This window comes from Musca vetustissima, unplaced genomic scaffold (genome assembly GCF_032173495.1).
Source record: "Musca vetustissima isolate MV318-11 ecotype Yass unplaced genomic scaffold, APGP_CSIRO_Mvet_v1 utg1079, whole genome shotgun sequence".
Taxonomy (NCBI): domain Eukaryota; kingdom Metazoa; phylum Arthropoda; class Insecta; order Diptera; family Muscidae; genus Musca; species Musca vetustissima.
Window position 1 is genome coordinate 1 of NW_026885679.1, and position 69111 is coordinate 69111.

General features: G+C 33.8%; 4 protein-coding genes across 4 annotated transcripts; all 4 read left to right on the forward strand.

Annotated features, from left to right (window-relative positions):
• Positions 1–886: 886 nt before the first annotated feature.
• On the forward strand, positions 887–5881 carry LOC133332911 (polycystin-2-like protein 1; the record flags this gene model as incomplete). Its single annotated transcript, XM_061541281.1, has 7 exons — positions 887–1111; positions 1350–1581; positions 1667–1897; positions 1962–2204; positions 2259–2548; positions 2614–2694; positions 5770–5881. Coding segments are annotated over 7 exons (1414 nt in total), but the record flags the coding sequence as incomplete, so codon positions are not given.
• A 1094-nt stretch (positions 5882–6975) lies between these two features.
• On the forward strand, positions 6976–10909 carry LOC133332912 (circadian clock-controlled protein daywake-like). Its single transcript, XM_061541282.1, has 4 exons — positions 6976–7033; positions 10092–10242; positions 10303–10436; positions 10578–10909. The coding sequence occupies exons 1-4, from the start codon at positions 6976–6978 to the stop codon at positions 10907–10909; spliced, it is 675 nt and encodes a 224-aa protein (XP_061397266.1).
• Positions 10910–34056: 23147 nt separating this feature from the next.
• Positions 34057–34997, forward strand: LOC133332913 (circadian clock-controlled protein daywake-like). The gene is made up of 4 exons (XM_061541283.1): positions 34057–34147; positions 34204–34426; positions 34489–34619; positions 34687–34997. The coding sequence occupies exons 1-4, from the start codon at positions 34057–34059 to the stop codon at positions 34995–34997; spliced, it is 756 nt and encodes a 251-aa protein (XP_061397267.1).
• Positions 34998–41016: 6019 nt separating this feature from the next.
• Positions 41017–48830, forward strand: LOC133332914 (circadian clock-controlled protein daywake-like). The gene is made up of 5 exons (XM_061541284.1): positions 41017–41107; positions 41184–41276; positions 48075–48228; positions 48301–48434; positions 48499–48830. Exons 1-5 carry the CDS (start codon positions 41017–41019, stop codon positions 48828–48830), a joined length of 804 nt encoding a protein of 267 aa, XP_061397268.1.
• Positions 48831–69111: the final 20281 nt, after the last annotated feature.

Genomic DNA, 69111 nt, shown 5'->3' on the forward strand with positions numbered 1-69111 from the left:
TTTTATACTAACCATAGATGAGATGCGAGTATTGCACAAATTTATTACAAAATTGCACCATTTCGACACAGAACAGAAAGACAACCGCAATTCAAAATAGCGTACAAAGTTAGGATAAGTGTGTGCACATATATTATAGGCTATCGGTGTTTATTCTTCATACTATGCACCTTAAGCCTAAAGGCAGGTTTCTAAGTCAAATCTTTCATAAGTCATACATCTGAATAAAAAGTAACGGATTTAGTTTCATAACACTTAGGAACCCTAAAAAACACGTTAACCTGGCAACGCCTCATCAACACATACTGGGCTGTCAGAGTTACCACTTCATACCCTGAACATTTTTTTTAACAAATAAAAATATGAACTAAATTGGCATTTTAGAACATATTTTTAATATGGACTTCATCAGTCTACGTTTTGGCCAACCAACTTTTCTCTATTGTGAATGTTCTACCACAATTTTTTCAATTTCATTTCCACTTAATTTGGTATTTCGATTCACATTAAATTTTAAAAGATGGTGTCTGATTTGGTAGGAAATTCTCATAACAAAATTATACATTTTGAGAAACCTTTATGTATTTTAAGGCTTCAAAAACGTTATCCACCTGATATGGCTATAATTTCTCATTATGTGTTCTCATTGAGTCCTGCAGCACCCCTATGGCGAAAGACATTAAAATTGCCTGCAATTTAGTATTTCTGATGCCTTGGTTTTAAGTCATATTCAGATTTCCGTAGTGGCACTTCATTATCAACAAAATATTTTTTATTTGTGGTCCATGTTCGTGTATACCCCCACATTAAAGTAATATTATTTTTATGTGTTTTAAATTACATTAATATCTTTGTAAATTTATTATTTTTGTTTCTATTTTTACAGTACAACATTTTATACCACATCTCAATTAAATGTTAATCCCCTACGAGGTGAAATAAAACGTTACTATGGTGCGGGTTATGTTCAAAATTTATCATATAATCGTATGGAGAATGAAGATATTTTAGAGACATTAAAATCATCCAAGTGGATAGATCGTGGTACCAGAATAGTTATTCTCGAATTTGTTTTATACAATAACAATGTCCTCATGTTCGATAATGTAAAGTAAGTAAATCTTTCGATTAATTCGATTACTCAGAACTATTTTATTTATCATTCATTAGTGAAATAGATATTATTTTCCACAATATTTTAACATTTTATATTTAAATTAATATAATCGAAAAGTTTAATTACTATTAAGACAAACTAAATTATAAAGGGATTAATCTGTCATTTATCAACTATACCTTGATTAGCATTTTAGTATCAGAATAAATGATTTTATTTTTTGTTTGAACAGAATAATAGCCGAACTGCCACCTGTGGGAGGCCTAATAACCTCCCATCAATTTCAAGCAATCAAATTGTATTCAATATGGTCAGATGCAGATAATGGAGCTTATGCAGCAGCTGTTATATTTTATTTGATGACAATATTCTACACCTGTGAAGAGATTGGTGAATTTGCAACGATAGGAGCTTTGAGCTATTTTAAATCCATATGGAATATATTAGATATTTCTGTGTTACTGGTAAGTATTAAATTTTGCAAGCGAAGAGGTGGTCAACTTTCAAACATTTATATATATGCTATTAAATTTTATTACCATTTTTTAGATGTCCTATTTATCCTTGGTGTACAACATGATCCATTTTAAATATTTGAATGACATTCTTAAGAATTCCAAAGAAAATCCAAATACTTTTTGGAGTATTGATGAAATATGTTTTTGGAATCTTCTATATATCGATATGATGGGTATATGCGTATTTTTGGTATGGATTAAAATCTTCAAATATATCAGCATCAATAAAACAATGCTACAGTTTAGTACAACACTGAAGCGGGTATATACTCAATTCTAAATAAAAACCAATCAAAGTAATTCAAAATGCAAATCACATTTTACAGTGTGCCAAAGATTTGTGCGGTTTTGCTGTTATGTTCTTTATTGTTTTCTTGGCCTATGCTCAGCTAGGTCTTCTGATATTCGGCACCAGCCATCCGGATTTTAGAGAATTTGGAATTTCCGTTATTACACTGATGCGCATGTTTTTGGGTGATTTCGAATATGAATTGATAGAAGAAGCCAATTACATCTTGGGACCCCTATATTTCTTAAGTTATGTGCTGTTTGTGTTCTTTATTTTATTGGTAATTAATTATTAATTTAATTTAAATATCATAACAAAACTTTTCTATTTACAGAATATGTTTCTGGCCATCATAAATGATACCTATGGTGCTGTTAAAGATGAAGTCAATCAGGGACGTTCCAATTTCGGTCCATATTTATCAAGAATGCTGCAGAAATGTTACTGGTGGAAGAAGAAAGGCGATGGTTTTGAAAATTCAAAATATTCCAATGCTGATGAAGATAATTTGGAACTCAAGGACAGTCTTAATCGAAGTTCAGATACATTTTATCCAATGACGAATGAAAGTTCTATGCCCGAGGATGATACATTGCGTTTGCGTGTAAGTGAATTAATAAGAGAGTAAGTGAGACATTTTTAAATTGTAGGATTTTTCTTCCAATATTATCTTACATTTTTATTTTCAGATATTTCGAAGAGTTACCTCTAAATGAGCATCATCTAAAAAATATAACTTTCAATTCAAAGGAAAATGATGACATTAGACGGTAAATAACATTTCCGTTTATTTCCCAATATATGATGACCAAAACCGATATATGTTTTTTTAGAATTCATCTCTCAACCCCTTTATAACCTTTTTAGTGGATTCACTTCAGGGCTTATTATTGGTATAGTTTCAAGTAGGAATTGTTATCTCCAACCTCCATAAGAACTCCAGATTTTACAGAAATGTGAGCCCGTAGGTTTTATTTTTACCTAATACCTTTCCCTGATTCAAGAGACGCATTTTTGAAGGACCATTGACATGAATTTTGTCTATATGTGAACCGAATAACCCTACAATCTATAACCGGGTACATTTGTACCTTTTTATACCCTCCACCATAGAATGGAAAGTATATTAAGGGTAAGGTTTGTAACTTTGCACATATGTATTTGAGGATTTAAAAGAGAAGAAAAATAATTTACAAAAAATTGTTGTTATTGTTTTGTTGTTGTTTTTTTTTTTATAAAGGAAAGTCCTTATTTTTGATGGCGGGCATGATAACTCCTCACTGGAACATCGGAATCCAAAAATTCAAACTGTGTTAGAAAGAGTACATCTTTGGCTCTCGTATGGACTAGGTTATTGACTTCGCTCTAAAATTAACAAAATGACGGACCTTTGAAAAAATATTTTTGGAAAATTGCCAATTTTTTAGGAATATTCTTGAATTAGTGTAGATTCTAATTAAATCTAAAAAAATTTGACCCGAGAATGTGGGGTCCCCTTAAGTTCGTTTTCCGTTTATAACTCATCGTAAAAATCTATGACGATGTCTATCTGTTGTCAAAACAAATTGAGATAGATCACCGAAATTTTGCAAAGAGTGGTCTTTTGTCTGCAGACAGGTCTAGTTCGAAGATGACCTATATCGGTCCACGTTTAGGCATAGCCCCCGTATAAGGTACCCCCAAGTTTTGATAATGTGGGATTATTGAGTGCCCTATTCAACCGAATTCGCTGAAATTTGGTACAATGTGTTGTTATTGGCTGCATAAATCCAGACACATACCCTCGGTAACGTATGCCGAATTCCACTTCATTAGGGCGGATTTAGAGACGTTTTTGTGCGAAGAGACAAAATTTCATCTTTGGTGCACAATTTACTAAAAATCGGACGAAAATATATATGGGAGCTATATCTAAATCTGAACCGATTTTTACCAATTTCAATAGTGTTCTTCCTTGGGGCAAATAAATAATCTGTGCCAAATGTCATATCATTCGGATAATAAATGCGACCTGCACTTTGTTTACAATTTAAGATGGACAGACGGACAAACGGACATGCATAAATCGACTCGGAAAGTGATAGATCCATATTCTCAAAAGGAACCATGGGTCTATCTCGTTTCCTTTTGCCTGCTACAAACATATGCACAAAGACATAATACCCTGTACAACAATGTGGTAAAGGCTTGTATGGGGACTAACCCTGAAAGGGGGCATAAATAAATAATTTTTGGGAGGGACATTTTTAGCATGTATGACTACAAAATACCAAACTACAGTGGATTCGGTTGAAAAACACGTTCAACAACCCCAAAATACCGAAAATTGGGTGAAACCCTTATATTGGACTACCCAAAAAATTACCTATATTTATAATTTTTAATGGAGAGATTTGCTTCACAATAAAAACTGAATATATTATATTACAGGAAATTCGGTCGAAAAATGAGTTCAAATCCCCCAAAATACTGAAATAAGAACCCAATGTACCAAATTTCAGCGAATTCGAAGTTGACCTGCCAGCAGACCAAAGACGAATCTATGCAAAATTTTGGCCATCCATCTCAATTCATTTAGAGGCTAGAGTGATTACATCAGACATACAGACGGACATGGCTACATCGTCATAGAATTTTACGTCAAAGAATTATCGCTCAATTGCTGCAACACGGGCATAACTCAAAAAACACGATTTTACCGAAAATGCGTTTTAAGTTTTCAATTTACTCACACTTTATATGGGACAGAGGAACTTCTACAGCTTCTCAATTAGAGTGTGCAAGAGATATCATATGAATTTTTTACACAACATGAGATCTTTTATAGCGAACAATCGGGCATCATTAACTCGAAAATCACGTTTTTTGAGTTATGTCTCTCTTGCAGCAAATGAGCGTATATATACTTTATGAGGTCGGAAATGATTATTTCGATGAGTTACAAACGGAGGAATAAAATAATATACCCCCACACTGTGGTTGTATTGTTTTGATATCGTCCTCTGTCTTTTTCCTCACGATTGTGGCTGGTTTTGCATTTCTTTATTTAAGACACTGCATTGCTGTTCTAAAATTCACATATGTGTTTTTCAAATTATTTCGATATAAATGCAGAATACAATATAACAAAAAAGTATTGATACGAACAACAAGCTCAATTTTAACATTGTGTAGGATATTTTTCTCTCTCTGACAAGAAAGCAGTATTGCAGTATTGTTTTATGAATTGCATTCATAAAATGTAGAAATCTGACATTAGCAACATTTGAACACTATTCATATTATAAACGAATTATTTTTTCTGGTCGAAGTCGGAATGTATATACTCAGCATCAGTATATCAGGGTGGTTGAACGTTTGGCACTGAACGTTTGAGCCCATCCGAATCCTATTTTTGATTTTAGATTAGAATTTTGGATTAAAAAATATGAAGCTGTCTGCTGCACAATTTTTTGGTTATTAATAATTTGAGTTACGAAAAGGGTACCTATTGACTATTTTAACTATTTGTTTGCAACCCGAAAGCTTTTATACGAAATGATATTGGACTAAAAGTATTACAATAAAATAATATGTTAAAACAACTGAAAGCGTAGTTAAGTTCCACCTCGTCGAACCTTAAGACTCAAATACTTTAAAAGTGGTGGGACCAACGTCAAAGCAGGATCCTATAATGAACCGTTTCTGCACAGGAGTCTTTCACTCTACAAGAACCCGGAATGCAGATTACAAAATTAAATTTTCCCAATTATTATTTACTTTTTTGAGTTCTCTAAATTCCATTTCCTCTCGCTTTCACAACTTATTTCATTTCATTTATTACCAACCAACTGCTTCAATTACAGTTTAACAAATCGCATTACGCTGTTGGAAGATGTTCTGGAACAATTAATTGCCGACATGGATCTTATTTTGCAGAAAATTGAAGGAAAGCAAATATGTAGCAGAAAGAAATAAGACGACACACCCACACAAATGTGTGTCACTCTACGAATTTTTCTTTCTCATAATTCATAATATATTTAATTACTTGCATGTGTATGTATATTAAGTAGTATTATATAAATGTACTTCAAATTTATAAAAATTAATTTTTTACGATCTTAATTATACGAAGCATTTTCTTTGTTTAGTTCAAGTGTTGTCTTCATTGGACATTTTTAAAATCAGAAATTTTAAATAACTTACTAAATAACTTCTTCAATTGTTCATATACCTCTATAATCAATGTACGATTTTTGAATCTTACTAACTATTGGAGAAATGTTTGAATATTTGATAACATCTAATTCCAATTTATTTGCAAAGAAAAACTCGTTTCGTCGTATTAAAAAAATCATTTATTTTAAATCGAATTAAGAAATACTCTTTGATTAATATAACTGGTTTAATTAAACAAAAATGGGATTTAATTAGAATAAAATATATTGACCTAGACAAATTCAGGTCACTGATTGATTTCAAATAAAATATTCAGAACGTGTATAAACACTTTCAATTATAACAAATCCCTAGCAACGACACGTGCAAAATGGTCTATGAACTTGCATTTAAATCAATACTTTTGGTAAAATTAAAAATATAATTTGAAGCTTATTGTTACAGTCATTTTTATTAAAGTTATTAAATGAATATGTTTTTTTTTTTTATATCGAAAGCATACCTAAATTTTCTTCCTAATTTTGGGGAGCGTGTTTTGATTTCGAATTTTTTCGAATAATTACCACTAATAGTATTGTTGGTGTTTTCGTACAAATTCATAAAATAGCGTAATATTGTTCATCTTGTAAACATTGTGTCAGCAAATTGTATTCTATCCCAATTTTTAGTTTTTGTTTTTTTTTTAATTAAATTTATTTCTTTAATAAATTGAAAATAGTGATTCAATAATATTTCGCGAAAATGTGTAACTTTTTTACGATTATTAATTAATTAATATATAATATATTTGGGTCAATTTTATCAAATGATGCACCAAAGACCCCACGGTGTACAATAGAAACAAAACAAAAATGCTTGACATGGACCTTTATAGCCGACGTGACTGCAAGATGCTGATATTGGTCAAAAGACTTAGTTCGCGACGACCCACACCTGTGTTGTCGCGTGGTTATGAGTTTTGCAGGCATTAACCTTTAACACTAGAACGCCGAAGGCGGTCATTTTGGCAGCTTTCTTATTTCAAGTACAAAAGCAACTGTGCATTTAATGACACTTTTATTTTAAATTTGGTGATTTTTTTATAATAAACGTAATTCTATGAGATACAAAAAGTCACCATATTTTAAAAAAAAGTGTCATTAAATGCACAGTTGCTTTTTTACTTGAAATTGGAAAGCGGTCAAAATGACTGCCTTCGGCGTTCTAGTGTTAATTAATAACAATAAATGCAATGTAAATTATCAAAAAAATGAGAAAAATATATTTTCTTTATAATTATTTCGATGAGTATTAACATTAAATTAAATAATAAATTTGTAAAATAAAATTGTACCCGTATCAAACAAGTATAATCAAATAAAAAAATATAATCTTCAACAAAAACATCTGTAACCAAGAATTATATAAAAACATTTTCGGTTTCAAAAATTCGATCAGTATTAACCAATAGCTGCTAACAGAGGGAGCAAAAATATTAACAAGAAAGAAATTATACAAAACAATTAAAATCAATTTAATATTTCAATTTCAATATTTGATAATGAAGAGAGCTCTATTAATTTGCGTTGTGGCATTTGCAGCTTTTACTAGCGGGGCCAAAATACTCACAGAGAAACGTACGTAATAGCATTTTATTTGAAATGGAATATTGAGTAGTATTTAATATTGAATTATTTTTTTTAGCTAATTTTATGACACCATGTTTAACGAAGGATCCCAATTTTAACAAATGCTTTGCAAATAATTTTCAAGGAGTATTTCACAATTGGAAAAGTGGTAAGGAATATAAAGAATATTTTTAATGGAAACATAACATAAACAAATTGTGTGAAATTCTAGAGAAGTGTGTTATAGAAAAAATTCAGATAAAAAGTTAAAACGGCATTAAGTTCGATCGGGACTACATTCAATCAATCGGGACATTTATAAAGAATAAAACGAAATACCAAACGACAGGTTGTAAATTTTGGCTAAAGTATAAAACATGGACCCATACTGATAATTTTTTGTTGAAAAATTGGGCACCCCCTAAGAACAATATGCAATTAGAGTCGTTTTGGTTAAAAAAGGTGGAACGATACCCAAAATATAGAATAATGTGTGGATACCGTTATATGAAGTGTACCCTAAAACTTAGGCCAGTATTGATAATTTTTCGTAGGAAGATTCTACCCAATGAGAATCCAAAATGCCGAGATGTGGGTAACATTTATATGAGGTTACCCTAAAAATTTTACCAATGTCGATCATTTTTTGTTTGAAGATGTATTTATCAATAAGAAAATGCGAGGTGTTGCAAACGGAATGACAAATTTGATAAATAAATTTTTGGGAACGAAAACAAATCTCAAGGGATATGTTCTATTCAATCCTTTAAGACCGTATGACGAGGATTCGAAAGACAACACAAATAATTCCGTAATTCAATTTCAATGAGAAAAATGGCTACGTCCTTCGAAAATCAATCAGTGCCCCAAAAAAACATAAGTAAAAACGAAGTTCGAACCATGGGGAGACTATTTAAACTACATAGAATCAGACGGGGCTTGTATATTTCGGGCCTTTGTCAATATATGCCAATATATCGACAATGTCGATATATGCCAATATCTCGACCATTTTCTCCAAAAATGCTTATCATCCTGCAAAATGACCAATTACAGCCATTTCGGTTGGCTATAACCTTCAAAATACCGAAACGGGAAATTATGTCAAAACATACACCTTTTATATCCCAATTCTAATCCAAATATATTAGATGTAGTAGCAACATATAGGCAATATTTTTGGAAACGATTAAAGACTAGGACCTTCAAAATACCGAAATATTACCGTCTTATAAACGAGGTTATGTCAAAACATTGACATTAATTGAAAAGTTTCTGGCAAGGTGTATTTACAGCCTGTTTTTGTAAAATTCCAAACGAACGAATTCGAGTGACTTACGACCAAACCTTTATTTATGTTTATAAATGTTTTCTGATTCAAAAAAAAAATAAATGACATATTTTTCAAAACCAAGGAGTTTGGTCGTAAGTCACTCGAATTCGTTCGTTTTTGAATTTTACAAAAACAGGCTGTTAATAAGGTGTAAGTGACAATCATATGGTTTCAAACTTTTTTCTCTATTGTTTGTAAAGTAAATTGTCAAAAACAATTTCAATATTACATTTCAATTTCAAAAATGGTCTTTAAATTTAGGTTTTTTTAATAATAAAAATTCAAGAATGCTACATTCATAGAGGGGACGGAAAGGAAACTTAGGCTCAGTTATAACCCCGTTCGCATATTTTATGTTATGTGTGGAAATCTGTCCAGAAATCCCAGCTACTCATAAAATCGAGGAGGATATGTTAGCCTATATTGGAATCGGCCCCTTGGTGCTTGTCAGAATTCTCGGCGGAGGTTAAATACGCCTATGTAAAGGTTTTATACGGCCAACATAATTTCCATGATTTAGTCGTTGTCCGGGGATTTATGTACTTCAATTTTCTTTAAGAAGGCAAGATTTGAAGCCACTCCATAGAAAAAATAGATTGTAAACCACAATATAAACAACGTCACAAGGAGCCATGGGCTAACTGTGGGAAACTTAAAATTAATCGCGACCAGGTCTTAACATTTATTTTTCACTGACCTAAAACCGCCAATAACCCAAGAATACACAAATTCATTCATTTATTCATCAAAGAATAGTTCTTGACAAAAATAAATTTATAATTGTTTTTGTTTATTTTTGTCAAAAACTTATTGTCAGCATGACAATTTAATTTCTATAACAACAATGTTGTTTTTGTAAAATATTTGTTGTTGTATCTGATGCATTATTAAATACACCTTGGTTTTTGGTATGTGGTCTTCTATTCTATGAACACCAAAAATGACTAATTACAGATACATCGTATGGAAAATATGGCTCGCCCTTTTATCATATCTTTCATTTGAGGATATCAACTGCTTATTTCGTAATAATAATCGTCCATATAAATCTATTTTTTTTTCTTAGGTGTTCCTGGTCTGAAATCGATCGGTTCATTGGATCCCCTTCTTGTGAAACGCATCACAATCCAACACAATCAATCGCCGTTGGTAGTTGATGCTACTTTAAGCGATATTGCTATAACTGGTCTTGGTAATGCTCAAGTTCAAGATACCCAGTGAGTAAACACACACATTTTGATTCCCATTGAAAGGTAAACGAATCGATCAATTTATAGATTGGATCTTGGAAAGTTAGTTTCATCAGCCACAATATTTGTGCCAAAATTCACCATGAATTCGGACTACAATGCCAAGGGCCAAATTCTGGGCCTGCCATTGAATTCCAATGGAAAATTGACATTGAGTGCTGGTAAGTAACGGTCAATGTGATATTTTTAAATTTATTATGTATCTTTTGATTTCAACTCGTTAAGGATTTCTCCCTTTAAGGATTTTTTTTTATAAAATTATTTACAAAATGTTTTAAATTTCAAATATTAATTTCTTTCAGAGAAATTTGCCGTCCACATAACAATGAAATTGAAGCTGCGGGACGAAGGCGGCTTTACATTCACCGACATTGAAAAGTTGCATTTGGATATTACGAGCATTGGAGGATTCACTGTTTACATGGGTAATCTGTTCAACGGTCAAAAGGAATTAGAGGATAGTGCAAATGCCCTGTTCAATGAAAATTGGCGAGAATTATATCAAATTTTAAATCCCGCAATAAGACAATCGGTGGAAACCGTAATGCTGGACCGTATTGGAAAAGTGTATGCTTTTGTTCCGGCCAACTTTCTGGTTGCAGATATACCCTCAGCTGCAGCTTATTATGGATAATTTGTTTTGTTGTTGTTAATTGTACCAAATATTTTAACTATAATAAATTAAGTATAAAAAATACTATAATTGTTTTTTAATTTAAGGTTTATTTTCAAATTTCGATGATTCTATATAGGATGTCAACTATTATGGATGTTTGAAGTGACAAACATATATATTATATACAGTGAGTGTAATAAGTATTTTGCCTCAACAAAAATTTGAAAAAATTCCAATATACACGCCTAATGCCAGCTAACTAAAGATGTAAAATGAATTATGTATGATGAAGTATGTTTGTGGACATATTTAGATCGTATTTCTGCAAGAATCATAGCGTAAGACCTATTGGTCTCGAAGATATCGGCCGAAATATATAACAATCCAAAAATGTTTATCACAAAAAAGTATTTTGCTTTTTATTATTATTTTAGAAAAAAAATTTACATAGAACACGTTTGGTCTTTTTATGGTTACCATTGCGGGTAACGACATACAATAAGTGATTTGGCAACGATTCCAATAAAGCACGGCATTTTTTCGTGAGTATTTTCTCACATTTACGTTCAATACATTCTCCAGCAATATTTCATTTAATATTTGGTAATTTCTCGTCCTAATCTCAAAATCAGAGTATTAAATATAGTCGCCGCGGCTTCAAAACATCCCAAATATGTTAAGAATAATAAAAAGGAGGTTTTACAAAATATATCGCGAGGACAGGACCTTAAAAACTATTAAAACAAAAATCCGACAAATAAATTATGTAAAAAAATATCGCGAAACCCCATTTTTCTAACTTCGAAAACTTTATGGTTCATTATTACTGATCTAGGAACCAAAATATACTATGAAAATAGCAATAAGGAGGTCAGATTCAAAGATATGGACGGTTTTCTGGCAATAGAAATACATCTTATTTCGAAAATAAATAGATCGACCCGTTTATTCCCTACTGCATTTTATTCGCAACTGATGGTGTTAATCGGAGATAAAATATAGAATGCGTATTCGCCACCAGCAACCACAGTTTTTCAAAAGACAATAGGATTTGACGAATAATGATGTTTTCTCCCAACTTCATGTATTGCTTTTTATTACTATTGCTTTAGAACTGTTCATATCTTTGATTCTGACCCCCTTATTGGTATTTCCATTGCATATATTGGTTGCTAGATCAATATTACAGGATCATACAAATTTCGAAGTGAGAAAAATTTGGTTTGGCGATTTTTTTTAAATAATTTGTTTGTCGGATTTTGGTTTTAATAGTTTTTAAGACTGTGTCTTCGCGTTATATTTTGCAAAACCTCTTTTTTATTATTCTAAACATATTTGGGATGTTTTGAAGCCGCAATGCCTATGCTTAATACCCTTATCTTAAGATTAGGACGAGAAAATACGAAATATTAAATGAAATATTGATCGATAATGTATTGAATGTAAATGTGAGAAAATACCCACGAAAAAATGCCATGATGTATTGGAATCGTCGACAAATCGCTTATAGTATGTGGTTAACCGCAATTGTAACTATAAAAGGACCAAACGTGTTTTATGTAATATTTTTTTCTAAAATAATAATAAAAAGCAAAATACTTTTTTGTGATAAACATTTTTGGGTTGTTATAGATTTCGGCCGATTTCTTCGAGACCAATAGGTCTATCGCAATGATTCTTGCAGAAATACGATCTAAATATGTCCACAAACATATTCCATTACACATAATTCATTTTACGTCTTTAGTATGCTTTGACGTATATATTGGAATTTTGTCAAATTTGTATTGAGGCAAAATACTTATTACACTCACTGTACATTACAAAAGTTGTTGTTATTTTTTTGGTGATAAATTAGTATTTGCAGCTGACTAGAATATCTGAAACCAAAAAAGAAGAAAATTATTTTAAGTTCAGCCAAATCGAATCCCCATCTCGAAAATGTGCAATCCTCTTGGATTTGGACGTGCTGCCTGGAGAAAACGGTATACAAAACTCAATTTGGAAAATTGGATGCGTGGCTAAATAGAAATATGGGCTTATATAAAAAGTTGTCTACACGCCATGATCCTTCAATGTCACTTTACAGCCTCTATGTATTGGCGTTAGATCATTCCTGGTAGAATATTTGCCATCAAAATATTAAATTCGAACTATCTCAGTGCGAAAACATGTCTGAAATGGACAGGGCTCAATCGACATAAAATTTTACTCTTATCAAAAATATATTCCTTATAAAAGGGTTCAAATGTGATAATTGTTGACAAACTGTCTTTCCCACATTATTTAAAAACAAGTAAAAACGATTCGGTTCGGCCGAACCTTTTATACCCTCCAACATGTTATGATTGGAACTTGAACATACCAAAAAATATGTGATGAAAAAATGATAGATATTCTCAAAATATCTGATAGTGGGGCTGTCGTTACATAGGGTTTTAATGAAACAGAGATCAATGTTGATATTTTTTGGTAATGACAAATTACAGCCAATTCGGTGGAAAAATGTGTCCATAATCCTTTACATACCGAATATTGGGGAGTACAGTTATATGGACCGATACATCCCATTTGCAATACCAAACATCCTAGGAGTACTAGCAATGTCTGTGCAAAATTTCAGAGCTCTATCACAAACATTACGATCTCTGTCGTGATTTCAACATAAAGACGGACATGCGTAAATCGACATCGAATTTTATTCCCCCCGGCCCCTCTGCCACCGTCGGTGTTTAACATGGTTGCATTTGAATTATGTTGGGTAGGTTTGAAGAGTATACATATTTAACGAGTTATTTAGGACTGTGACGTTATAATTTTTTTTCTAGTAAATCCAAAGGTTTTCAGAGAAAACACGGGACTGAACGGAGGATATTTTGTGAAGATTGCTACTCCCTAAGTTAATCATTACTATGATATTTTTTAGTTGATTGTGTAGGGGAGATGGGGCACCTTTGAACGTGGGGCACCTTTGAACAGCGCTCTTAAAAACTCGGTTTAAAATTTTTCCGACCCGCAACCACATTTTTGTATATGGCAATCTTGTTCTCTATCTGCGTAAACCACTTTGGCTAGCTTTTTCAGTTGTCGACAAATTGTGCATGGGTGACCATGTTTTCGCAGTGCAATTGTAAACTTTTAATCTTTTGGTTGTAAGGGCGCAGGAAGAATTCATTGATCGTTTTCTTTCGATAAACAATTTTTTTGCATTCCAACAATCATTTCAAACATAACTAATGTATTTTCTTTCATATAGCCAGCTCGTGTTTAACTGTTGTCCAGCAAACTTTGTTGTTGCAGAAGTTTCTTAGCTCGGACAAAAACATTTAATGTTTTATATATAAACTTGGAGTATATCTGACAAAATTTTAGGTAACATATTAATGTAATCGGAAATTAAAGTGATTACCACAGACTGTCATGGCTAAATCAACATACATATGTCGATAATTTGCTGCATCCGACTTCATGCTGGGCAAAAAAATTCAAAATTTCCTCTATTATTTGTTGGATGGTATGTATATGATAACATAAAACGTATTTTCTGCAAAAACCATTTTTAACTTATGCCGGTCTTGCAGCAAATGAGAGATATTTTTACATATTGTTACGTTCTTGGACTTCACTTATTCCCGGGTAGACGTTGTTTTATTTCCCGATACAGTTCGTACCAAATAAAACGCGGGTTCGTTCAGATTACGATTATTACAATGATTTTATTCACACAACTTTACTTTGCACTTTACTTTACACGACGGTTTCAATTCGCGATCTGATTCACAACTGACTCACTCCCTTTCCATTCCCTCTATTTATATGAGCCCTGCCTGTCGCTACAGAAGTTTCTAGACGATCTGGTAACACCTAGATCACGAACAATCTACCAATGCAACAAACACATTGAGTAACAATAACAACAACAAACTTACTGAGTGAACAATAACAACAACAAACTTGAGTAAACAAACTTACAATAACAACAACACATATACAGGCGAGGGAATAACAAAGAAAGAGGAATGACGTTTAACAAGAATTGTACGACAATAACAAAATAGAAAATGAAAGAGGAAATGGAAGGATGTAGAAAAATCTATACAGTGGTTGTTGTTGTGAAGTTATTCAAATAAACTGCGTAGTAGAAATTTACGTTACAATTCAAATTCTTAAATTAACGGAATTCATCTAAATGAACTTAAATCTAAAGTTATATTCGTAACATTGCCCCCCGCTTAAGCCTGTTCGTCCCGAATAGGCACAGTTCCCGTTCCGTAGGGGGTCAGCCGCTCCAAATGTACAACTTTCATCTTCGACCTGGGACTGTCGCTCCTCTGGATGCGATAAACGACGTCATTTATTTTCGTGACAATCTTGTAGGGTCCTTCCCAGTGCGTTTGCAATTTGGGGCATAGTCCTTTCTTTCGTTGTGGGTTGAACAATAGTACCAGTTGCCCTTCTTGAAACCCATCGGTATTTGCCGCTCGATCGTACCTTGCCTTCATGCGGTTGCTAACCATTTTTATTCGATGTCGGACTGCATCGTGGACTTTACTAAAAGAGTTTTGGCTGTCTTCATCTTGGTTCACATCGTCGTTTGGGGTAGCACCGAATATCAAATCGCCAGGTAGCTTTAATTCATTTCCGAACAGAACTTTGGCTGGGGTCCGGGATGTGGAATCATGAATGGCCGATCTATAAGCCAATAAAAACTTTGGAATATGCTCATCCCAGTCTCGTTGGCCACTGTCCACCACTTTCCGTAGATGTTCTTCAAGGGTGCGATTGAATCTTTCCACCATGCCATCTGATTGTGGATGTAGGGGCGTCGTTCTGGTTTTCTTAATTCCGTAGGAGTCACACATTTCCTTGAAGATCGCTGATTCAAAATTCCTACCTTGATCGGAATGAACCTCAGATGGAACACCATAGCGACAAATCCAATTTTTGCTGAACACATCCACAATTGTCCTGGCTTCTTGATTTGGGATAGCATAAACCTCCGGCCATTTACTGAAGTAATCCATGACCACTAAGACATACCGGTTCCCAGAGTCGCTTGTGGGGAACGGTCCAGCTACATCCATTGCGATTCTTTCAAAAGGGGCTCCTGAATTATACTGCTGCATGTAGCCTCGACTCTTCCGTGTTGGACCTTTAGCTCTTATGCACCTTTCACAATTGGCGATCCAGTCGGCAATGGATTTTTGACAGCCGACCCAGTAGAATCTCTGCTTCACCTTTTCAGCGGTCTTGGCTATGCCAAGATGTCCTCCACTTGGCCCATCGTGAAACTCCGACAAGACATCTCTTATTTTGGAGTCTGGGACGACGATCAAGTTCCGGTGTGATTTACCGTCCTCACTTTCCCATTTGCGATATAGGCAGCCATCTTTTATAAGTAGACTGTCCCACTGGGCCCAATAGGATTTTAAAAGAGGGCTTTCGGAGGTAATTTCTTTACGACTAGGTCGCTTGCCCGTTTCAATGGCCGAAATTACTTTGCCCAGAATGGGATCTCTTTGTTGTTCCGTCGACCAATCTTCACCCGACTCAAACTGCAATAGTCGGACATCAACGATATTCTCCTTATTCTCAGCCTTTGAGCAATGCCTGCATTCTACCTTGCATGGCCGACGAGACAGGGCATCAGCATTACCGTGTTTTCCGTCTTCTCTGTGCTCGATTCTGTTCAACGGTGACTCATTGGTGGACTGTTGAGCCGTTCTTCTACCATCTTTCGTTGTAGGTGGTGACGATGACCTGGATCGTTTGCGCTTAGCTCTGCATTCGCGTGCAATATGACCTGCTTTATCGCAGTTGTAGCATCTAACCCTGGGCTTAGTCATCCCTACTAACTTTGTTTCTTCTATTACCCGCCTCATGGCGTCCTTGATCAAGTTAACGAGATATTTGTGTTCGCAACATTCGGTCTCCAGTTGGCTAATCTTGTAGGTCTGGGGCTTAACAATCATTCTTGCCGTCTCTTGGGCAAGGGCAAACGACACAGTTTCGGCAAACGACGCTTTTGGTGACGCATATGTTGCACATTTAATCTCAGGGTCACGTATGCCATTCACAAAGGTTTCGATTTTCAAACGGTCCAGCAATGGGTGATTCTCTCCTGGATACGCCATTAGCACCAAACGTTCCACCTCAGCTGCAAAGTCTTGTAACGTCTCGTTTGCCCTCTGTACTTTTCCCCTTAGTTCCATAAGGTAGATGTTTTGTTTATGTTCGCCACCGTACTTACGTTCCAGCGCAGCAATAACATCTTCATAGTTGCTCCTAGAAGCGACAGGAATACTCTGTATAACATCAGCAGCACTGCCCTTCAATGCCAGAAGTAGTGCAACCGCTTTGTCGCTGTCGTTCCACGAATTTCTAGAAGCCACTGTCTCGAACTGTAACTTGAAAACATTGAATGACGTAGAGCCGTCGAATACAGGAGGTTTGATTTTTAGTGTGTTATCAGGAGCTCGCACCGGACCACCTTTGATTTCCAGTTCCGACATTTTCTTCTCCAGATTTGTAAACCTGTGGTCGTGGGCCAGAAATTTCTCATCTACAGACAGAATCTTCTCGTCAACCGACTGCACTTTCTTATCCAACTCTTTAATTTGGATCTCCACGGTTTCCACTCTCCTTCCAATAACTTCCGTAATGTTCTCGAGTTTCTCGTTCATTCTACAATTATCTGCCTTGAGTTCATCTAACTTTCTACAATTATCTGCCTTGAGTTCATCTAACTTTCTGGAATTCTCTTCGAACATTCTGGAATTTTGCTCAAACATTTTAGCCAGCATTTCTCTTAAATCGTCACCCCTGGCAGCTACTGACGAGACTTCCCCACAGTTGGATTCGCCCATTTCCGATAAATCCACTTCATCCTTACTGTCAAACTCATATGTATCGATGTTCATACCACGGCGCTCGAACTCATCCAACAGACGTTTTTGTAGTTCAGCCTTGTTGCCAGTAGAGGACAATTCCAATCTATTCAGCTCCTTCTTCAAGTCTTCCACTCGTAGATCCTTAAACTTCATCGTAGTATTATCGTAATCCCACTTCTGACACCAATTGTTACGTTCTTGGACTTCACTTATTCCCGGGTAGACGTTGTTTTATTTCCCGATACAGTTCGTACCAAATAAAACGCGGGTTCGTTCAGATTACGATTATTACAATGATTTTATTCACACAACTTTACTTTGCACTTTACTTTACACGACGGTTTCAATTCGCGATCTGATTCACAACTGACTCACTCCCTTTCCATTCCCTCTATTTATATGAGCCCTGCCTGTCGCTACAGAAGTTTCTAGACGATCTGGTAACACCTAGATCACGAACAATCTACCAATGCAACAAACACATTGAGTAACAATAACAACAACAAACTTACTGAGTGAACAATAACAACAACAAACTTGAGTAAACAAACTTACAATAACAACAACACATATACAGGCGAGGGAATAACAAAGAAAGAGGAATGACGTTTAACAAGAATTGTACGACAATAACAATAGAAAATGAAAGAGGAAATGGAAGGATGTAGAAAAATCTATACAGTGGTTGTTGTTGTGAAGTTATTCAAATAAACTGCGTAGTAGAAATTTACGTTACAATTCAAATTCTTAAATTAACGGAATTCATCTAAATGAACTTAAATCTAAAGTTATATTCGTAACAATATTGACAAATGACAAATTTCTGCACCCGAGAAGTAGATAGAGATTTAACATTCCAGTGTGATATTTATATTTCCCGAAGCACTATTGGTGTGTTCCCGAGCTGTAAGAATCTACTAGATTTTACTATATGTTTTCGTTATCATAAGGGAAAATTTGTTATAGTAGTAACGGGAACAGACCATATCTATGATGGAAAAATTGTTTACAACGTTACCTAAAATTCACAAGGCGTACAAATATATTCAACATTCCCATTATGTCAAAATGTTTTGTACGGCCGTATTATCCAAATACGTCGAATCGATATCTCTTAGCCAACTAAACAAAATTTAAAAATTATACAATGTATTCAAAAATTTCACATTCCTATTGAAATTTTCTTTTTGTTTCGTTTCTATTTTCAACAAAAGAAAAAACAAACAAAGTTCGGTCATTCAACTTTTAAAATTCGTACGTCGACGTATTTCGGTAACATTCATATAAATATGTACCTGTGTTTTACTTTTGTGGTGAATAACGTCGAACGCCCTAGTTGAATTTTAGGCAGTGCTCTTATTAAAGTATTGTCATCTAATTTTGGGATTTTTACTAGTTTTTCGTTCCAGAACTTTTCGTATTATTTTGTACTCTAAGAGCGATTTTGACATACATATGACCCGTTTACTAGATTTACTGGGGCACCTTCGGGAGACTGGGGCACCTTCGGCACTTTTTTTTTAAAGCTCTATATCTCAGTACTTATTCAACATATATAACAACTTTATGGCTGATTATTTTCCTCAGACACTTAATTATAAAAAAAAGTACCAAAAAGAAATAAAAAAATAGAATTAGTTAAAAAATTTTACAGTTTTGTAAAAAAAGTCAAATTCGCCGAATGTGCCCCAACCCGGGATAGCTTCGGCATTTGATGGGGCACATTCGGCAACATAGTCATAGCCGGGTAATTGTCATCGCTATCAGTCTGGTTGAAATTCTGATCCTCTAAAGGCTCTATTTGGTTTTAATATGCCACACAATGTTTGAATTATAGGGCTTTATTTTCTAGCGGCGGGCGTTTACATCTCAAGGTCGCACACACCATCAGAAATAGGGGGTTTCTATCGCATTTTCGACAATACAAGCACGTTTGATCTTAAATATGCAATTTCGAGCCATATTAAAGGATTCGTTTTAAAGACAAACTCAAAAACATTTTAAGGAAATAATATTGCACAATCTGTATATGGCCGAATGGGCCCCACTTTAAAATGCCGAATGTACCCCGAATGTACTTTTTATAGTTTTTTTCATTTTTTTCGATAAGATTTCTAAAACACTATATTTTTAAACATTTTTATAATAATACACATCGTAGTTAACCACTTTTTAATAATATTGTCTTAAAAATTTTAAAAGTTTTATACACGAAATACTTACGAAATGGAATTGAAATATTACAGAAACATCTATAAAAATACAAAAACCTGTGTATATAAATAAGCTTATTAGCTATAAATTTCAAACTTTGTGTCTGTTATTTATTTCGATATTCGATACCTATGTATCGAAACTAGTGATGTACGGTGAAAGCTTCATATCGAAAACGCGATTGCCGAAGGTGCCCCGATGCCGAAGGTGCCCCAGTCTCCCCTACATGTGTTTTACTTTTGTGGTGAATAACGTCGAACGCCCTAGTTGAATTTTAGGCAGCGCTCTTATTAAAGTATTGCCATCTAATTTTGGGATTTTTACTATTTTTTCGTTCCAGAACTTTTCGTATTATTTTGTACTCTAAGAGCGAATTTGACATACATATTTCCCGTTTACTAGATTTACTATTAAATAAGTACTGGAGGAAAACATAAATTTATTTCAATTGCAACATTTTATGTTTTCTTAAAACCACCAACAATCGACATCCCTACAATGAACTTGTTTGTATCATCGAACCTGTTTGTCGATAAAAACGTGCTGTCAGAAAGAACGGTCTTATCGATAAACACAAACAAAAAACTCAGCAACAACTTGAATCAACAATGGAAACATTGTAGCGTGTTTTTAAAAACAAAATTAATAAAGAATATGTGAGTAAATAAAACGAATATAGTAAAGACTACTTCATAACAAAAATTACAAAAACATATTTTAAAATACTGTTATTATTTAAAAGTTGAGAAATAATAGAGATATTTACAATTTGTGGAAGAGGAACCTGCGGGTGGTGGATGCATTTTTTAAATTTTTAAATTTTAAAGACATTGGTGAGTTAACAAAAGTAGTGCGCCAATAGGATATGATCAAGGTTTGGTAAAAATATTACTCTTGTCGGAAGTTGGAGTCATACTTTCTTGTATGAGTCAAATGATAATACTACTATTAAAATACTACAAGTAGAAACGATCTCAAGTTCGGCCCGGCTAATCTTTTTATACACTTCACCATGAAGATAATTGTACTTAGACTTCATAGCCACCTTTGAACGAATTGAGAAGGAGTTGGCCGAAGTGGGACTTGCAGTAAATGTCGAAAAGGCCAAGCTGACGTCCAGTATACTCGGACCAACTGTGGGGGATGCCCTGAATCTTGGGTCAATATTAATAATTTTTAGTACGGAGATGTGCTCTACAATGAGAATTAAAAATTCCAAATAATAGCCAGTTCGGTTGGAAAGCGTGTCCAAAATCCCCAAAATACCGAATATTGGCGGTACCGTTTTATGGGAGGCTACACGAAAACGTGGGCCGATATATGCCATTTGCAATACCAACATCATAGGAGCACTGCGGTCTCTATCCTGATTTTAACAAAAGGACACCCTACACAAATATATTATGAGAGTGTTATACCAATACACTTGGTGTGACAACGTTATACAAAGTAGTCCAATTAAAAAAAATAAATTTTATTCAAATCCTACTTCGGACAAAATTTATATTCAAACACTTTTTCCGTGAGATTGTCGGTACCATTGTAAGAATGACTGTTATAGAATAGCCATCCTTACAGTACCGACAATCTCACGGAAAAAATGTTTGAATATAAGTTTTGTCCGAAGTAGGATTTTGAAAATTTTTTTCGTTTTCTGAGTTCGTGTTATGTTTTGTCACAGCCCCAAATATAAATGTACTGAACGATTTTAAGTTAGTGGAGGGTATCAAAATTTCGACTCTGCCGAACATTATGTCATTTTTCTTATACTCAATTCCCAATTCAGAGTATAACTAGTTCTACACAAACCCATAGTTATTAATTAGTATTATTATCGGGTGATATACGATACAACCATAAAACAAACCATGTTTTCATTCAAACTGAGTTTATTGTCTGAGAAGAAACTAAAATGTCAACGGTACCAGTCATTAAGCTCGATCTTTCCAATCAGTTAAGTGTGTTGCAGTTATCCATAGTGGAGCTAAATATATTTAGAGCTATCTCAAACAAACTTCCCCCTGTATTACAGAGAATATGGAATTAACTGAGAATAGGAGATCAAGTGAAAATATGGGATCATTAGATGACGTTATGGATTTCTTTAATTTTCTCCTTCACTGTGTATCTATACATGTTTGTTACATATGTAGGTGTGTGTATATGCACTTAACCTTACAAGTAAAATTCCACAAATTAAATCAAAAGAGCTTAAACGTCAATGCTGTTAAACAAAACAATAATTTATTGCCGGTCTATATTTTTTACGGGATTGATATCAAAATCTTCGACTAGCCACAACACAATTACTCTGCGGTTGCTCAATACGTCATTTCCAGATTCAAGTGTACTCTGTATCTTCTACGAAACTGGAATACAAATGCGAGTATTCTGAAATCTAAATCTTTAATAATCCGACTCATGAAATAAAAATTAACATTAGAGTTTGAAAAGTGCATCAAATAAAACGTCCCGTTTGAGCTGTTAAAATTTGACAGATATTAACTTGAATCAGTGTTTTTAGTGTAAAATAGAATCATGGATTGCAGATTGAAATTTTGCTTCCTGGTCATTCTTGCATGTTTGGTTTTTACAAATGGAGCCAAGATACTAACAGATAAACGTAAGAATTGCATATAAATTTAAAAAAAAAGTAGTGGCTTCTCATAAGTGATTTTTCTATCAACAGCTTCCTTTTTGAAAACATGTAGAACAAGTGATTCGGGTTTTAGTGGCTGTCTGGCAAATAACTTTCAAGGATTATTCCAACAATGGAAGAATGGTAAGTAAAAATTATATATATATATATATAAATTGATAACAATTCAAGCAATCCGAATATATGCAAACTATTGTGTTTTTCACTGAATTTATATTTCTGCATGACATTAGTTTGTATTTTTTACTCAAAACCTGGACTCCCATGAATGACTTAATATTAGCTTGTGGAAAAAGAAATCCATTATTATTTCAGATTTATGCTCGTTGGAAAGGTGACATTTGCAAGTCGAAAGCAGAACTTCTATGAGAGTGAGGTATTATGAAGTTACCACTAAAATGGCATACAATATACAGGCAACCTTGTGGTTAAATTTATTAAATTTAAATTAAATTTATCAATACATTTGCAACACATCGAATTATGCACTTGAGACCCCTTAAAGTAAATATTCTAGATCATGTCGATTTGTTTGTGTGTATATTGAGGCATTTAGGCATGTTTTTCAACCTAATCAGCTGAAATATGGTATTTAGGGTTCTCACAGGGAAAAAAATCTTTCAACTATGGCCACATGATCAATATAGGCCCAAAATTTTCCAATAGAGTAACTTCGGGTAATGTGGACTATGCGTCTAATGTGGACCACCCTCCATATATAAGGAAATGCCTGAAATATGTCAGTGCCGCCTTGATAAATGTTTTCCTAATTAGTGAAAACAAACATTAAACTAGGTTTTTAATAAATAATTGCAATGTTAAAAATGTAGTAGTAGAAAATGTAGCTCTGATTGTATAAGTGTGATTTGAACATTCAGCACAATGTTTTTTTTTTTTCAAAATAGTCGAACACTTTGTTTTTTCGAAAATAAAGAAGTTGTGTGGTTTTATTGTTTTCTTTGGCAAAAATATATGTTTAGCTGTAATTTCAATCAGTTATTTTTGTTTTTTATTGATTTTTGAAGCCAATAATTATTTTTAAATAAAAATATTCGATGTCGGATAATGTGGACCACTATAATAAAGTGAGACCTTTTCATGGGGACGAGTTGGAAACATGCATTGCATGTGCATTTAATATGCGAGGAGGTATTCTATGCTCTGAAAACATACAGGTGCTTCTGTTGGATAATGAAGCAAGAACCTTCAAAATATCGCAAATGGGGCGGTACCCTTAAATGGGGGCTATTCCCAAACATGAACCCATATATTTTTGCATTCAGTGTTGCCCAAGAGTTCAATAAATTGACATTTATCACAACCAATCCACAACTTACCTCAAACATATTGATCCTCATTACCCACACATACTGGTCCACATTACCCGCCAAGTTATTTTTATTCGCAGTATAGAGTTTTTTTGAAATATAATGCAATAAAATTTTTATAGACAAATATATATAATGTTTGACCTGGAATATATTTAGCCAACAAATCTACTATGTTGTTTAGCGGGAAATGTATGGCATTGTTCGCCGAGGGGTAAGGCAGGGAAGACTAAACGAAAATCTTCCCACCAAAAATTATCAATATCAGTTAACGTTGTGGTATATCTCCCATATAACGGTAGCACTCTATTTCTTTCTTTTGAGACCATTTTCACATTTGAGGGGCTGTAGTGGCCACATTTTTGCTGAAAGTATTTTATATGGGTCCTAGTTTTAATATAGCCCCACATAAAGTTTTTGATATTTTGGAGATCCATCCATTGCTGCTGGATGTGAGATAATTGTTTGTTGTTGTAGTTGTAAATCCGCAAACGCAAACTGCTTTTTGTGGTAGAACTGCATTGCCGCCTATTATGTCGCCATAGGCAGGGATCCTTCCCGGCATAATTTGTTGCGGAATATATGTCGGCTTACCACGGCACGGAACCGATTGGTGATGTTGCTGCACCTCTATGAGTTCGGTGTGCTGAATTTGTTGTTGTATGTTTGACAGATGGGATGGTGGTTGTAGAATATGGTGTACCACCTCTGTTGTTGTTGTAGCATCCTTTTGTTGATGCTGCTGGGACAACCAACTATTTTCATTTTCCTTTAAGGTCCATTCAACTTTTCAACCACCACTACCGCTACTTCCAATCTTCCTCCTTTGCTAGTAGTATTTTTGATATCAAATCCCATCATGTCCATAAACGGCTGCATTTGTTTCTTCCATATTTCAAATTGTTCCTTAAGAACCAGAAATTTCTGCGTCATTGTTCTCTACATTTTTTTAATTTTTTTATACCCTCCACCATAGTATGGAGGTTATATTAAATTTGTCATTCCGTTTCTAACTCATCGAAATATTCATTTCTGAACCTATAAAGAATAAAATATTCTTGATCAGGGTAAAATTCTAAGATGATCTAGCCATGTCCGTCCGCCCGCCCTTCAGTTGTAATCACGCTATCTTCTGAAGGAATTGAGATAGGTTGCTGAAATGTTCTATAGATTTGTCTTTTGTCTGCAGGCAGGTCAAGTTCAAAGATGGAATATGTCGGTCCACGTTTAGGCGTAGCTCCCATATAAAGGTACACCCCAATTTTCGGTATTTTGGGGACTCAAGAACCCCAAAATACCGAAAATTGGGGCGTTATTCAACCGAATTCGCTAAAATTTGGTAATTTGGGTTCCTATTGGGTACTAAATATGTCCACAAAAAATTATGAATATAGGTCCACTTTTTCTGGTAGCCCCCATATAACGATACCTCCTAATTTTCAGTATTTTGGGTGTTTTTATCGTATTTTTCCACCGAATTGGCTGTAATTTAGTTTTTTGAGTTCTTAATAGGTACTAAATCTCTCCACAATAAATTATGAATATAGGTCCATTTTTCGGATAGCCCCCATATAAGGGTACCCCCAATTTTCGGTATTTTGGGGTTCTTGAGCGCGTTTTTATACGAATTTGCTGCAATTTGGTATTTTGTAGTCGTATATGGCAATAACTATATTTTTTATATTAAAATCTGATTTGTTCCGCGTTTTTGGCTTGGTTCTAAGACTCAGTCGTAATCATTTCATGTGTGCAGGATATCGAGATAAAATGCTAGAACATAAGGTTCGATAATGAACTATATATGAACTATAACCTGCATTTGGGCCTAACTTGAACTATGTTTGGAAGAAATCAAAATTTTCTGAAACAAATTTGGTCCAATGAAACATGGGGTCTAGAACCAATATTTCCATGAGGCACATTTTCACCCTGTCAATTATCCATTAAAAATGTCTGAAATTTGTGTTATGATTTACATTAGGGTTTACGTAATCGGTTTGTGGAAATGTCAGCATAGGTCAACTTTTTGATATTTTCCCTATATTTTCATTTCAAGTACCTGTCATTTCAAGTACCTATTCTGTTGAAAAATGTGTCAAAAATCCTAAAAATTTTGAAAATTGGGGGGTTCCGTTATATGAGAATTGTACATTCAGGTGAATCTATATTGATACATTTTGGGAGAAGATTTTTACCCATTGATAACCCAAAATATCAATTCGGCAATATGAAAAAATATCGTCGCCTTTGATCGTTTATTTCTCTAAACTTTTTTCCTAAAGAATAAACGGTTATATGGACTTAACATTCGGTATTCAAAAAAATTCCGAGATAACAATAGAATACATAGTTAGAAAAACAATCCGAATTCCACCAAAATCCTAAAAGAAGGTCATATTAAGGAGATATTTTTTCATGCAGATATTATAACAAACAAACTTTTCATAAATACGTTAACTTTATTATTTTCCTTTTTTTCCATAATATATTTTCTAGGTATACCCGGTTTAAAATCAGTCGGAGCATTGGAACCGTTACACATCAAAAAAATTAAATTCCATCACAATCAACCGCCAGTAGATTTGCATGTTCTTTTGCAGGAGGTGGAAATCAATGGTCTGGGCGATGTAATAGGAAAACAAACCAGGTAAGAAACTATTTCTAACTCATTTCAATATCAACTTCAATTAAACAATGTCCTCTTCACAGTTTCGATACACAGAAGTTAAGTGCTACAGTAGTTTTGGTTGTACCAAAATTAAAACTCCATTCCCAATATGCTGTAAAGGGAAAAACTCGTAGTTTGAATTTGGATGGAAGCGGTAAATTGGATTTAAGTGCTGGTAAGTCAAATGGAAATATGACCATGGATGTTTTGTATTCGTATTAATTAATACATAAAATTTTTTAGATAACATGGTGATTCATCTGAAACTGCAACTTAAATTGCGTGAAACTGATGGTTACACATTTGCCGATATTGACAAGCTCCACTTGAACGTCAAAGAAGTTGGCGATTTCCACATACATTTGGACAATCTCTTCAATGGTCAAAAGGAACTGGAAGATACTGTCAATGCTTTCCTCAATCAAAGTTGGCGTTCATTTTACGAAGCGGTGCGTCCTGGCATCAGTGCAGCCATCGAAAAGGTTATGACAGAACGTCTTACAAAGGCTTTCGCTTATATTCCTGCTAACTATTTCATCGAAGATATTGCTAGTCTATAAGAGATGGATGTAAGAGATGGATGTATGTAAATAATTAATTAAAAATTATTACGATATGAATGCAAAACGCGTTGTTAAACTATAAAAAATTTAGAACTTCTAAAATACAATTTTACTACGCGGTCGGGGACATATTCCAGTAACTACATCAAAGGCCTAGAAGAACGTCATCTATTTAATTTAGATTAGATGTATTCCTCCCAAGAAAAAAACACCCACCATTAATTTTTCGATCTTTTTTGTTTTGGTATTGTGCTCTGTCTCTCTCCTCACTTGTTGGTTGTTCGTTTTGCAAGCCGAAATTCAACCGTTTCCAGGGCTACCGTTGTGTGACTAAAGTCGTACTGGATTGTACTGGATTTAGTGTACAGTATTTCACATATATGTCAAATAAATCCTCATAGGTGAGGTTAGCCCGGAAAATATATTCAGTTTCTGAGTCGACTTTGCACGTCCGTCCGTCTGTCTGCCCATGTTAAATTGTAACCAAAGTACGGGTCGCATTTATGATCCAAATTGGATAAATTTGGCACAGCTCATTTATTTGCCTTAGGACGAACCCAATTGAAAATGGGGAAAATCGGTTCAGATTTAGATATAGCTCCCATATTTAGTGTCGTTCTATTTTAGGTGAATAGTGGACCAAAGACCCAAATTTAAACCGGTTGGTTTTATATAAGGATTATGACGAAAAGCGGGCCGATATAGTCATTCTTGAACCTCGGATAAATCGACTAAATAATCTTACAATTCCATACTATTTAGGGTATAAACGGACAATTTAACTATATCCCTCATACTATGTTGGAATGCGGGTATATGGAGGTAACCCCAAAAACCGAATGTTAATATTTTTTAGTACTGAGATTTGTTACCATATACGACTACAAAATACCAAATTATAGCGAATTCGGTTGAAAAACGCGCTTAAGAACCCCAGAAGTACCGAAATTTGGGGGGTACCCTTATATGGGAGCTTTGTTTGAATAAAAAACTTCAAAATCAATCTGTACGACTTTTTATTGAAATTCTGACTTTTTTGTGCCACTTTTTTGTATGCAAATGACTTTTTGTGCAACTTTGTAGAAATTCCCAGCGGTAACACTGACCGTTTCTCTTGTTTACAACTGCGGTGTGGCCAGGGCTGCCAGATTTTTTATTGGGAAAATCGTCAAAATGACGATTTTTTATCAAAAATCGTCAAAAATTTAAATACGCACATTTAGATATATTTAAATATATTTTTTATTAAAGGGAACATAAAAGAGATATTCAATTTATTAAACACGTTTTTTAAAGCTAATCAAGAAATTAATTTATTTTATAAATAAAGAATAGTCATTTCGACTTTAATAAAATCATTCATTTTGAAAAGAAATATTTGTGTTAATTATTTTCAACATGTCGGTTTTAATTAACGTATCATAACAATTTGTTTTGTTAACTTTTAAATAATCTTTGGTGTAAATTTCTCCATTGAAGCCTTATTGGGGGAATTTCGACTTTTCGTTTTATTAAGATTTACTTGGCTGAAAACACCCTCAACATTTGCTGAGGAATGGGGTAATACCATTACCTTCCGTACAAATTTAGTTATTATAGGAAAAACATATGAACCATCACCACGTTTCAAATCAAATATTGCATTCCAAAAACGAAATACATCGGTTTCATCATTTTCACAAATGTTACCAAATTAAACAACCTTAGTTCGCGAAATTCTGAATCCAATTTTTGTTTTTCATCTTCGTTCCCAAGATGTGGAAATTCTTTAAGGATATCGAAAAATTAATTATTCTTTTCATTACTAATACACGTGGGACTTATCATAGATACAATTTTAAAAATGCTTTCAAATCGAATATTTTTAAAATTGTAATAACTTTGTATAAATTGAAACTTATATTTAATATAACAACTTTTCCGTTCACCAATTTTCTTCTATTTGCCCGTGTCAAAAAACAACAACCGTTAACTTTTATTTTTATACCCTTCACCACACTGTGGTACAGGGTATTATGTCTTTGTGCATATGTTTGTAACAGGCAAAAATAATCGAGATAGACCCATGGTTCCTTTTGAGAATATGCATAGAATCACTTTCTGAGTCGATTTATGCATGTCCGTCCGTCCGTCTGTCCGTCTGTAGATGTTAAATTGTAAACAAAGTACAGGTCGCATTTATGATCCGAATTGGATGAAATTTGGCACAGCTCATTTGTTTGGCCCAAGGACGAACCCTATTGAAATTGGGAAAAATCGGTTCAGATTTAGATATAGCTCCCATATATATTTTCGTCCGATTTAATGTAAACGGTCCCTATATATCTTTCGAATTACACGAAAATTGGCACAGCGTAATGAATTAGGTCTAGAATGATGTGTGTAAAATTTCATAAAAATCGGTTCAGATTTAGATATAGCTCCCATATATATCTTCGTCCGATTTATGGTAAATTGTGTACCTAAGCCCCTATATATCTTTCGATTTGCACGAAATTTGGCACAGCGTAATGAATAAGGTCTAGAATGATGTATGCCAAGTTTCGTGAAAATTGTTTCAGATTTAGATATAGCTCCCATATATATCTTCGTCCGATTTAAGGTAAATTGTGTACCAAAGTCCCTATATATCTTTCGATTTGCACGAAATTTGGCACAGCGTAATGAATAAGGTCTAGAATGATGTATGCCAAGTTTCGTGAAAATCGGTTCAGATTTGGATATAGCTCCCATATATATCTTCGTCCGATTTAAGGTAAATTGTGTAGAAAAGTCCCTATATATCTTCCGATTTGCACGAAATTTGGCACAGCGTAATGAATAAGGTCTAGAATGATGTATGCCAAGTTTCGTGAAAATCGGTTCAGATTTAGATATAGCTCCCATATATATCTTCGTCCGATTTAAGGTAAATTGTGTACAAAAGTCCCTATATATCTTTCGATTTGCACGAAATTTGGCATAGCGTACTAAATTAAGTTTAGAATGATGTGTGCAAAGTTTCGTGGCAATCGGTACAAATTTAGATTTAGCTCCCATAAATAGCTTAGCCCGATTTTAGGTAAATAGTCCACTAAAGTCACTGGAAATCTTTTGGTATATCGTACTGAATTAAGTCTAGAATGATGTGTGCAAAGTTTCGTGACAATCGGTTCAGATTTAGATATAGCTCCCATACATATTTTCGTCCGATTTTATGTAATTGGTGCACCAAAGTCCCTATATATCTTTCGATTTGCACGAATTTTGGTATAGGTAAACGTAAACTGTTGTTGGCTTTGTAACAATACAAAGTATACCTCACACACATATGCCAAATATTTATATTCTTTTTACTTTTTCTTTCGCTTTATACATTTTTGATGTTGCCATAACAAAAAGAACCCAAATATTGCAATATTACTAAAATGACCAAAAATCGTCATTTTTTGGGCAAAAATCGTCAAATCGTCAAATCGTCATTTTTCAATTTTTGACTAAAAAATCGTCATAATGACGATAAATCTGGCAGCCCTGTTTGTGGCTAGTTTTGCATTCCATTGTATCTTTACGTTAGAGGTGTGTAAAATGAAAATTCTCAGAGAGTAAAGGAGAAACCGTCATATGAAATATCTTACAAAAAGAGAACGAAGAGAAAGAGCTAACCGATACATGTAAACAAGGGCACCAGTTCCCATGCTTACCCAGAATTACTTTACGTATTTCGGGCACTGTCACCAACATTTGCAAATCCCAAGATTTTTTACTCTCTCTCTCTCTCTCTCTCTCTGAAATGAAACCAGTATTTATGAATTGTGTTCATAAAATACAAAAATCCGGACATTGACGACACTTTAATTTTTTTGAAAAGAAAATACCCGAACCGAACTATGGCCTGTACATTATTATCAAATTATAATGGACAGACGGACGGACACACATGTCTAGATCGACTCAACTAGTTGAGATTTGATATGATCGGTATACTAAAAGGTGAGTATACGACCAATTTTTCACACATATTGGGCAGTATCTCAGCCATAACTTGACGAATGTTAATTTTTATGTGTTCAAGAGTTAAATGCTTATCTGCATAAATCATAATCTCCACTTAAAGCAAGATATGTGGCTGTGACAAAATCACAATCATACCCTCAGCCTTATGTCTAATGAGGGTATTTACACTTTGATAAGGCAAAAATGTGCCTCAAATATTGGTTTCTTTGAACCATATCCGTTTTAGACAATTTGAAGTCATTTACAAATGCCCATCCGTCTGTCTGTCCTGATGGTGCGCACCATAACTCTCGAAGGCAGTTACCGATTTCGCAATATCGTAATATTTCTACTAAAATTAGTTCATGTTCGAAGATGGGGAATATCGGTACACTCCTTCTGGTACCTTCCCACAATATATACAAAATTGTGCTAAAAATTATTTCTGTAAAATTATGCGAACGGACTATCAAATTTTAACTAAACGTCGTACAATCTATTATCTTTACTAAGCCTAGATTAAGTCCGAAGAGGGGACCCATTGGTTTACTCCTTCTGTTACCTTCCCCACAAAGGGTCAACATTCTCAATATTTATAAATCCAATATCAGGCGAATCACCGAATTGAAACAAACATTGTACAACTTATTATCTTTACCAAGACTAGATACTTGCGCCAAATTGGCTCAATATTATATAAACTTATAAATTTTATTTGAAGCTAATTGAATAACCGACTTGATCAACATTAAACCCGAAACCACTTTAATAAAAACATATACCTTTTATAAAACGCACACCATAGGCTCAGGGTATATATCTGTCGGCAACACCGACTGACACTTTTTGTACCTTCACCACACTGTGGTCTTTGTGCATATGTTTGTAACAGGCAAAAGGAAACGAAATAGACACATGGTTCCTTTTAAGAATATGCATAGAATCACTTTCTGAGTTGTCCGTACGTCCGTCTATGTACAATGTGCAGATCGCATTTATGGTCCGATTTAGATGAAATTTGGCACAGCTCACTAATTTGAACGAACCCTATTGAAAATCGGATCAGATTTAGATATAGCTCCCATATATATTTTCTTCCGATTTTAGGAAAATGGTGCACCAAATTCCCAATATTTGTCCAATTGAGACAAAATCTTGCGCAGTACACGGATAGGTGTATGCGCAGTTAAAATCGGATCAGATTTAGATATAGCTTCCACATATATTTTCGTATGATTTTATGTAAATGGTGCACTGATGAGCCTACGTCTGTTCGATATACACGAGGTAAAATTGTTGACAGCGCAACTTTTTTTTGTCTGATTTTCTGGTCGCTCCAGAGGCCGCAATTATGGCCCATGCATGGAGAGGGGGGTCGGGCAAAAGAATAAGCATGCCTATTTTCATAAAAATTGGCCAATATTTAGCGGGTCAAATGAACCCTGACTTTTGTGTGAAAAATGACATTTGTTTCTATGGCATATATATTTACCCCTGAAGGACATAGACCCTAGAAATTGATGGTATATCCAAGAGGAGTGGTTGACCTTTAAATTGATACCAATTATATTGTCGTATGTACTCGGATATGGGAGTTACACTTAAATATTTATATCGCTTTGACATTTTCCATTATGATCCAGTTATGGTGAAGGTGATGATCGGATAAAAATTTTGGGATGAAGTGGACGGAAAACTTAATTTTTTTTTATTTTCAGTCGATCTGTAGTCTACAATTGAAAGCCGAACATCACAACAAAACCCACGGTGAAGGGAATCTGGACAATTAATTACAAGGGCTGTACTGAATATTATTAATATTCGGAAAATATGTCAGTGGAAGAAAGAGGCGCTGTTGACCTCTAATCAATAGGGTGCAAATATTACGAAATATTGCCCAGGCTCAGAATAAACATCGACAGAAAGTTAGAGTGGTAGTGGTGTAGGGTATCGTATGGTCGGCCTCGTCCGTCTATACTGCTCCGCCCACTGGTTTTATTATTATTATTTATTTTTTATGCAAAAAGTCAATTTCAAGTAGAGCCGATGAAACGCTATATATTTACAATCTTTAGACTTCGAACTTTACACCAATACAATTTTATAACATTGTGGGTCACGGTTTACAAATGACTTGAGGTCAAAGTCAAATTTTCATATTTTTGTGAATATAATTTATATTTGAGAATGTTATTTAACAATGACATGCGTCAAATATTAACATTAAATGACGGTAAATTAAACATATGGAACTGGTGATTACAATGATTGTGAAAATTATCAAAAATATGAAAATAATAATCAAAAATTTCCCATATAAAACTCATAAATATGATTTTTTAAACATTTGAGTTTCAGAAACGCCGCCTTGATATGTTCCCTGTCCGCCTTGATATGTTCTTTGTCCAGAATGTTGCTACCATCTGTGACCGTTAAAACATAAACAGTCCGCGAAACCGTCAGTGAGGGTCTAGACTTGCGCTCCCAAATCGTTTGGTCGTCGGTAAATCACATGTTAAATATTTGAATTGCAATTGATTTGCAAATGTTGACAGTGCAAAATAGTTTTAGTACATTAATCAATTTAATTGATCATGACAAATAAAACCGACGTTCTTTTTTGTTTGTGGTACCTGTAATTTTTTTATCACTAATCTTGCAATATCTAGTGTTATTATCGGGAATTATTAATTATAACTAAACATTTCCTTAAAACAAGTCATGTGATAGGATTTTTTTTGCGAAATTTTTAAAATTGACTGGCGACATTCAACTAGTTACTTAAAATGTTTTTTGGATATTTAAGGAATATGGTTATACAAGAAGAGTTCAGTGTTTGTCGAAGAATTATCGGAAACGTAACAGAAAATGGCTTTCACATTAAAAATTCAAAAGACCGCAATCCTTGTGCTAGCATTATTTGTCATCAGTATTCCAAAGGGCCACTCTGAGGATTCAGGTAAAATGGAATTGATTTCGAAAGAAAAGAAATATTTAAAATTTATTATCTTTCAGTTTCCCAGTTAACTCCGTGTAAACTTAACGATCCCAATAATGGGCCCTGTCTAAGAGATTTACTACAACATTTACTACTGAGAGGTACTACAACACATTCCATTGATCCGTACAAGTTAAAGAAGGCACGAGTTACTGTGGACAATCCAAACATTCGCCTCAACATGAATCTGACACAGGTTGTCATTAGGGGTTTGTCACAATCCCAAATGAAAGATGTTATGTAAGCTATTAAAGTCCCTTTTTAAATCATTCCAATAATATCGTGTCCATTCCAAATGATAGTGTTACTGATGGCGATCATTTTGTTTTGAATGTCAACATTCCCAAAGTCCACATTGCCGGTAATTATGTAATGGATGGTCGGGTACTATTACTGAACTTGGCTGGAAAGGGTGAATTCAGTGTGGATTTCAGTAAGTATTTTTAAATTATAATATTTAAAAAATAAAGATGGAAATATCGTATCGTCTATTATTTCAGGTGATATCGATGTTCGTTTTACCCTGGTCGCAAAAGCAGTTGAACGTGAGGGCGAACGCTATTTCAATGTGGAAACCCTAAAATCACATATCAAACATTTGGGTAATATGCACGTCGCTTTTGCCAATCTCTTTGGCAGCAACCAAGCTCTAACTGACAGTGCCAATGATCTATTCAATCAAAATTGGCGTGAACTGGTCGAGGTTTTGCGTCCTGTTATTGAAGAATCCATGGATACGTCAATTCGTACACAGGCCAATAAAATATTCAGCAATATTCCTGCCAGAAGTATTATTTTGGATGCGGAATAATTTATTCAACTGTTTATAAGAAATGCGTAGAATAAAGATTTATTGATTATATTTAATTCTGAAACAATAATAATTCTATTTACATTCTAAATGGAACAGGTTTGACGTCAAACGTTTAAAAACCATTGTGTTCTGAAAAAATAAATATTCCGAGGACTCCAATTGTTGTAATACACTATAAAAATTTTCAATTTTAGATGGGAGATGAAATTGGGCATAGGCTTAAAACATGAAAAACCTATAATGTAGTATTTTCGAAGGTAGAGGTATAACACACATAAATGTGGCCATGGAATCCAATATACACAAATATATAAATGCGGACTCTGAGCAGACTATTTATAGCACTGAGCAACAAGTTTTTGGAGGGGTAGAAAATTCCTTATGGAGATGAAAGCCCTTGTCTACTATATTAACAATCCAGAAATACAAATTCGCCATGGGTCATGTTTTTGAAAGCAACAACATTGCAAAAATAAAATCTCTGAAAAAAAATCAATAGCTGCAGACAAAGATATAAAACCTTTTATTAAGCACTTTAAATAAATAAAATCATCATGCCATAACCCTAAATCTTTATCTAAATATGGCGAATTTGTCTTTCTGTGTCATTAACATACTCGCAAGAGACTTTCATCCCCATAAGGAATTTTCCACCAGACATGCGATGGCCTCCATTTTCTGCCAAATATAAAAAAAAGTTTATGTTTTGACATAGTCAAAGATAAAGGCTTCCCCCGATATTAGATGTTCTAAAAAACGAGATTTATACTCGTCATCACACTGTGGTAGAAGGGACACTATACCATATCTCTTCTCTTTGTGATGTTCGCCTTATAATTGTGGCCAACTTGAAAAACACGCACAAAAATAAAGTTGTCGTCCATTCCATCCCATTAATATCATCTGATGACACCGACAATTATAGTAGTCGTCCTTGAATATAACTGGAATTCCTGTTAAATGTTAAAACGATCATTTCCACCCTCTAGTGTGGAATTGGTAATACAAAACATTAGAATAGGTAGACCCCTGTAAATACTAGCTGTGTCTGATTACTTTTCCAGTAACATTTACTCAGTAATTTCTGTTTCAGATAGTAAGCCGTTTTTATTCTCTTTTGCAATAGTACTGAGAAAAGTAAAGAGACAACATTCAATAAGATTCAGCCAATAATTTGCAGATTCGCGAATTATCTTCCATATTCAAAATTTGTTATGCAACACAGTTTAACGAAACGAAATTGCACTTTGGAAATTAAAATGTTTGGATATCTTGCACATAAAACAGCTGATTCAAAAATTACTGAGTTTGCATGACATAATTATGCAAGGTATTCTCATGCAGTTATATGTTTCCAATTTTTTCATAAATTTTCTTTTGACAACATTCAGCTTTCAAAATTTAAATGGAAATACCTTCCTTCGAAATGTACGCACAGCATATGTCCAGTGGCAAAAAATACTAAATCTTTTATATTTACAAATATTTTGAAGTTCCCTGCCTCTAAAAATTATAAGTTGAATTTTGATAGCAATGTGTGGCTTTACAAATATATTTTGTTCGATTTATTGAAAATATGCCAATCGACATACATACAATTTTATGGAGCTCATTTTTCATTGCCATTATAATTTTCTCAAATGATACTACCTTCCATAATTATGCCATGCTGAATTTTACTGCAAAAAATTCTTTCAGTTAACTCCAGTAAGTTTTTTGTTGTTGAACTGTCGAACTTGATCTCTCATTTTACTTTCCTTTACTGGATGTTTGGGTAAACAGACAACATTTAGTAAAATTTGGTAACAATTTTTACCAAATATCGAATAAACAGACACAACTATTTACGTACGACACCTGCATCCGAATACGAACAACGACATAATTGGTATTAATTTAAAGGCCAACCACTCATCAACTTCTCTTGTCTATGTCCTTCAGGCCATTTTCACACAAAAGTCTGATTGCATTTGGCTCCTAAATATTATCCCATTATCCATGGTCCAATCTATACCTCCTTGTGAAATTTTGGATCATATTATATTGTTACAGACAAAAGCTAGTCGAGATATGACGACTAGCTGAGCCGATCTAAATCGGTATAGAAAAAATGGGTCTATGACCTTTTGGGGCCACACAAATCTGTACTAGCTTTACAATATAGTTTTGTAGGTTATAACTATTAAGAGCATCTCTTGTATCCCTTGTATATTGTGAAGGCTATCATATAGTCGGCGACTTTTGAACTTTCCTTGTTATGGATTCTTAAGAAACAAAGACAAAAAAATCTAAATTATACTGGCAATGGCTGAATTATAGACCATTTCTAAAGACGTGATCAAAATCCTATATATATATATATATATACCGAAATTTGGAAGTACCATTAAACGAGGGCCACCTTAAAAAATGGACCAATATTAAAATATTTGGTAACCAGTGTCAATTCGTTTAAAAAACATGTCAAACATTTTCACCTTTATATGGGAGCAGTAGCACTAAACCCATGTAGGTCAAGTTGAAAGATGGTGGCATCAATATAGGTTGATACTTTGGGTTCTGTGAAAACACCATAAATAATATCCAAAATGTCCGAATGTAGATCAACAAAATTATAATTAACAATCAAAATAAAGAAAAAAGTATTCTTTTATTCAATTCAACAAACTAATAAAAATCAAAATCGTAATACATTCTAAATCTGTTTGAATTTTATTAACAATTGAAAACAAAATATGTTTAAAATATTTAAATAAATAAACCACAATAATTAATTCAATATTACTTTTTCAGTAAAATTCCAATGGACTTTAACCACGGTGTGAAAATCAATTAAAATTAAATGTTTTGAAAAAGGTAAGAACAAGCGTTGCTTAGTTGTTTGGTTGGCTCACTGCCTGGCTCATCAGACGGAATGGCTGCCAAAACTTAATTAATTCTCCACTATGTGAAACAATATTAATGGTATATAAAATAAAAACAACTTAAATAGATGACACATGAATGGCGTTGCCTATGTTTTACCCTACATACACTTTCAATTTAGCGTAGATTTCACAGAATTGTGCAGTTAGTTGACCAGATTGATTACTTTGTAGTTATCGTAAACATTTAAAATATGTAGGATCACGCTACCGCCCCTATAACGAATTTAAGATATAATTTAAGATATTTTCATAATTTGTTTCATTACAGAATTTAATAATATAAGACAGAATCTAATCTGATACTGTTCATTTGATACCTTTCATAACTTTAATGGATAGAACACGGCCCTTCAAAGACTTTGAAAAAATAAAACGGAAATTTTTAATTGAAGGCTTTTAGTACACTTCACTTTCCATATAAAATATGCATTTAAAAACAGCACATTTAAAATATTATCTATATAGTTCTACTTATTTTTATATTCCAATATAAGTTTCGCAAATGATATGATCACCGAAAAAGGGAAAATAAAAATAGTTTTTTATCGTTATTTGTAGATGTTTTTTACCACAATGTACAAACGGAATGATGAACTTAAATTACCCATTACCATTGATACAAGAGCGTATAAAACCGAAAGAATTATAAAACAAAGGTCGGAATAAATTTATATATGATTTATAGAAAAATTGATATGTGCAAATTTTAGATGGCTACCGCTGACAGAGTTGATAAGTTAGCCACAAATTAAGCATTAATTTGTATACCCTACATCTGACTGTGGTACAGGCTATGTTGCTCATTTGTGTGTAACATGGAAAAGGAAACCATTCAACTTTGCTCAATTAAATTGCAGTTGTAAATTTTAAACTTAAAACTAATTTTGATAATTTTTGGTGGTGAAATTTGGCACCCAATGAGAATCGAACCATGCACTCCCCAAAAACCCAAAAGTTAGAAGATACCAATGATCCTACTTTAAACAATTTTGCCTAAATTATTCGCCTGGGGTGCTAACTCTAAACTTAGTTCACAATTGATAATTGTTGGTAGGAAGATTTGAAGACTTGAAGTAACGTTGTAAATATATAGCCCAACGTGCACGTTTTGAAGGTATAGAGATACACGTTACACAGAAAAACATCTTAATGAATATTTTCATAATTTCGTTCATAGTTTATTTCCATTCTGAACTTCGCTTAGAACAAATGTAAAAATACTTATAATCATAAGAAAGCCACTAATTTTTCCAAATCATGTAAAATTGTCATTAATATCAAAATTATTTGCATACTTCGATCTACTTTACCACTATTTGCGCTCATTGTTTATTCTCTCTTTCTCTTTCTTTATCTTTTGGTATCGTCCCCTGTCTCTCCCCTCTCCATAAACCGTTTGCCTGTCTACTGTTTATCTTGTTTACAACGAGCGATCTCTCCACTCAATCAATTGTGGCTAGTTTTGCATTCCATTGTTTTTTATTTCAGATAATGTTATCTGCCTCTGCTTTGGTGTTATAAAATTCGCATATGTACTTTCCAAATTATTTCGATATAAAGATTTCGATGTAACGATTTACGAATTGCATTCATAAAATGCAAAAATCTGGACATTGGCAACACTTTCTGAACACTATTCATATAATATACGAATTATTTTTTTCTGTGTATGGCGCTCCAAAATTTTTATTAAAATGGCTATTCAATATGTCATCGTATCAAAGTCCCTATCTTAAAGGTAGGGAGCATAAAACTGTGATTATAATTTGGTATTATTTATTTCTTTTCGTTTATTTCTAAATGAATGAATTTTTAAAACGGCATTAATCCCAAAAGTTATAACCGAACGAAAATACTAATCTTCAATTTTCTATTATTTCACCTTATATTCATTGTAATAAATTAAGTACATGCATTGTACCAAATGTACTATTTTTAGTACCATTTGTTCATTTTCGTGCAATTATATACAAACATCCATTTGTCGATTACTAAATTAACCTATCAGGGACGTAGACTTCCGGCGATATAGTTGATTTGTTTAAATTCCGAATATATTCCATCTTAATAGAGGGTACATACAATTCGACTCGGCTAATATTCACATCGTTAACTGTTGTTATTTAATATTCATAAAAAATTAACAACAAAAGCAAACTATTCGCAAAATTAAAAAAAAATGAAATAAAATAAAAAACACATTAAAAGTGGCAATCGGCAGCAGCTTAAGAATCATCATAAAACAAATGAAGCTGATTTGAAGGTGGCGAACGCAACAACTTGTTTTCTTCAAAAACAAAATAGATACCTATGAAGCGGCTAACACACATATGTATGTACATACGCATGTATGTGTGTGTTTATTTCATTAAGCCAACACACACGTTTTAGTGTTTTTTTTCTGTTTTGCCGCTTTCTGAGCAGAATTTTATCAGGGGGTAGAACCAAAACAAATTTATCTCATTTCATGTATTTTAAGTTGAAACGTCGCTTAGGATGGGCCCCAGAACAGAAATCAAAATCACCTTCAATGACAACGACAATGAGAAGACATCTCATCAATATCGATATAACGATTTTATTCAACAACATGTCTATCGTTCGTCATACAAAAAGTTCCATTCGAACGTATTCGGTTTGAATTTTAAGTGAAATTGAAATCGACGAGAGCTAAGGATTTTGCAGCGGGACGTTTAGGCCAGAGTATTGTGCCTGTGGGAACGAACCTATTGTAGGGTAAGTACTGCACAACGAACGCATTTGTGAACAGCAATAGCAGCAGCTCCTGTGTTCTGAACGAAGATTCTGGAGAAACTGGTTTTCGTTTTCGATTTCAATTTCAGATGCTGTTTGAATTAATCCGAAATGAGTGTTTGGAAAAACGCTTACCAAAACAAAAAAAATCAGATCAGTCAGTGTTTCGGAAATTGCATACACCAGAAGATAATCGACTTTGAACGCTTATTAACGCCTCACGCTACGCCAGAGCCGATCATTCTTTTGTCATTTTATTTATCAACATCAATCATCGAAGTGTCGTGTCTGCTTAATTTTTTTGTCATCGTTCTTGTGAGAAGTGCAAATTAATCATGAAACTGGATTCGGGTTCAAGTTTGCTTGTGATCTTGGCAACAATACTGGTGGTCGCTGTGGTCAATGGAAAGACGCTCACCACAAAACGTAAATAAATAATTGATTTTCGATGTAAATTATTTAAGAAAATCTTTCTGTGAATTGTTTGTTATATTTATTTTAGCGGATTTTTTAACACAATGCCAACCGAACGATTCCGAGTTCAATCGATGTTTGGTAAGAAATTTCCAAGCATTTTTTACCGAATGGAAAGAAGGTAATTATTAAAGTAAATGTGGGTGTATTATTAGTTATAAGAGGTAGTTAAACAGTGTTATAACGAAAATGTTGTGTGAGCAATTTGTGTGGTACACAGTTTTTAGAGGAAAAAAAACGTTTTTTTTTTATCCGTACAAATGTTCGACTGTGTAGTACCAATATTCGCAATGCGCAATTTTTTGAATTGCCTATATATTTTATAACTACATACGCCCAGCCTTTGGGAATACTTATGTAAAATATTGTATGACATGTGAAAATAGTCGATATTAAAATATTCCGTTGAACATGACTATACCAAAACAAAACAATATTCCCACAAGTATAAGCTAAGTTTTGGCAAAACTTCAGAAATATATCTTAATTGGTTTAGAAGTTTTACATTTTGCGCCGCTAAATCACAATGGGCCAGAGATCCCATTTGCTTCTAAAATTAGAGCAGAGGGTTAATGAAATAAATGAATATCACATATAAGGGTTTCGAGGGAGCTGATTACGAATCTGCAAAAAAAATTAATGTGGTGGATCGAAAATGGAGGTCAACTTTTTTACAAACTTTCGTAGAGCTATGGACGCTGATTACAAATTTTTAAAATAAACAAGACTTCAAAATGGTGGATCAAAATTAAGAGAAAACAAGCAAAAAATCGTTGAGTTCGGTCGGGCCGAACTTTGGATACCCTCCACCATAGATATACTGACAGGTACTAGAAATGAATATATAGGGAACTTACCAAAAAGTGGACCTATACCGACATTTCCAAAAACGGATTATGTAAACCATAATACAAACAGGGGCTAGGTCTAAATGCAGTATACGTTCTAATTTTTTATCTCGCTATCCTCCGCAGGTGAAATGATTACAACAGAGTCTTAGAACCAAACTCAAAGCGCGGAACAAATCAGATTACTATTTTAATAAAAAAAAGGGGGTTATATGGGGACTACCCCAAAAAGGAGGCGAATATTAATAATTTTTAGTAGGGAGATTTGTTACTATATACGACTATAAAATACCAAATTGCAGCAAATTCAGTTGAAAAACGCGCTCAAGAACCCCAAAATACCAAAAATCTGTCGTACCCTTATATGGGGGCTATCCGAAAAAATGGACCTATATTCATAATTTTTTGTGAAGAGATTTGGTACCTATTAAGAACTGAAAATACTAAATTACAGCTAATTCGGCGGTAAAATACGATCAAAACCCCCAAAGTAATGCAAATTAGGAAGTACCGTTATATATGGGCTAACAGAAAAAGTGGGCCTATATTTATAATTTTTTGTGAAGACATTTAGTACACAAAAAGAACCCAATGTACCAAATTTCAGCGAATTCGGATGAAAAACGCACTCAGGAACTGCAAAATACCGAAAATACGGTTATATGGGAGCTATGTCTAAACGTGGACTGATATATCCCATCTTCGAACTTAACCTGCCTGCAGACAAAAAAACTATGCAAAATTTCAACACCCTATCTCAATTACTTCAGAACAGGGATGCGAAATGAAATTATTCAAATTGTACTGGCTTTCAATAAAAAGTGTACTTTTTTCAGTCCGATTGTACTTTTTATATATTTTTTAATAAAATGTTTGTTGTTATTAACAATTAATAAAACCATACATAAACAAAATTAATTAAGATTTAAAGCAGTCGATGCATGTATTCTGTTCCTTTCTTTGGTTTTAAATATCTGAAATATCTGTACCGAAATATTCCTGAAACAATGAAAAATCATCTCTCTCATATAACTGTTACAAAAATAATAATTAATATCTTTACTGAATTTATCATTCTGATCGGAAATACTGAATTTGCATAGGACACTACGGTTAAACTATGGCAAATTCATCCATTCGTAACGACAGCGGGGGATGGCGATCCATTTCATGTTGTATGTTTAAGCACTTATAATACTTTTAACTGAGAATAGTTTGATATAATTTAGAAATAGTGCTAAATATGTCATTGGGGTGCTATTGTATTTTTGACTTCCAAATAGTGCTAAAATTAGTACAATTGTGCCAACTTTTGCATCCCTGCTTCAGAAGATAGCGTGATTACAACAGGCAATCGGACATTGCTAGATCGTCTTAGAATTTTACCCTGATCAAGAATATATATATTTTATAGGGTCGCACATGAATATTTCGATGAGTTACAAACAGAATGACAAAATTAATATACCCTTCATACAAAAAATAAGTAAAAACAATGTCCTTCGGTTTTGCAGACAGTTATATACCCACAGCCTATGTTTTGCGGAGGTCTTCGGAATAGAACACAAGTTTTATTATTCGCTTTATATAAGTTATATTTGTTTTCAAACCCTTCTTTGGAGGGGTTTCAGATGAGGTTGTCCTATAGGCACTATCTTAGAATTTATTGTAGATTTGGACAAATACTACGATTTGACATTATGTATGCGAGGTACCTACTAGAACGAGAACACAAGTTTTATTATTCGCTTTATATAAGATATATTTGCTTTCAAACCCTTCTTTGGAGGGGTTTCAGATGAGGTTGTCCTATAGGCACTATCTTAGAATTTATTGTAGATTTGGAAAAATACTACGATTTGACATTATGTATGTGAGGTACCTACTAGAACGAGTGCACCAATGGGTCTCATGTTCGAGCTTGATGTATCTAAGAATATTATCGTGTGCAATGTATGTACGAAATGGGATATTCCGTCCGCTCCATATGAGTTTTCAAAATTTTGACCCTTAGTGGATCCATAGGTCCTGTCTTCTTACATTATACAGGAATGGATAAGATATTAGGTTGTGCAATGAGTAGTTCAATTCGGTTATTCCATTCGCATGGTATTATAAAATTAATGTTCAGCAAAATTTTGACCAATTTGCGTGGGATGTCCAAGAAGGTGTGGACCGAGGTCTGATCTTTTGTAACCGGCAAAAGAAAACGAGATAGACACATGGTTCCTTTTGAGAATATCCATAGAATCACTTTCTAAGTCTATTTATGCATGTCCGTCCGTCTGTCTGTCCATGTTAAATTGTAAACAAATTACAGGTCACATTTATTATTCGAATTGGAAGAAATTTGGCATAGCTCATTCATTTGGCCCAAGGGCTAACCCTATTGAAATTGGGAAAAATCGGGTCAGATTTAGATTTAGCTCCCATATATATCTTCGCCCGACTTAAGGTAAATGGTGTACAAAAGTCCCTAAATATCTTTCGATCTGCACGAAATTTGGTACAGCGTACTAAAATAAACCTACAATAATGTGTGCTAAGTTTCGTGAAAATCGGTTCAGATTTAGATATAGCTCCCATATATATTTTCGTCTGATTTAATGCAAATGGTGCACCAAAGACTCTATATATATATATATATATATATATTCTTCCATTTGCACTAAATTTGGCATGGCGTACTGAATTGAGTCTAGAGTGATGTGTGCCAAGTTTCGTGAAGATCCGTTCATATTTAGATATATAATATTTCTTGACCTCTAGTCATCAAGAGGGTGCAAATATCGCGAAGTATTGCCCAAGCTCAGAATGTAGTACCACAGAAAGTTTGATTTTCGTGGAAGTTGTGTAGGGTATCATATGGTCGGCCCAGTCCGACTATACTGCTCCGCTCACTGTTTTTTTTTATAAGTTTTTGTGGCACATGAATTTGTGACGCCACGAAATATTGGTCCTAGACACTCTTTTTAGTATACGGATCGTCATATCTCGACTAACGGGGTTCATGTAGATATGTGTGTCCGCTCGCCTTTCCATTAACATCTGTAAACAAAGTAACGGTAACAGCTGGGAATCAATTGTCACAAAATTTCGCCTATACGGCTCTAACAAAGGAAGATACTTATTGTGTTTTGTAAAATCGGTCAATATTTAGCTGCTGAAGTCAACCAAAAGCATTTGTATTTGTTTCTCATAAAACATTACATGGGGGAAACACAAAATTTGCATTCTATGTCATATACATTTATTCGAGAAGGACAGACGTGGTCTACGTATTCCAATATTATTTAGTATGACCATTACTAAAGTCGGAAATGTCGCGCTGATAGCTATGAAATTTTGCATAAAGTTCTGGTTATGGTGATGTAGATGTCGCACTACTTTTTGGGGTGATTGGAGGATATTAGGGGAGGCCACATTCATAACCCGAATACCAATAAATCAATATACTAGATCACTATTTTTGTGCTAAACGAATTTAAAAAGTGCTAAACGAATTTAAAAAGTGCTAAAATAAGGCAACACTGGCCAAAAGGCTGATGGTACAGGGTATTATGTCTTAGTACTTATGTTTGTAACAGGCAAAAGGAAACGAGATAGACACATGATTCCTTTGAAAATATGCATGGAATCAGTTTTTGGGTCAATTTACGCATGTCCATCCGTCTGTCCATGTATTTTTGTAAACAAAGTACAGGTCGCATTTATGACCCGATTTAGATGAAATTTGGCACAGCTCACTTATATGCCCCAAGGACGAAACCTATTGGGAAAAAATTGGTTCAGATTTAGATATAGCTCCTATATATTTTCGCCCGATTTACTGTAAATGGTGCACCAAAGTCCCTACATTTCTTTCGATTTACACGAAATTGGACATAGCGTACTGAATTGGGTCTAGAATGATATGTGTTAAGTTTCGTGAAAATCGGCTCAGATTTAGATATAGCTTCCTATACAGTGGTGGTCAGGTAATTAAAACATTTATTGTGGTAAAACTTTTTTTGATCTGCCCTCGATTCGTTTGAAGTATCTTTGATATTTTTTAATTTAGAACACTTCGATATACTGCAATTTAGAGATTTAGTGTGAAAATAGAAAATTGTTGCATGCAATTTTTCCATAAATAACGGTTTTTATGAAAATATATCGGCTTTGAAGTGGCCACATAATTAAAACATTGTGTAATTTTTTGCTTTACTGTATTTTTTGAAAATATTTTTAAAAAAAAGCTTTTTATTTTAGTTAATTTATTTATACTAAGCACCGATATAATCATTTACAGATAAAAATTTTTGAAAAAAATCTGTAAAATCTGTCAAAATTTCCAAAAAAATGTACAGTACACCTAACATTCAGAAAATCACCTTTATTATAAAAAATAAAGGTCCAAATGCACCAGAAATTGCTAGAATTAGTAGAAAACAATAAATAATTCTCAAAATAAATAAATATTTGAAATAAAAACTCAAAAAATGGGAATTAACCTAAAGGAAAGATTCAAAGATTCGGAAGCCTTTAAGAAGGCCAGAATATTTTTGCAGTATGTGAGAAAATATCGATCGATATTGGCATTTATTATTTCAAATCGACTGTGGCGTTGATCTCTGTTCGTTCTGTTGTGACTGATATTCTCTATTCTCTACTCCTCGCACAATCGATTTGAAATAATAAATGCCAATATCGATCGATATTTTCTCACATACTGCAAAAATATTCTGGCCTTCTTAAATAAAGGCTATCGAAGTTGAATCTTTCCTTTAGGTTAATTCCCATTTTTGAGTTTTTATTTCAAATTTATTTATTTAAGAATTATTTATTATGTTCTACTAATTCTAGCAATTTCTGGTGCATTTGGACCTTTCTTTTCTATAATAAAGGTGATTTTCTGAATGTTATGTGTACTGTACAAATTTTTGGCAATTTTGATAGATTTTACAGATTTTTTTTTTTCAAAAAATTTTATCTGTAAACGATTTTATCGGTGCTTAGCATACATAATTTAACTAAATTAATGAGCTTTTTTCAAAACATTTTCAAAAAATGCAGTAAAGCAAAAAATTACACAATGTTTTAATTATGTGGCCACTTCAAAGCCGATGTATTTTCATAAAAACCGTTATTTATGGAAAAATTGCATGCAATAATTTTCTATTTTCACACTAAATCTCTAAAGTGCAGTATATCGAAGTGTTCTAAATTACACAATTTTCAAAAATACTTCAAACGAATCGAGGGCTGATCAAAAAATGTTTACCACAATAAATGTTTTAATTACGTGACCACCACTGTATATTTTCGTTCGATTTTTAGTAAATGGTATCCAAAGGGTCAATGCTAGACCGATTGACACGAAATTTTGCAAAACGTAGTGAAGTTGGAACAGCCGAATGAGTACCAAGTTTTATTGAAAACGATTCAGATTTAGATATAACTCCCATATATATTTTCGTCCGATTTTTAGTAAATAGTGCACCAAGGTGATAAAATTAACCAGTCTTTTCTTTAATCACTAAAAACAACAACAACCAAATTTGGCAAATTATTTTTCTTCTCTTTTAAATCTTCAATTATGAATTCTAAAGTTACAAACCTTAACAAGCTGGTATTCATTTACCAGCCCAATGAAAATCTTGAAAATTTAATATCGAGAATAGGGGAGGTCCCCTTAAGTCGGTTCACATATAAATGCAGGCTCATTTAATTTAGTTTAATTTCATCTCAAAAGTACTTCAAAAATGCGACTTCTGCTACTAAATATATCCAAAGTGGTAAAGGGTATCATATTGTCGACCCGACTTTACTACTTTCCATACTGGTTTTCTTTGATTCTTTTTTTAAATAGTTCAAAATCGAAGTGCACACCAAATCACGACTAATATTTTTATCAGTCAAAAATTAACTGACAACAACATTTAAAACAGAACATAACAGAAATAATCGAACTATTTAAGTCACGAAATTTAAAATAACAGGTTTTTTATCACACAAAATCTTTGGTTAGTCTATAAAAGTATGTCGACTCTACTGAAACATAACATTGATATATACATTCATATTTACAGGATTACTTAGTCCAAAATATGTTGGTGATTTGGATCCATTATTTGTTAAACGCATTATTATGGAACAAGATCTCAGGCATCCCGTCTCAATGAATGCTAATCTCCATAATTTAGAGGTGAAAGGTCTCAGAGATTTGCGTGTCGAGAATGTAAGGTAAACAAAAAAATTATACATAAAATACAAAACATTCCACTGTGATTAATTATGATTTGATATTTTTTACAGTTTCGATTTAAATGAATTATTTGCCAAGGCAACATTGGTGGTGCCCAAATTGAATATTCATTCCGATTACACGATTACGGGACGTATATTGAGTTTGGCTTTAAATGGAAATGGCAAGGCATTCATAAGGGCGGGTAAGTAGGCAATAGCATTGAATGAGTTATAACAATAATCCGAGGGATATTTCCTTACTTTTAGAGCATCTGGAAGTCAAGTTACTTATTCGTTTCAAATTACGCGATGAAGATGGTCTAACGTTTATGGATGTCGATAAATTGCATGCCGAAATTAAAGAAGTCGGTGGCTTCGGTATACGTCTGGACAACCTCTTTCATGGACAGAAAGTTTTGGAAGAGAGTGCTCATGATGTTTTCAATGAAAATTGGCACGAATTCTATGAAATATTACGTCCCGCTATAAAATCAGCCGTTGAAACCATTTTAACGGAACGCCTTTCCAAAATATTTGCCAATGTTCCAGCAACATTTATAATCGGAGAATTACCAGCAGCTGCTGATTATTATGGATGATATGAGGGAACAAATGGTCTATGTGAAAATTGTTACTTTTTGTTAATTTAGTTTTAGAATCGAATCGATGGAAACAAATACATTATATGTATGTAATTATCTATGTTATAGCCTTGAAATTGTTATGTATGTATATTGATGTTAATTTTCAATATTGTAAATAAAAAATAATATATTGCTTTTAAATTCTATAAGATTCTAATAGAAATATTCAATGAAATCGGTATGGAAATATAAATATGCCAGTATAAAGATTGTCTGCATTCCAAAATGATTGTGTTATTAGAACAAAATTGACTGACATTCTTAATTCTTGCTCCTAAAAAAATGGTCAATATCGAATAAAGTTTTGATATACTCCCATATAACCTCACTTTTCGGTATTTTGAGAGTTTCAGACATATTTTTCAACTAGAAATCAAATTGATCATATTGTCATAGACGGAATATCGATTCGAACCACTACCTTGTAGCAGGCAAGGTTCGCACTCGTCTAAATGTAATACGAAAACTCGACATCGAAAAGCTGCCTACTCCTTGTCCCGATAACAAACCATACAAACTGCAGCAAAATCATCAATTATGTACAAAAGACCACTATGAAGAAACCCATACGATCAGGAGTGTCGTAATGTTACTGATGCGAAAAATGCAGGGTATAGGGCAACCCAGCAGACAGTAGCAACACGTAATGTGATTGAGAATTATCGAGAAACGTTTTTCCAGAAAAAAACGAAAGAACAAGAGAAACGATAGCGTGAGCAAATCGAGATGTGTCAGAATGAAGTCCGGAAATTTTACCAACGAGTAAAATACCAAACCAAAGGCTTTGATGCAGGCACATCCTCCTGTAGAGATGAAGATAGAAACCTGGTGACAGATACAGATAGCGTATTGAGGATCTAGAAGGAGCATTTTGCAAAGCTTCTGGTATTAAATAGTAACCGTGAAGAAGATTCCGCGGAACCAATAACAGATGACGACAAAGATTGTATACGACCTAGCCAAGATGAGGTCAGATATCAATTAATCGGCTGAATAAAGCAGTAGGTGCCGATGGATTACTAGCCGAACTATTCCAGGTCGGTGGACAGACGCTGATCAGGAACATGCACCAACTGATTAGTACAAGTTAGCTAGATGAATGCATGCCTAGTGATTGGGACCTCAGCATCCTGTGCCCCGTGCACAAAAAAGGAGACAAGACGATATGTGCCAATTATAGAGGAATTAGTCTCCTTCTCATTGCATATAAAGTGCAGACCGGCAGCCGCATTCTACAGCCCAATCCGCTCAGAGGTGTTTCAAACCATATATGGAGTTCCTGCAAAATTAATAAGGCCATGCAGGATAACTTTAACTGGCACAATATCAGCAGTTAAAGTCGGAAAGGAGACCTTTAATACTGAACTAGTGTTCAAAATAGGTGACAGTTTGTCGTGTAACCTTTTTAACGTCCTGCTTGAAACAGCAAATGTGACTCACCTACTCCGACGACATCGACAAAATAGTTCGAACAATGCGAGTGGTGACAGCCAACTTTAAAGAAATTAAGAAGTATTCTGCCAAAATGGGACTGGTAGTAAATGGTGAGAAAACCAAACTGGTATCAATCACAAGACGTCCAGTAGATTCGTACCAACTGTGGAATTCGAAAAAACAGCTTCGAGGTGGTGAACCGTACCGCCATAAACAAAACTAATAACATTAGATTTGAAATCCGGAGAAGAATAGTGTTGGCCAACAGACCAGGCCATTTCTCGCCAGACCAAACTCACACTCTACAAGACGCTGATACTACCCGTGATGTTGTATGGATCTGAAGCATGGGTACTTGCGCAAGCAAATGAGGCAGTTCTTGGAGTGTTTGAGAAAAAATCTCTCAAAATCAAAAATCGAATGAACAATGACTTGTACCATCTATTCCCAGACATCGACGTATTCAGACTTATCGTGCTGCAGTGACTACGTTGGCTAGGTCATGTTGTGAGAATAGAAGAGGATGCCCCAGTTCAAAAGGCATATGTATAAGAGCGAATCAACTGATGGTTCACACAGAAGAGGAAGGTCACGAATTATATGGAATGATCAAGTGGACGACAACATTGTGGAGCATGGTCTTTCAATTTGTAAGAGCTGCGCACAAGACCGACACGCCCGGAAATCTTTTTTAAGCTCGGCTTATGGAACAAATGTTATGTCACAAGCCAGCTAAGTAAGACATATTTTTCAGTCGTCGAGCGTAATTTACGGTATGTTCAAGTCCTGCCCAAATTGTCGTTTTCTCCATGGCATAAATGTCTCAATTGATATTTTTGTAATTTGAATGTCCACCTCATGTTAGAGGATATACTCCGTTTCAGACAATTTAAAGTCGATTTACAAAGGTTCGTCTATCCGCCTGTCTGCCTGGCTGGTGCGCACGACAACTTTCGAATGGAATAACCAATATGATCCAAACTGAGAAGTAGTATTATATCTTTCACATTTAAGGGAAACCCACCCCCCCCCCCCCCCATTCACGATTTTATTTTTTCAAGATTTTCAATGGGCTGGTAAATCAATACCAATGCTTGTTAAGGTTTGTAACTTTGCACATATATAATTGAAGATTTAAAAGAGAAGAAAAATAATTTACAAAAAAATTTTGTTATTGTTTTGTTGTTGTTGTAATTAAAGAAAAGTCCTTATTTTTGATGGCGGGCATGATAACTCCTCACTGGAACATCGGAATCCGAAAATTCCAACGGTGTTAGAAAGAGTACATGTCTGACTCTCGTATGAACTAGGATTATTGACTTCGCTCTAAAATTAAGAAAATGGTGGCCCTTTGAAAAAATATTTTTGAAAAATCGCGGATTTTTTACCAAAAACCAAGTTAAAAAATAAGGAAGATCTTCACCGATTGGCTTTATCCTAGTTCATACGAGAGCTATACACTCCCAGAGAAACGTTGCAAAATTTGGAACCGATTGGATTATTAGTTTTTGAGTTATCGTGCCCGCCATTCGCAAAAAAATGTTTAGAGAAAAACGCGTTTAAAGTTTGAGAAGCCCTTCAGCCGTCACTTGATGCTGACACAATAAATCGGATATATCTTCAACAGTTCTTGAGATTTTCACTTGCAATTTTGTAGAGACATTCTTTAATCAGTGTAGATTCGAATTATATCAACAAAAATTTAGACCCCGAGAATGGGGGGGGTCCCCTTAAAACAATTTCAAAGATTGGTGGAATATAGGTGGAATCCTAATATGTTACAAATCTTATTGAAAATAAAATTTATAAAATAATTTAAACGGAGTACATGATTATCGTTTTGACTTATCGGTTTGCTTAACACCCCCATAAAGGGTTAAAATTGATTGCAAATTGTAATATTTTTATCAAACCTATATATCGTCCGAAGAAGTGATCCATCAGTCCACTGTTTTTTGTACCTCGCCCAAAAAGTGTCAAATTGTGAAAAATTCTAAATCCAATATCAACCGGATGGAATGTACAATTGATCCAAACTTCATCCATCGTAATATGAATTTAAAGATTATGAATCTAAAGATGGGTCCCATTGGTTAACGCCTTGGGCTACCACCCACAACAGGTCAACGTTTTTAAAAAATATGTGAATTTCATATAGGGCAAATAGGGTATCCGATTAAAAAAAAAAAACTTTGAATGAAAAACATTAATTAATGCAACATCACATGTTGAAGAAAATATAGACTCTAAGACAACCAAATGGAAATTGTTTATTGCATTTGCATCCATAATTTCCAACTGCTCTTGATATGGACGCATATTAAGAGAAATTATATATATTTTTATATAAAGCCCCAAAGGATTTAATTTATTCTGCTCAGTATTAGTTTAATTTTCTTTGCAAACAATCACAAACTAAGTCCGATTTGTAATTTCATCAGTATTGCAAACACAATAAGAAAATTTAATTAATTAACCCGCTTTGGCCCGATTTTTTCTTTATATAATTTTTCCAAACCCACAACTTTGTAAAATACGATAATGAAAACATAAATCAGAGAAAGTTCTTATTTGTAGCCTCAAAAAAATTGCCAACTTAATAGTTTTTTACAAACAAAAAAAACAATATTGCATGTGAACAACACTGTAGTCCAACGGCTTAATGTTACGACTGAACAACAAACAAAATCGTATTATACTTTTTCCTCATTATAGAATTGTTTATTAATTTATTCAGTCAGTCAAAAGTAAATCTTTTCACGTTTTTATTCATTCGAAGCTAATAAGTAACTCTTAACAGATAATCACAGCACTCAAAAATCTTTTGATGATGTACTTATTCCACCAGGTATTTTATAATGTTCACAGTTTATTAGCAAGTAACGAGTAAATGACATTAAATTCGTTTATGACAAAGCGAATTAAACAACATTGTTATTATACCCTGCATTACTATGTTGTCAGGGTATTATAGCTTTGTGCAGCCCGGTTTATATTTAGGGGATGAAATGAACCAAATACTTAATTTTTGTCGTTTTTTATGGTTGCTCCAGAGACCGCGAACATCACGAAATTTTACATGGAAAAGGGGATCGGGCCATAGGTAAATATTTAGCGGTTCAATTGGACCCTGATTTTTGTGTGAAAAATGACAAAGGTATTATTCTATGTATTCTATATTTACCTCTGAAGGACATAGACCCGAGAAGTTGATAGTATATCCAAGAGGAGTGGTTGACCTTTAAATTGATATTGTCATACGTACTCGGATGTGGGAGTTACACATAAATATTTACTGGTGCTTACGTATTCAGATATTATTTAGTAACCCATTACCACACTAGAGGGCGGAAATATTGTTGGTTGTAATCTGATAGCGATATTCTAGGTCACAAAACTAGCTACAAAACGTCCATGGGAATGTAAAACAACTGTTATCACTGGGCCATCAAACATAACATCGAAGTGATTTCAAACATAAAACGGTTCATAGAAGTGCACCAAATAGCAAGATTACCTGCACGCTAGACGCATTTTGTAGAAGAATGACACCATGAGAGTTTTTCGGCAAACGCCACGTTATTTAAGCCATGGCCATGCCAATAAAGCGAGAAATATAAACGGCTATGGACGTTTACAATGCTTTTATTTATATTCGAGTATATGACCGAATATAGAGTTCTCAAATTGGTATTGGTAACATACTCTCTCGCTTATTCTAAACAAGGGTAGATCTAAATTGAGAGGGGATATGTGTGGTTTGTTTTCAAGATAATGGCTGAGTCCTAATCTACACTAATAAAAAAGTAAAGTGATTGACTGACGTACTGCCTGATTCACTGACTGACTTAACGATTCATTAACACCCAATCGAAACGGCTGAAACTAGAATCTTGAAATTCAGATAAGACAGGATTTTTGGAAATTTGGAAAAAATACTAAAAAGTACTAAATTTGATACCTTTGTGTTTGGCGAACCAGTAAAGCTAGAACTCTTACATTTGAAATTAGGGCCACTGATGGGGTGTAGAATGGACATTCGAACTATAAATATCCGAAAAGTAATCAAATGTACAAAATTTGGTACAATAAAGCTAAAAACTTGAAATTTTGAATGTAAATTAAAGGTTGAGAATTAGGATGTGGTTTTGAAAGCGTTTAGTCATGTATAAAATTTTCATTTGGAGGTACGGATGGAGCTGGAAATTTGAAACTAACATTACCGTCAGGGTGTAAGATTGGGATTTGTACGTAGTTTTGGATTTTTTTACTTATGTGTACGAACAATTCTAAATCCTACTAAATTTGGTGCAATTCGAATTTAAGGCGAACCGATAGAGTTTGAATCTGGAAATTTTACTGACGTCGCCAGGCAGATCCGTTAAACTCTTATCGATATATAAATATATAGGTATATCATCGTATAACTTTGTTCCACCCTACCATGCGTTATCAATATCGGTGCGGTAAAATGGTGTTTTGAGATCCCAGTTGCAGAAATTTCTTTTTCGTATGCTTTTTGGTTCACAACATTTGTTTAAAAAGATTCTGGTCTTCAGTAGTTTCTGTTATATCGTTGGAAAATATTGTGAGCATAAAGTCACTTATGTTTAATATCCCCCATCCTAACATCGGAGGTTTTAGGTAAAAATGCATTCGATGTAGCATAGTTCAACGTGGGTTCATTTCAAACCCCTTCATCTAAAATATATAATTACAGTCAAATATGGGATACCGTTACATGGGGGCTACCGGGATACTTGGGCCAATACTCATATTTAAGTAAGAATCAATTTTGTTGAAAAGCGTGCCAAAAAGCTTCAAAATACCGAATATTGTACCGGGTACCGTTATATGGGTGATACCCTAAAAAGTGTACCAGCATGGAAAATTTTCAATACCAAATATCCTAGAAGTATTAGTGATGTATGTGGGTATAAAAACAAATCTAAAATCCCGAAAATTATACGTCAAAAATTGCAAAGGCCAGACAACGTTTGCTGGGTCGGCTAGTATATATATTTAATATATTTGTATTTTGTCCGGATTAAGGCCTTTTACGTTTTTAGTTATTTCATTTTGTATTATATTTAATACGCACCCTAATGTAAATTTCAATAATTTCAAGATCATTAACTAGTTCTAATCAATGTGATTAGTCTGCCACACTACCCCATATTTATATTCGTACACTTTAAGTTTTACATTGTTTGCTAATAGTTTTTATTGAATTAATTCAACCATCGCAGTCAATAGCATTCAACTATTTTATAATATATTAAACAAGTAAATTATTTGAAAATCATCACCAGTTATCTAGTAGAAGCAGCAGCAGCGAAACCTAATTCGCAATACAGTTTAGTTTTTCCTCTTGACGTGTAAATATGTTTCGATCGCAATGTATTGGCGTTCTTATTTTCATAATTTGTATCAATTTTGTGTCTGGTGAAAAATATCTCGCGGAGAAACGTAAGTCATTGTACTATTTTTTTGGGAATTGCATATTTTCACTTATTTTTATTATAGCGGCTTTTCTAACTCCTTGCAAGCAAACCGATCCTGGATTTAATCAATGTTTTGCAAAGAATTTCCAAGCGATTTATTCACAGTATAAAGATGGTAAGTATAGAAATAATGGGGAAAAATCCCCATTAAAAACTCTTGAAATCGGTTTGTAAAATTATCGGTATAGGTGCACTTTTTGGTATGTTCCCTATATTTTCATTGCAAGTATCTGTCAGTATACCTATGGTGGCGGGTATCCAAAGTTCGGCCCGGTCGAACTTAACGCCTTTTTCACTTGTTTTTGAGTTGACATGTCTTCAGTCAAATCGAATGAGAAATACTTTTGTAAAACGTATCATCATTCTATGTCAAGTGTCAAGTACGTCCTTATTTTCATTAAAAAATCTAAACCTAGCATACAGAATATGATGCGGTATCTTTATATGGGAACTATTCATAAACATGGAGCTGTATTGTAAAGAATCTCACATCAAATGTTGTTGTTCACTTTATTTATAAAAATATTTACTTTCTAAGGTATACCTGGATTAAAGGATTTCGGATCTATTGATCCTCTCCATGTTGAAAGTGTACAAATAGCAGAAGACGGCAATGGACCAGTGGCCATTAATATTGAATTTAAAAACTTGGACGTACTTGGATTTCGAAATACGATTATTAAAGATGCCAGGTAGGTATTAATTTTCATCTACAATTGATCTACAAGACACAAGGTTCCCTTTCTTTCAGCTTTGATCCATCAAAATCGCTCGTGAAATTGAAAATATTCTTACCCGAAATGATTATCAATTCCGATTATAATGTGAAGGGCCGTATATTAACATTGCCACTGAACGGAAAAGGAAAATCTCAAATTAAGTTAAGTAAGTAATTATATTAATTGCCATGACAGCGATACGATTTTATAAAATATATTTTCTAGAAAATATGGAACTGAATACCAGCTGCAAGCTCAAACTACGCGAGGAAGATGGCATCAAGTTCAACGACATCGATAAAGTACTCATGCAGGTGAAAGTCAGTGGCATGCGCATAAAATTGAATAATCTGTTCAATGGCCAAACAGTTTTGGAAGACTCAGCCAATGATCTGTTCAATGAAAATTGGAAAGAGCTTTTTGAAGCATTGCGTCCTAGGATAACTGAAACCATACGTTCAGAGACAGAACATATTTTCAAAAAAGTATTCTCCTACATACCGGTGAAATATTTCATAGAAGATTTCGAATAATTTGTATTTGTGAGAATTATAAGGTTTTGTTGTTTTTGTTAAAAATAATAATATTTACAATATTCCTGTGTATTGAGCGTTGTATTATATAAGGCGTACACCAAAATCTGATGTACATAAAAAGTGTACGTACTATGTCAAAATTTTGTGGATTTTAACAGTTTTTGGACACCCAAAAACTGTTAAAACGAAAGATCTTATTATAATCCACAATACTGTCTTGGTATTTTGAACGCATTTTTGTCGGAATTGAAAATTGGAATTTTTTAATTAGCACACCAATTACAAGGTATATTCAGTACAATCGAAATCGTTTATAACGACATATCGGCTATAACGACGCCCTATGTAATATCGCTTATAATGACATATCGGTTGTTACGACCTGTCTTTGCAAAATATTCGAACTTTTCTATATATTAGTTTGGGGAAAAAGAAATCCATAATTATTATTTTTTTTTGTCAATGGTTTATGGTTGATTTTAGCTCCATTCACAATTAGCCACTTGGCTTGCATAATATTTTTTTTACTGCGAAATGTCATCCTTCCAACGAGTATAAATCTGAAATTTTTGGATCGATACTTTGCGAGAAATCTATCAGTAGGGGAGACTGGGGCACCTTCGGCACTTTTTTTTTTTTGAGCTCTATATCTCAGTACATATTCAACATATATAACAACTATATGGCTGATTATTGTCCTCTGACACTTAATTATGGTACCAAAAAGATATATAAAAATAGTATTAGTTAAAAAATTGTACAGTTTTGTAAAAAAAGTCAAATTCGCCGAATGTGCCCCAACCCGGGGTAGCTTCGGCATTTGATGGGGCACATTCGGCACCATAGTCATAGCCGGGTAATTGTCATCGCTATCAGTCTGGTTGAAATTCTGATTATCTAAAGGCTCTATTTGGTTTTAATACGCCACACAATGTTTGAATTATAGGGCTTTATTTTCTAGCGGCGGACGTTTAAATCTCAAGGTCGCACACACCATCAGAAATAGGGGTTTTCTATCGCATTTTCGTCAATATAAGCACGTTTGATCTTTTATATGCAATTTCGAGCCATATTAAAGGATTAGTTTTAAAGACAAACTCAAAAACATTTTAAGGAAATAATATTGCACAACCTGTATATGGCCGAATGTGCCCCAATTTAAAATGCCGAATGTGCCCCGAATGTACTTTTTATAGTTTTTTTCATTTTTTTCGATCAGTTTTGTAAAAATATTATATTTTTAAATATTTCTATAATGATACACATCGTAGTTAACCACTTTTTAATAATATTGTCTTAAAAATTTAAAAAGTTTTATACACGAAATACTTACGAAATGGAATTGAAATATTACAGAAACATCTATAAAAATACAAAAACCTATGTATCCAAATAAGCTTATTAGCTAGAAATTTCAAACTTTGTGTAAGTTATTTATTTCGATATTCGATACCTATGTATCGAAACTAGTGATGTACGGTGAGAGCTTCATATCGAAAACGCGATTGCCGAAGGTGCCCCGATGCCGAAGGTGCCCCAGTCTCCCCTACAGCCATCTGCCGAAAAACTAATGGATTTCTTTTTCCCCTTAATATATAAAATAATGACCCGAATGTACCAGACATTGCTAGAATTAGTAGAAAACAATAAATAGTTCTTAAAATAAATAAATATTTGAAATAAATACTCAAAAATGGGAATTAACCTAACCGATTTCGAAAGTCTTTATTGAAGAAGGCCGAAATATTTTTGCAGTATGTGAGGAAATATTGATGAATATTGGCATTTATTATCGATTTTTATCGATGGTTCGAGTAGTACAAAATGTATTTTATCAAAAAAATTATCAGTCAGAACAAAATGAACAGGGTAAACGCCTATGTTGACCAATAAAAGTTCCTGGCACACAGCTAACATTTTGTTGTTCAACTCAAGACCTATAAAATCTATTGAACGTGACATTATTTTTCCAAAATAATATTTATACCCTTCTCCACACTGCGGTACAGGGTATTATGTCTTTGTGCATATGTTTGTAACAGGCAAAAATAATCGAGATATACCCATGGTTCCTTTTGAGAATATGCGTAGAATCACTTTCTGAGTCGATTTATGCATGTCCGTCCGTCCGTCTGTCCGTGTCAAAAATGTACAGGTAGCATTTATGATCCGATTTGGATGAAATTTGTCACAGGTCACTTAATTGGCCCAAGGACGAACCCTATTGAGAATTGGAGAAAATCGGTCCACGTTTAGGCATAGCTCCCATATAAGGGTGCCCCCAAATTTTCGGTATTTTTAGGTTCTTGAGCGCGTTTTTTAACCGAATTCGCTGAAATTTGGTACTTCGAGTTCTTATTGGGAAGCAAATCTCCCTACCAAAAATTATAAATAAAGGTCAATTTTTTTCGGATAGCCCCCATATAAGGGTACCCCCAATTTTCGGTATTTTGGTTTTGATCGCATTTTTCGACCGAATTCGCTGAAATTTGGTACTTTGAGTTCTTATTGGGTAGCAAATCTCGCTACCAAAAATTATAAAGAAAGGTCAATTTTTTCGGATAGTCCTCATATAAGGGTACCTCCAATTTTCGGTATTTTCGGGTTCTTGGGCACGTTTTATAACTGAATTCTCTGACATTTTGTAAATTGGGTTCTTATTGGGTACCAAATTACTCCACTAAAAATTAAAAATATGGATCCAGTTTTTCTGCTAGTCCCCATATAACGGTTCTGATCGTATTTTTCGACCGAATTGACTGTAATTTAGTACGTCGAGTTCTTATTAGGTAGCAAATCTCTCCACTATAAATTATAAATATAGGTCAATTTTTTCGGGTATTTTGGGGTTCTTGAACCAAATTCGTTTTTGTAATTTGGTTTTTTGTAGTCGTCTATGGCCCTCGTCTATACCCTTCACCACACTGTGGTACAGGTTATTATGTCTTTGTGCATATGTTTGTAACAGGAAAAAAGAATCGGGATAGACCCGAGGTTCCTCTTGAAAATATGCATAGAATCACTTTCTGAGTCCGTCCATGTATTTTTGTTAACAAAGTCGCATTTATGATCCAAGTTTTGTTGAAATCGGTTCAGATTTTTATATAGCTATAGTTTCGTTCTCTCGTCCGAATTTTTTACCCTTCGCCACACTGTTGTACATGGTATTATGCCTTTAGGCAAATAGGCACATGGTTCATTTTGAAAATATACACAGAATCACTTTCTGAGTTGACTCCCATATATATTTTCGTCCGATTTAAGGTAAATGGTGTACCAAAGTCCTTTAATAAGTCCGTAATGAATTAGGTCTAGAATGATGTGTGTTAAGTTTCATGAATTCGGTTCAGATTTAGATATAGCTTCTATATCTGACCAAATGAAAACTTTAGTATATGTAGGTTGCAGAATGACATGTTTATGGATCCATTTTCATTTTACTGGTCCTTTATAAATGCGACATTTGTTAAGATTCATCTGTTAAATATACCCAAAGTGTTGAAGGGTATCATATAGTCGACCCCGTCCGACCTTACTACTTTCCTTACTGGTTTTTGAATAGAATAATGCCCATTTAATTTATTTTAGCCTCAAATAAAGAAAAAATTATAGTTTGCCTAATATTTACAATATTGTGTTGTGCATCAAAAATGCGTAGGGTTTCGAAATCTATTAGTTCCTTTAGTTTAATTTACATTTTTTGAGTTTTTATTTTAAGAATTATGCATTGCTTTCTACTAATTCTAGCAATTTCTGGTACATTATGACCTCTATTTTCTATATTAAGGGTGCTTTTCCGAATGTTAGGAATTACAAATTACAAAATTTTTATTCTGGGTCGTATATACTTGCTTCTGAAGGACATATACCCGAGAAGTTGTATTAGTATATCCAAGAGGAGTTGTTGACCTTCAAATTGATACCAAACTTATGGCTGCATGTACTCTGATGTGGAAGTTATACGTAATTAGGTAAAGGTGACTAAGTGCATAGTATTACTATAACTCCATTAAAGGAGGGAAATTTCGCGCTGATAGCTTTGAAATTGTACATGAACTTCCGATTATGGTCAAGAACGACGCCTATAGTTTTCGGTGAAGTTGAGATTTCATTCAGGGGGTGCAATGAACGGAAAACTTTAATTTTGTTAGATTTTCTAGTCGCTCTAGAGGCAATTATTATATGCAGAACATCATATATTTTACAAGGTGAAAGGGATCTGACCCAATGCTTAGAGCGGCTGTTTAGATGATGATCGGCCAATATTCCGCGAGTCAAATCAACTTAAACCTAAAGTGAATTTTTTTCTTATTTTAAGGCGTAAAAATTCACTACAAGAAAAAAATGGAAAATATGCCAGTGTTAGAAAATGAAGTTGTTGACCTATAATCGGTAAAAAGGGGGCAAATATCTCGAAATATTGTCCAGGCTCAGAATATAGAACCGCAGAAAGTTTGATTTTCATTGTATTTGTGTAGGGTATCATATGGTCAGCCCGCTCCGACTATACTGCTCCGCTCACTGGTTTGTATATAAAATAGAATTAATTTAACATGTTGATTTTAAATAACGATTAAAGTGTTATCAAGTCAGTTTGTCATACATATTTACCTCGACGTGGAAGAGATCACAAACGAAAGTTAAAAAACCAGTAAGAAAGTAAATATATGCCCGCATCTAATTACTCTTCCTTATACGATCTTTAGAAAAACTGAATGCTTGTGACGAAGGGACTAGATGGAATGGACGTATAAGTTCTAAGTTTGGTATAAATATTGAAATTACGCCAAATATCATGTTTATATCTCACAGCTGTAAAGGTGCGTGTTCCGACTGAAATAAAACGAATTTTATGGCCTACCTTCTTTACTGTGAAAAATTCATAAAATGTTGTTAATTCCATTAAATACTACAGACTACAAATAATTTTTAGTTTTTTATTTAAACTTAGAGAGATCATCGCATGTATATTAAAAAAATATTGATATATCTTATCGGTCATTACTCCAGTTAACAGTCATATATCAATTTGTTAAAATCGTTTTCGAATAATGTAACAAAAGATATTAAATTAATATAAAAAATGCCAAACTTCTTATTATTTACGTCGAAACCTACTCGACTTGTTTCCAATTTAATTAAATTTCTAATTGTGAAAGTACTTTTTAACATATTACGATTTAAATAAGTCTCTTGGTTAAATGCGTTTTATCGATTAGTACGATGTGGACTCTATAATTGCATAGAAGTTTTCGAAAGTGTATTCTAAAAAAATAAAACAAAATGCTTCGATCTGTATTTTGGGGATATTTGATCCTGGCAATGATCTTACTTGTTACCGGTAGTAGCAAATATCTTGAACAGCAACGTAAGTCAAAGAAATTGAAATACGATCATGTGTGTATAATAATAAAATTGTTTTTATTTTGCAGCTGATTTTTTGAAATCATGTAGAGAAACTAATCCAGGATTCAACAAGTGTTTGGCCGATGGATATCAGGCCATATTTAGTCAGTATAAAGATGGTAATTATTATGAGATGCGTTATTAGTATCAGTCCAAGCTTCGGGGTTTGGAGATTTTAAGAAAATTCCCCATTAAAAATTGCTGAAATTTGTATTTGGTGCACATAATGTTTTGTTTTATAGTTTCTCAATCGAATTGACCAAAATTTGGTATTTTATACTCGCATTGTATAGCTCATCCTTGTACTAAAAATTATTAATATTTGCCCAAGTTTAGGGGTAGACCATATATAGGGGTATTCCTACATCTCCCTACTAAAAATTATTCATATTGACCCATGTCGGTATTTTGGGAATTTGTGTTACGTTTTCAACAGAATTGACTATAATATGGTATTTTGTATTATTATTGGCTGTCAAATCTCACTACCAAAAATTGCAAAGTCCTACAATTTCATGTAACCCCACTATTAGGTATTTTGAGAATATAAATCATCGTTTTCTCACATCTTTTACGGTATGTTCCAGGTTCAATCCCATTAATTTTTGATATATTGAATGAAATGATTGTGCCCTCATTTATTATAAACTGTTGTAATGTTACGAACTCTTGGGCCAAGGTGCATTTAATAAAGGTTGTGCAAGAATTACAACGTCTAATAATTTTACAAAAACAATACTATTGTTATAGAAAGTCAAATGCCAATGCATGGAATTGTATATAATGGTAATCCACCCTTTTTCAGTAATATTCATAAAAATGTATTTGTGTGTCGGAAATTCACTTCTTGTAAAATATAAACAACTTTAACCATTAGTTTTCTATATTTTCTGAAGGTATTCCTGGACTCAAAAGTATGGGCCCTCTTGATCCTTTGCATGTCAAACGTGTCACTATAGCTGCGGACGGCAACAGCCCTGTATCATTAAATATTGTCCTTGAAGACATTTCCTTGGAGGGACTACGCAACACCCAGGTGGACCAAGCAATGTAAGTAAACCTAAAATAACAAATGATCAATTATCTAATAGAAACCAAACACCTAGCCTGGATCGTGAGAAAACTAACACAAAGACAAAATTTACAATTCCTGATATGACCATGAATTTCGATTATCAATTAGAGGGACGGGTCTTGGCATTGCCTTTGAATGGAAAAGGCAAAGGACAAATGAAAATTCGTGAGTTGATTACATTTTTTGGATTTTTACTATTTTATAACTTCTTTGTTTTTCTTTAGAAAATCTCAAAGTTGAAGTTTTTGTCAAATACACTCTGCGGGAAGAACATGGTTTTAAATTTATGATTATTGAAAAGACCCGTGTATTTATTAATGATGTTGGTGGTTTTCATATTCACCTGAATAATCTGTTCAATGAACAAAAAGAGTTAGAAGATTCCGCAAATGATTTATTTAACACTAGCTGGAGAGAAATTTTCGAAACATTGCGTCCTTCCATTACAACAACAATACAGACAATATTACACGATCGCTTTAAGAAAGTATTTACCTATATACCGGGAGATTATTTTATTGGTGATCTATAAAAAATATGATTTTAATTTAGTTATTTGGGTTTGATACGAAATAAAATGTGTAAAAAAAATCATACTTAACTTGATCTTGATCGATGTAAAACTCTAGGCGATTAGTCATATCTTATTAGGTCTTATTGTCATTTTCCAACCACAGATGCTGCAAAACTTAAGCATTTTATGGTCGTCGTGAAGCACCTTTTGGGATTGCAATACAGAAATTTGTGGAAAAATAGAACTATGGGAAATGCTAGTGGACTGGTTGGGCTCATCGCTCAAGAATAACTGAGTATATTGGTTTTTCCTTTCGTTGGTCTTATTTGGAAGTGGCCATTAAGATTATGACTTTTTTCATATTCCTATATTACATAAGATCAGGGACCGAAAATAACAGTTATTTTTGAAAATGCGAAAAAACTCTTTATGTTAGAGACATGGGACACCTATAGTGTCCAATAGATTCGTATTGAGCAGCCCATTAAGGATATTGGGTGATATTGAGAAAACTCTTTCAGGTCCCATGTCAAGTCTTATTATTAATTATTAAGACTTATTATTAAACGGAAAAAATAAAAGTTGATTTTTAACTGTTAAAAAAAATGATTTTTATTTTTTCCGTTAAAAATAAAACTCTTTTAGGGATTTTAATTTTTTACATCAAAAATAAAACTCTTTTTACGTAAAGAAGCTTATAATACTTGTAGTCAGTTATAAAATTACAATTTATAAATCACTGTCCTTATTACAATAAGTTTACACATAAGTGATAAAAATCAAAGGTAAAAAATATTTGTTATAAAATTTTAAAAAATAGTCTAATGTATAAAATCAAGAATATTAATTAAAGAATCATTCCCCTGACTATTAGGTCAAAGGTTATATAACCGGTACCAAACTCTATATGTTTATTTACATAAAAAGAATTTTATTTCCTGACAGAAAAAATAAAACTCCCAAAAAGAGTTTTATTTTTGACGGAAGAATTAAAAATTCCTAAAAGAGTTTTATTTTTAACGGAAAAATAGCAATCATATTTATATCCTTCACCACACTGTGGTACAGGATATTATGTCTTTGTGCATATGTTTGTAACAGGCAAAAGGAAACGAGATAGACCCATAGTTCCTTTTGAGAATAAGCATAGAATTACTTTCTAGTCGCACCAAAGACCCTATATATCTGTCGATTTGCATGAATTGTAACAGGCAAAAGGAAACGAGATAGACCCAAAGTTCCTTTTGAGAATATGCATATAATCTCTTTCTGAGTCGCACCAAAGACCCTATATATTTGTCGATATGCATAAATTTGGCATAACGTACTGAATTGAGCCTAGGGTGATGTCTGCCAAGTTTCGAGAAAATCGGTCCACATTTAGATATAGCTCCCATATAAATTTTCGTCCGATTTCATGTAAATGGTGCACCAAAGTTCCTATATATCTTTAGATTTTCCATTTATAACTCAAGGAAATAATCATTCCCGATCCTATAAAGTATATATTATCTTTATCAGCGTAAAATTCTATGACGATTTAATGATGTCCGTCTGCCTATTGTAATCACTCTAGCCTCTAAACGAATTGAGATAGATCGCCTATATTTTATATTTTATTTTGCAGACAGCTTAATTTTTAAGATTATATCTCATCTCAGTCAGAGTTTAGGAATAGCTCTCATATAAGGGTACCCCGATTTTCGATATTTTGGGGTTCTTGAGTGAGCTATTCCTGCGCATTCTCTAAAATTTGGTACAAAGGGGTTGTTATTGGGTACCAAATGTCTCCTCTAAAAACTATAAAATTATCTGGTAGTCCCCATATAACAGTATGGGGACTTGAGCGCACTTTTCAACCGAATTCACTGAAATTTGAGTTCTTATTGCCTACATTAATCCTACACATGTGCTCGGTAACCTATGCACGATTCCATTTAATTAGGGCAGATTTAGGCTCATTTTTTGCAAAGGGTCAAAATTATTTAAATCGATTTAAATCAAACTATTCTTTATGTTCAAATTGTAATCTTAATTGGACATCAGTTAATTATTATGTGCAAAATTAACATGAAGTCAGTCGAAAATATATATGTTGTGTAACTTTAACTCTTTGGTGCACTATTTGCTAAAAATTGGACGAAAATGTACATGGGAGCTATATCTAGATCTGAACCGATTTCAATGAAACTTAAAACACGTTAGGATATTCAAACTTCATTACTTTGTCCAAATTTTCCTGCCAATCGGACAGAATTTGACTCTTTGGAAGTTATATCTCAATCTGAACCGATTTCAATAAAACTTGCACACATTAGGGTTTCCTAACTTCAATACGTTGTGCAACGGACTATCGCCGCTTAAACAAGACGGAGATATTTCATCAGGAATACCAAAATATGACGGTATGAAGAACCCATCCTACAAATCATAGTGATAGTCATACCAAACTAAGTTAAATATCATAAATGCTGGGCTTTCTGCAAAAGAATGCGGTTTCAATCCAAATATGATAAGCGTATGTAGGCTTGTGGCCTAGGTAGATGGGATAACGCCAACTGGGGCTTTGGATACTATATTGACGGATTAGAACCTATATTTTCTAAATCTTCTGCTACAGAATTATTTTTACCCAAAAAATATTTAATTATTCCTTAAATACAGGATACTTCCCGCACGTCTAGAGGTCGAACATTATTATCCCCCTTCATAAATATGGTAATAGATGTTTCATAGATAACTATAGATGTATTGCAAAGCTAAGTGCCATGCCTAAACTTTCTGATCTTCTATTTTCACGAAGAATACCACATTTTCTAAAAAGCATTATTTCCCCTTTTCAACACTTTTTTATTAAAGGCAGATCTATTACTTCCAATCTTCTTGAATTTGTATGTCATGTTCATAATGGCTTTGCAAATAAACAACAGACTGATGTTATTTATACAGACTTCGGTAAAGCTTTCGATACTGTATAGAGTTCCCGTCAATTCTTTTAAGCTGGATTTCATCCTATTTAGAAGACTGTAACTAAAAGGTTATGTTTAGTGATTACTTTTCTAGAGATATTATTGTTTCCTCTGGAGTTCCGGAAGGAAATCATGTGGTCCACTCAGTTTTTATACTCTTCACTACACTGTGGTACAGGGTATTATGTCTTTGTGCATATGTCTGTAACAGGCAAAAGGAAACAAGATAGACACATGGTTCCTTTTGAGAATATGCATACAATCACTTTCTAATTCGATTTATGCATGTCCGTCCATCCGTCTGTCTGGCTGTCCATGCTAAATTGTGAACAAAATACAGGTCGCATTTATTATTCGAATTGGATGAAATTTGGCATAGCTCATTCATTTCGCCCAAGGACGAACCCTATTGAAATTGGAAAAAATCGGGTCAGATTAAGATTTAACTCCCATACCAAAGTCTCTAAATATCTTTCGATTTGCACGAAATTTGGTACAGCGTACTAAAATAAACCTAGAATAATGTGTGCTAAATTTCGTGAAAATCGGTTCAGATTTAGATATAACGGTTGCACCCAATACCCTATATATCTTTCGATTTGCACAAAATTTGGCACAGCGTTCTGAATTGGGTCTGGAGTCATGTTTGCCAAGTTTCGTGGAAATCGGTTCAGATTTAGATATAGCTCACATACATATTCTCGTTCGATTTTGTGTAAAAGGTGCACCAAAGCCTCTACATTTCTTTCGATTTGCACGAAATTTGTATAGCGTACTGAATTAAGTCTAGAATGATGTGTGTTAAATTTCGTGAAAATTGGTTAAGATTTAGATATAGCTCCCATATATATTTTCTTCCGATTTAAGGTAAATGGTGTGCCAAAGTCCCTATATACCGTTCGATTTGCACGAAATTTGACATAGCGTACTGACTTAAGTCTAGAATGATGTGTGTTAATTTTCCTGAAAATGCAGATTTAGATATATCTGCCACATATATATTTTCGTCCGATTTTAGGTAAATGGTGCACCAAACTCCTCCGATTGACACGAAATTTTATTCAATTGAGACTAGATTGATTGCGCTTTTTTGTAATGGGTGCAGATACTGACATAGCTATATTTCGAACGGGTGTCTGATTGATATTATCGAATAGTGTGTATCAAGTGTACTATAAATCGATTTACCCAAATTTGTCTCATTGAAATTTTGCATAGGTTGCAGAAAATCATGTATTTGGTCGGTTCATTTATTGATAAAGATCAAATCAAAACAATTGTTTTTAATGGAATTAAAAAAATGAGAATACCCATATGTAGAATATACCCAAAGTGGTTAAGGGTATCATATAGTCGGCCCAGCCCGACTTTACTACTTTCCTTACTGGTTAATTTTTGCCTTGCGTGGTCTAAAGTGGAACGCATCTGAATTACTTCCACCTTATAAAAGTCGTTCATTGTTAATTAGTCTTCCAACACTAGAAAGAGGAAAATTTATGTCAAGAGCATTGTTCATTATTAAATTAATACGTGGCCTGATTGATTCACCCTTTCTTAAGGAGAAATAGATTTTAATGTTCTCTCTCGAAAAACGCGTAATTTTGAACCGTTGAAATTGTCGATCGCGAGAACTAATTATGAACTAAACAACCAACGAGGTCCTTATGTGTAAGATATAATAACATAGGCAATGTTATATCTCTACGTAGTCTATTGCATGCTGGAAAAAAATCTACACTGCATTGCATGGAAACACTAGACCGTGGTATTTGAGCTTCAGTTTACCGCTGTTTGTTTAAAAAAGGTTATTTATGTTATTGTATCGATATAATTATAATTTATATTTATTGTATAATTATTAATTGCCGGCTGATGATCTATCTGTAGCCGGTATTGTCAAACCACTACTAACCCGCCTTAGTCCGGTCTTTGGTGTGTGTGTGTGTGCTCCCTGCGATTAGGAAAGTAGCCCCTCCATCGAAAGGGCCGGGTGTGAGAGGCGTGGGAACGAACGGTAATTTACATCTAACTGATATCTTTTAGACTTAAAGTAATGAACGAGTGGATCGACATCGGACA

Coding starts and splice junctions, on each gene's coding strand:
- LOC133332912 (XM_061541282.1), top strand. CDS start 6,976: ATGCTGATATTGGTCAAAAGACTTAGTTCGCGACGACCCACACCTGTG. Junction 7,034..10,091: donor CACACCTGTGTTGTCGCGTG/GTTATGAGTTTT, acceptor TTTTTTTCTTAG/GTGTTCCTGGTCTGAAATCG. Junction 10,243..10,302: donor GCTCAAGTTCAAGATACCCA/GTGAGTAAACAC, acceptor ATCAATTTATAG/ATTGGATCTTGGAAAGTTAG.
- LOC133332913 (XM_061541283.1), top strand. CDS start 34,057: ATGGCTTTCACATTAAAAATTCAAAAGACCGCAATCCTTGTGCTAGCA. Junction 34,427..34,488: donor TCCCAAATGAAAGATGTTAT/GTAAGCTATTAA, acceptor TCCAAATGATAG/TGTTACTGATGGCGATCATT. Junction 34,620..34,686: donor TGAATTCAGTGTGGATTTCA/GTAAGTATTTTT, acceptor CTATTATTTCAG/GTGATATCGATGTTCGTTTT.
- LOC133332914 (XM_061541284.1), top strand. CDS start 41,017: ATGAAACTGGATTCGGGTTCAAGTTTGCTTGTGATCTTGGCAACAATA. Junction 48,229..48,300: donor TTGCGTGTCGAGAATGTAAG/GTAAACAAAAAA, acceptor TATTTTTTACAG/TTTCGATTTAAATGAATTAT. Junction 48,435..48,498: donor CAAGGCATTCATAAGGGCGG/GTAAGTAGGCAA, acceptor CCTTACTTTTAG/AGCATCTGGAAGTCAAGTTA.